The 72,089-nt window shown below is 36.1% G+C and overlaps 3 protein-coding genes across 5 annotated transcripts; 1 reads left to right on the top strand and 2 right to left on the bottom strand.

The window, feature by feature from the left end:
* Positions 1-19,910: 19,910 nt before the first annotated feature.
* Positions 19,911-28,472, bottom strand: LOC127084881 (protein RAE1). Its single transcript, XM_051025402.1, has 11 exons — positions 28,290-28,472; positions 28,131-28,217; positions 27,969-28,046; positions 26,408-26,601; positions 25,785-25,926; positions 24,614-24,694; positions 23,846-23,974; positions 23,024-23,101; positions 22,709-22,780; positions 21,414-21,494; positions 19,911-20,278 (listed from the first exon to the last, which is right to left on the bottom strand). Exons 1-11 carry the CDS (start codon positions 28,338-28,340, stop codon positions 20,228-20,230), a joined length of 1,044 nt encoding a protein of 347 aa, XP_050881359.1. The 5' UTR covers positions 28,341-28,472; the 3' UTR covers positions 19,911-20,227.
* A 17,156-nt stretch (positions 28,473-45,628) lies between these two features.
* LOC127084873 (aminotransferase ALD1, chloroplastic) lies at positions 45,629-49,078 on the top strand. Its single transcript, XM_051025389.1, has 10 exons — positions 45,629-45,772; positions 45,862-45,899; positions 45,988-46,055; positions 46,255-46,371; positions 46,536-46,598; positions 46,709-46,813; positions 46,915-46,965; positions 47,661-47,981; positions 48,070-48,276; positions 48,465-49,078. Exons 1-10 carry the CDS (start codon positions 45,702-45,704, stop codon positions 48,756-48,758), a joined length of 1,335 nt encoding a protein of 444 aa, XP_050881346.1. The 5' UTR covers positions 45,629-45,701; the 3' UTR covers positions 48,759-49,078.
* On the bottom strand, positions 45,669-51,804 carry LOC127084854 (F-box/kelch-repeat protein At1g22040). 3 transcript variants are annotated; one of them, XR_007788817.1, is made up of 6 exons: positions 51,622-51,804; positions 49,853-51,445; positions 49,241-49,304; positions 46,761-46,986; positions 46,493-46,581; positions 45,669-46,391 (listed from the first exon to the last, which is right to left on the bottom strand). XR_007788817.1 is itself a non-coding variant. In XM_051025376.1 (2 exons), the coding sequence occupies exon 2, from the start codon at positions 51,388-51,390 to the stop codon at positions 49,951-49,953; it is 1,440 nt and encodes a 479-aa protein (XP_050881333.1). In that variant the 5' UTR covers positions 51,391-51,445; positions 51,622-51,804; the 3' UTR covers positions 49,595-49,950. The 3 variants fall into 3 exon arrangements, 1 of the variants encoding a protein (XP_050881333.1); XR_007788814.1 differs by having other exon boundaries at positions 45,669-46,581; XM_051025376.1 differs by lacking the exons at positions 45,669-46,391; positions 46,493-46,581; positions 46,761-46,986; positions 49,241-49,304 and having other exon boundaries at positions 49,595-51,445.
* Positions 51,805-72,089: the final 20,285 nt, after the last annotated feature.

The raw sequence follows: 72,089 nt of genomic DNA, 5'->3' as shown, positions 1-72,089 counted from the left end.
GAAACCAATGATGTGAATCAAGAGGAACCCACTGTAACACCCTTCTAAAATACCCCAAATGTTTAATAATAAAACAACAACAATTAAATCATACATATCAGAGTAATCATGCATCTCAAGGGTGTCACATAACAACTTCTTCACAAAAGTCAATATAAAATCAGTCATGCTCAATTTTATTCAACATAAAACTTCTTTAACAATACGCAGCGGATAAAATATTTCAACATCTGTAATTCATCAAAATTAACATTTATTCAACAATTCAAACATCTCGTCCCGATGTTACATCTATCAGAGCATGACCCTCTAACCACACTAGACTCCAAGCACTAGCTTCTATTCGACTCACTGCTCGTTACCTGAAAAATATAGCTGTAAGGGTGAGTTCCTCAATCGATATAACAAATATTATAATTTATCATGTTATGTTAAGTAATTCTACACGTTAATCACACTAATTATATCATGAATTAGGCAACGGCACAGTCAACTCAATTATCATATTCAAACACAACGTAAAGGCAACTCAATAACAACATAAAATGCAACTCAATGAGACTCGACTCTTCATGCATGTGGTACCATTTGGAGTAAAACTCCCAACTTAAAATCATTGCCAGTTTAGTGGGCATCAAGGCATAAGCCTTCAACTTTCAACTTAAAATTTTGCCAATCCAGGCCAACGTGGTGTGAGCAAAAGCCCCATATTTTTGCCAATCCAGGCCAACGTGGTGTGAGACGAAGCTCCGACTTAATGCATATGGATGTATATGACATGTACGACTTGAAACTTTAACAACATAATAGCAACAGCAACACAACAGCTTTTCAACAAAACATCTTAAATCAACTTTGGCTCATCAGCCTACAACTCAGTATTTTTCAACAAAGCAACTTAAAATCAACTTTGGCTCATCAGCCTACAACTCAGTATTTTTCAACACAACTTAAAATTTAACTTTTCAACATAATTGCATCAACATTTCACAACACAAACCCAACAATTTTTATTCATCAATTTAACTGCAATAAGGCAACTACCAATTGCATTTACAACATAAAAATCAACTATTTTCCACACTGCAACAGTGTTATCAAGTTTCGCTGCTGACAAAAAACCATCATGCACGTCTACGAACAAAATTGAAGGCTTTGAGTCGACCGTAGGGGTCAGCTCAAAGTTCGCGGTCGGCGCAAAGGCTCTGCTCAACTGGAGGGAGTCGGCGCAAAGACCCCTTGCGTCGACGCATGGGGTCGACGCTTAACTCACGGGTCGGCGCCAAAATGCCTTGCGTCGACGCATGCAGTCGGCGCATGCCCCACGGGTCAGCGCACGCCGACCCTATGGTCGACCGCTCGCGCGCAGACTCAGATTTTTCTGAGTTATTCCAAGTTCCGTCAGCTTCACGCAGATCAGGTTTTCCGGCCGCTTCCGCATCTAAAACCCTTTCTAAGAAAACCTAATTTGTCTTTAATTTAGTAGTGCCGAATCAAGTTTTTAATTGTGATCCGTGCTATAGTCTAACATTTACGACTCACACAACTATCAATTCAATTTGCAGTTTTTAACACGGTTTATCCAACGTCAATTTCAGCATATACAGTCCCAATTAGGGTTAAATCAACGGCTTATCACTACCCATGACATGTTAATCTATAATACCCATTAACCGACGATAAACCCCCCTTACCTGAGATAATCCGGCAATTCTCTAAGCTTTAGCTTTTCCGTTCCTCAACCGTGCTTTTCGGCTCTTTGCCCTTTTTCCTCTTCTCTGCAGCTTCTCTGAGTTTCACGTGAAATTTCTTTGTTAAGAATGAAACCCTTTTCTTTATTCCCACTTATATATATATTCCAATTATTATTATTCCAAAATAATAATAATAATAATAATAATAATCCAATAATCCAATTTATTTAATTAAATTAATAATTATATTATCAACTTAATTAAATAATTCTTTTTTTCTTTATTTGGGGTGTTACAACTCTCCCCCACTAAAAGAGTTTTCGTCCTCGAAAACATACCTCAAGCAAATAACTCTGGATAGGACTCTTTCATCTGACTCTCCAGCTCCCAAGTCACATTGCCACCTGCTGGTCCTCCCCAAGCTACCTTCACTAAGGCAATCTCTTTACCCCGCAACTGCTTCAACTCTCGATCCTCAATCCTCATAGGCGATGTTTCAACAGTCAGGTTATCTCTCACCTGTACATCATCTACTTGGATCACATGCGACGGATCATGAATATACCTCCTCAACTGAGACACATGAAAAACCTCATGCAAATTCGCAAGTGACGGCGGTAAAGCGATACGATAGGCTACTTCTCCTATCCTCTCCAAAATCTGATAAGGACCAATAAATCGCGGTGTCAACTTCTTCGACTTCAAAGCTCGACCAACACCAGTTATCGGAGTGACACGAAGAAACACATGATCCCCCTCTTGGAACTCAAGTGACTTCCTCCTCTTATCATGATAACTCTTCTGACGACTCTGAGCAATTCTCATCTTCTCCTGAATCATCTTAATCTTTTCCGTAGTTTGTTGAATAATCTCCGGTCCAATCACAGCACTCTCACCGGACTCACACCAACATAACGGTGTCCGACATCTCCTACCATACAAAGCTTCAAACGGTGCCATACCAATACTCGAATGAAACTATTGTTGTAGGTAAACTCAATCAAAGGCAAATAACAATCCCAAGCACCTCCCTTTTCCAAAACACAAGCTCTCAAAAGATCCTCTAATGACTGAATCGTCCTCTCAGTCTGACCATCAGTCTGCGGATGATATGCAGAACTCAATCTCAGCTTAGTTCCCAAAGCCTTCTGCAAACCTTCCCAGAATTTCGATGTAAACCTAGGATCTCTGTCCGAAACAATACTCGACGGAATACCATGCAGACTTACAATCTTCTCAATATACAACTCAGCCAATTTCTCTAACGGATAATCCATTCTGATCGGAATGAAACGAGCCGACTTCGTCAATCTATCCACAATCACCCAAATAGCTTCAAAATTCTTACTTGTCCTCGGTAAACCAGAAACAAAATCCATACTGATACTATCCCATTTCCACTCTGGAATCGCCAACGGTTGCATTAGCCCCGATGGCTTCTGATGCTCAATCTTTGACTTCTGACAAGTCAAACAGGAATAGACAAAACTTGCAATTTCTCTTTTCATTCCCGGCCACCAAAATAACTTCTTTAAATCATGATACATCTTCGTAGCTCCAGGATGAATACTCAACCCACTACGATGTCCTTCTTCAAGAATACTCTTCTTAAGTTCTGTAACATCCGGAACACACACCCGACTACCAAATTTCAAAATACCATTCTCATCAATTCTGAATTCGCCACCTTGACCTTGACTCACTAGAGTCAACTTATCAACCAAAAGCACATCAGATTTCTGACCCTCTCTGATCTCATCCAGAATACCACTTGTTAACTTCAACATTCCCAATTTAACACTATTGTGAGTACTCTCACACACCAAACTCAAATCTCTAAACTGTTCAATTAAATCCAACTCCTTAACCATTAGCATAGACATATGCAATGATTTCCGACTCAACGCATCAGCCACTACATTTGCTTTACCCGGATGGTAATTCAAACCAAAGTCATAATCCTTCAGAAACTCTAACCATCTCCTCTGTCTCATATTCAGCTCTTTCTGATCAAACAAATACTTTAAACTTTTATGGTCACTGAAAACTTCAAATCTTGACCCATACAAGTAATGTCTCCATAACTTCAGAACAAACACCACAGCCGCCAACTCTAAATCGTGCGTCGGATAATTCCTCTCATGAATCCTCAGCTGTCTTGAAGCATAAGCTATAACCTGCTTATTCTGCATCAACACGCCACCCAACCCCAACAATGAAGCATCACAGTAAACTTCAAATGGTTCCGACGAACTCGGTAATATCAGAATAGGAGCAGTAGTCAACCTTCTCTTTAACTCTTGGAAACCTTCTTCACATTTTGAGTCCCAAACAAACGCTTGCCCCTTTCTAGTCAACATCGTCAACGGTAACGCCAACTTAGAAAATCCCTCAATGAACTTCCTATAATAACCAGCCAAACCAAGAAAACTTCGAATCTCAGCAACAGACTTCGGGGCTTCCCACTTAGATACCGCTTCTATCTTAGAAGGATCAACAGCAACACCACCTCTTGAAATCACATGACCAAGAAAACTTACCTCTTCTAACCAAAATTCACACTTGGACAATTTAGCAAATAATTTCTTTTCTCGTAGAACTTCCAAAACCACTCTCAAATGCTCAGCATGCTCTTCTTCCGACTTCGAATACACCAAAATATCATCAATAAATACCACAACAAACTTGTCTAGGTATGGATGGAAAATCCTATTCATATACTCCATAAATACTCCAGGTGCATTAGTCACACCAAAAGGCATTACAGAATACTCATAATGTCCATACCTTGTCCTGAAAGCAGTCTTCTGAATATCCTCAGTCTTCACACGTATCTGATGATACCCAGATCTCAAATCTATCTTGCTGAACACACTTGCACCAACCAACTGATCCATCAAATCATCAATCCTCGGCAAAGGATACCGATTCTTGATCGTCACTTTATTCAGTTGCCTATAGTCCACACACAACCTCATAGTACCTTCCTTCTTCTTAACCAATAGCACTGGTGCACCCCACGGTGACACACTCGGACGAATAAATTTCTTATCCAACAGATCTTCCAACTGACTCTTCAATTCAGTTAACTCAACAGCAGACATACGGTACGGAGCCATCGATATCGGTCTAGTACCAGGTACCAAATCAATCGAGAACTCCACTTCGCGTTCTGGTGGTAATTCATTCACCTCTTCAGGAAACACATCAGGAAAATCACGCACCACGGCTAGATCACAAATCACCATCTTATCCTTGGCCTCCAAAGTTGCTAACAGCATAAACAACTCTGCCCCATCAGCTACTTCTTCATTCACCTGCCTTGCTGATAGGAACAAACTCTTTCCTCCCTCAATCTCAGGAAAGACTACCGTCTTATCAAAACAATTGATAGAAACTCGGTTAAACACCAACCAGTTCATACCCAGAATAACATCAATCTGCACTAGTGGAAGACACACTAGGTCCATCCCAAAGTCTCTACCAAAAATACTCAAAGGACAATTTAAACAAACCGAAGTAGTAGTCACTGAACCCTTCGCAGGAGTATCAATTACCATACTTCCAAACATCTCAGATATCTCTAACTTAAGTTTCACAACACAATCCAAAGATATAAAGGAATGAGTCGCACCTGTGTCAATAATAGCTACAAGAGGAAAGCCATTAATATAACACGTACCTCGGATCAAACGATCATCTGCAGAAGTCTCAGAACCCGATAAAGCAAAGACCTTGCCTCCTGACTGATTCCCTTTCTTCGGCTTCCGACACTGACTTCCAATATGCCCTTCTTCACCACAATTAAAACAAATCACTTCCTTGTGCTTGCAATCAGCTATTGCATGCCCAGTCTTACCACAGCGAAAACACCTCTTCACTTCAGCAGTACATACATTACTCTTATGACCAGCCTGACCACATTTGAAGCAAACTATACCAGTAGGAGCACCTCCCCTACTAGTCCTCTGAGCCGGGGCTGTAACACCCCGATGATAATATAATTATTACTTAAATTAAGTTAATAATAGATTTATTAATTTAATTTGATAATTGGATTATAATTATTATTATTATTATTTTTGGGATTATTGAATTATTATTATTGGAATAATAATATAATTTGGAGTATATAAGTTGGAATAATAAAAAGTCCTAATTTTTGGAAAAAGGTTTTCACGTGAAAGGGGAAAAGAGGCAGAAAGGGCAAAAAGAGAACCAGAGAACGAAGGTTGAAGGAAGGAGAAGCTTGGAGCTCAGAGGCTGCCGGATTAACTCAGGTAAGGGGGGTTTCTCATCAATTAACGGGTATTATGGGATGATATGTACTGGGTAGTGATAGACCATTGTTTTACCTATGATTGGATGATATATGTTGAATTTGTGAACTGTTGAGATGAACGAAAATTGGAATATAATTGAAGAATTCGTAGGAATTTAGTGTGGAAATGTTAGACCTTGTGGAATCGAATAGGATCTGTTTTGAGTTAGACAAATAGGAAGGAATTTTGTGTGAAAATTGGACTGTAGAAGGTTGAATTGGGTAGATCTCGTAGCAGAGAAAGCCATTGCAGATCTGAGAATTCTGATCTCTGGTCATACGCGTATGGCACTAGGCAATACGCGTATGAGATGTTGGTACGCGTATGGGGGGAAGCCTTACGCGTATGGGAGAGAAAGATGACATTTTGAACGTGAATTGGTCTCTGGTGGTACGCGTAATGGGATATTGTTACGCGTAGCGTACGCGTATGGGATAGGTGGTACGCGTATGAGTTGGGCGAGGAAATGCGCAATACGCGTATGAGAGTGGGCAATACGCGTATGGAGTTGGCCAGGTTTGGGCAATACGCGTATGGCATGGACAGTACGCGTATGGGCAGAGTTGGGATTTTCCTGAACTGTTGTTGTGCAGTTTTTGGTTGTTTAGGCTGAGTGATGTACTTAGCTGAGATATGATGTTGTAGGGATCGTTTCCCGTTGTTTTGAGGGGTATAGGTATTAGTAGAGTGTGCTAATACTGTGTTTGATTATGTGGCATGATATGATATGCTTTTGTGATTAATTATGTTGATAATGTGTGATGGTATACATGATGATGTGTATGTATACATGTGTGAATAGACTGTATTATGGCTTAGAGTGTGAGCATGTGTCTATTCTTGATTATTGTTGATGTTGCATTGCTAGGTGATTAGCATGCATGTTGTGGCCCATTTGGGGTGGTAGCTAATTCCCATGGTGAGGAATTAGTGAGTAAATCATTTTGATTGTTGTTGTTGATGTTGCATGCTAGGTGATTAGCGTGCATTTCATGGCCCATTTGGGGTGGTAGCTAATTCCCATGGTGAGGAATTAGTGAGTGAGTCACTATGTCTCAAATGAGTGGGACTAGTGAGCTTGGTAGCCGTGCCTGGATTTGGACGGTGAGGTTGAACTATATGTTCACAAATAGTCGGTACCGCATGCATAGAGTCTCATTGCATAATGAATGTATGGCATATGATATGAATGGATGTATTCCAGTATCATATGTGTATTGTGTGTTGTGTTGTTAATGATTGAATCTGATGGAGAATTGTACTGTTGAGTATGATGTTTGAATGGATATTACTGTTGCTGAATGCGTAGTCTAATTAGGGTGAATTAATGTGTTAATTACTTGGCATTACATGTTGTTCTATAATGCTTATTATATTGATTGAGGAACTCACCCTTACGCCTATTTTTCAGGTGACGAGAAATGAGTTGAGTAGAAGCTTATGCTTGGAGTCTAGAGTAGTTTCTTATGGGTCATGCTCTGATAGATGTAACATCGGGAGGGAATGTCTTAATTAATTTGATATTGGTTGTTGGATGATTTACATGTATAGTGTTACATGTTTTACATTGATGTTGAATTTGATTCCGCTGCGAATTATGCAAAAGACCTTATTTTGATTTAAATAAATGAGCATGACAGGATATTTGATGAATGTAGTGAAATGATTGTGTGACACCCTTCGGGGCATAATTACTCTGATGAATATATTGTTATTTTAATTATAATAATTTGGGGTATTTAGAAGGGTGTTACATTAGTGGTATCAGAGCATAGTCGGTCGTGTCGAGTCGTAGTTATTCTGTTTCCCCTGTACGGGATAGGTGTTGTGTAACCCTATCAGTACTTAATTGTTTTAGTTTGTTGGGTTTTCAGAATAGAGATGGCTGGAAGAGGTAGAGATGATGCTGCAATTGCTGAGGCTCTGGGTATGCTAGCTGGAGTACTTGGAGGAAATCCGAATGTTGTGGGAATGGGAGCTGCTCGTCAACTGAGTGAGTTCCAGAAGAACAATCCTCCAATGTTCAAAGGAGCATACGATCCAGATGGTGCTCAGAAGTGGTTGAAGGAGATAGAGAGGATCTTCAGAGTAACTGAGTGTGCTGATAACCAGAAGGTCAGGTTCGGTACACATATGCTGTCAGAAGAAGCTGATGATTGGTGGGTTGCTACCCGCACTGAGTTGGAAACTGCTGGAGATGCTGAGATTTCTTGGGCTGTGTTCAGAGAGAGATTTCTGAGGAAGTATTTTCCCGAGGATGTCAGAGGAAAGAAGGAGATAGAGTTCTTGGAATTGAAGCAGGGTAACAGGTCCGTTACGGAGTATGCTGCTAAGTTCACAGAGCTGTCGAAGTATTATACTCCCTATGCTGAGGCTGCTGGGGAATTTTCCAAATGTGTGAAGTTTGAGAACGGGTTGCGTCCCGAGATCAAGCAGGCGATTGGATATCAAAGGATTAGAGTGTTTTCTGATTTGGTTGACTGTTGCAGGATTTTTGAGCAGGATTCCAAGGCCAGAGCAGAGAGCTATCAGCAAAGGGTTGATAGGAAAGGTAAGAATCAGATTGACCGTGGGAAACCGTATGCAGCTGGCAAGGGTTTCCAGAGACAGAGTGGGATGAAGAGGCCTAGTGGGGGAGATTCTAGTGCTCCTGTTAAGTGTTACAGATGTGGTCAGGCTGGACATCGTATCCATGAGTGTACCAGTAATGAGAAGAAGTGTTTCAAATGTGGGAAAGGTGGTCATTTGGCTGCAGATTGCCGGTTGAAGACTGTGACTTGCTTCAACTGTGGAGAGGTGGGCCATATCAGTCCACAGTGTCCTAAGCCAAAGAAAGAGAATCAGTCGGGAGGCAAGGTTTTTGCTTTATCAGGTTCTGAGACTTTTGCAGATGATCGTTTGATCCGAGGTACGTGTTATATTAATGGCTTTCCTCTTATAGCTATTATTGACACAGGTGCTACTCATTCTTTTATATCTGTGGATTGTGCCGTGAAGCTTAAGTTAGAGATATCTGAGATGCGTGGAAGTATGGTGATTGATACTCCTGCAAAGGGTCCAGTGACTACTACTTCGGTTTGTTTGAGTTGTCCTTTGAATATTTTTGGTAGAGATTTTGGGATAGACCTTGTGTGTCTTCCATTAGTGCAGATTGATGTTATTCTGGGTATGAACTGGTTGGTGTTTAACCGAGTCTATATCAATTGTTTTGATAAGACTGTGATATTTCCTGAGATTGAGGAAGGAAAGAGTTTGTTTTTATCAGCAAGGCAGGTGAATGAGGAAGTGGCAGATGGGGCGGAGTTGTTTATGTTATTAGCGACTTTGGAGGCTAAAAATAAACTGATGATTGGCGATCTAGCTGTGGTGTGTGATTTTCCTGATGTGTTTCCGGAAGAGGTGAATGAATTGCCGCCAGAGCGTGAAGTTGAGTTCTCGATTGATTTGGTACCTGGTACTAGACCAATATCGATGGCTCCGTATCGTATGTCTGCTGTTGAGTTGGCTGAATTGAAGAGTCAGCTGGAAGATCTGTTGGATAAGAAATTTATTCGTCCGAGTGTGTCACCGTGGGGTGCACCAGTGTTATTGGTTAAGAAGAAAGAAGGTACTATGAGGTTGTGTGTGGACTACAGGCAACTGAATAAAGTGACGATCAAGAATCGGTATCCTTTACCGAGGATTGATGATTTGATGGATCAAGTAGTTGGTGCGAGTGTGTTCAGCAAGATAGATTTGAGATCTGGATATCATCAGATACGTGTGAAAACTGAAGATATTCAGAAGACTGCTTTCAGAACAAGGTATGGACATTATGAGTATTCTGTGATGCCTTTTGGTGTGACTAATGCACCTGGAGTATTTATGGAGTATATGAATAGGATTTTCCATCCGTACCTAGATCAGTTTGTGGTGGTGTTTATTGATGACATCTTGGTATATTCGAAATCTGAAGAAGAGCATGCTGAGCATTTGAGAGTGGTTTTGGGAGTTCTACGAGAGAAGAAATTATTTGCTAAACTGTCGAAGTGTGAATTTTGGTTAGAAGAGGTTAGTTTTCTTGGTCATGTGATTTCAAGAGGTGGTGTTGCTGTTGATCCTTCTAAGATAGAAGCGGTATCTAAGTGGGAAGCTCCGAAGTCAGTTTCTGAGATAAGGAGTTTTCTTGGACTTGCAGGTTATTATAGGAAATTCATTGAGGGATTTTCTAAGTTGGCGTTACCGTTGACGATGTTGACTAGAAAGGGGCAAGCGTTTGTTTGGGACTCAAAATGTGAAGAAGGTTTCCAAGAGTTAAAGAGAAGGTTAACTACTGCTCCTATTCTGATATTACCGAGTTCGTCGGAACCATTTGAGGTTTACTGTGATGCTTCATTGTTGGGTTTGGGTGGCGTGTTGATGCAGAATAAGCAGGTTATAGCTTATGCTTCGAGACAGCTGAGGGTTCATGAGAGGAACTATCCGACACACGATTTAGAGTTGGCAGCTGTGGTATTTGTTCTGAAGTTGTGGAGGCATTATTTGTATGGATCAAGATTTGAGGTTTTCAGTGACCATAAGAGTTTAAAGTATTTGTTTGATCAGAAAGAGCTGAATATGAGACAGAGGAGATGGTTAGAGTTTCTGAAGGATTATGACTTTGGTTTGAATTACCATCCGGGTAAAGCAAATGTAGTAGCTGATGCATTGAGTCGGAAATCATTGCATATGTCTATGTTAATGGTTAAGGAATTGGATTTAATTGAGCAGTTTAGAGACTTGAGTTTGGTGTGTGAGAGTACTCACAATAGTGTTAAACTGGGAATGTTGAGATTAACAAGTGGTATTCTGGATGAGATCAGAGAAGGTCAGAGATCTGATATGCTTTTGGTTGATAAGTTGACTTTGGTGAACTCAGGTCAGGGTGGTGAATTCCGAGTTGATGAGAATGGTGTTTTGAGATTTGGTGACCGGGTGTGTATTCCGGATGTTGCCGAGCTTAAGAAGAGTATTCTTGAAGAAGGACATCGTAGTGGCTTGAGTATTCATCCTGGAGCTACGAAGATGTATCATGATTTGAAAAGGTTATTTTGGTGGCCGGGAATGAAAAGAGAAATTGCAAGTTTTGTTTATTCCTGTTTGACTTGTCAGAAGTCAAAGATTGAGCATCAGAAGCCGTCTGGGCTGATGCAACCGTTGGCTATTCCAGAGTGGAAGTGGGATAGTATCAGTATGGATTTTGTTTCTGGTTTGCCGAGGACAAGTAAGAATTTTGAGGCTATTTGGGTGATTGTTGACAGATTGACGAAGTCGGCTCATTTCATTCCGATCAGAATGGATTATCCGTTAGAGAGGCTAGCCGAGTTGTATATTGAGAAGATTGTAAGTTTGCATGGTATTCCGTCGAGTATTGTTTCGGACAGAGATCCTAGATTTACATCGAAGTTTTGGGAAGGTTTGCAGAAGGCTTTGGGAACTAAGCTGAGATTGAGTTCTGCATATCATCCGCAGACTGATGGTCAGACTGAGAGGACGATTCAGTCATTAGAAGATCTTTTGAGAGCTTGTGTTTTGGAAAAAGGAGGTGCTTGGGATGGTTATTTTCCTTTGATTGAGTTTACCTACAACAATAGTTTTCATTCGAGTATTGGTATGGCACCGTTTGAAGCTTTGTATGGTAGGAGATGTCGGACGCCTTTATGTTGGTATGAGTCCGGTGAGAGTGATGTGGTTGGACCGGAGATTGTTCAACAGACTACGGAAAAGATTAAGATGATTCAGGAGAAGATGAGAATTGCTCAGAGCCGTCAGAAAAGTTATCATGATAAGAGGAGGAAGTCACTTGAGTTCCAAGAGGGAGATCATGTGTTTCTTCGTGTTACTCCGATAACTGGTGTTGGTCGAGCTTTGAAGTCGAAGAAGTTGACACCTCGATTTATTGGTCCTTATCAGATCTTGGAGAGGATAGGAGAGGTAGCCTATCGTATCGCTTTACCGCCGTCGCTTGCGAATTTGCATGATGTTTTTCATGTGTCTCAGTTGAGGAGGTACATTCATGATCCGTCGCATGTAGTCCAAGTAGATGATGTACAGGTGAGAGATAACCTGACTGTTGAAACATCACCTATGAGGATCGAGGATCGAGAGTTGAAGCAGTTGCGGGGTAAAGAGATTGCCTTAGTGAAGGTAGCTTGGGGAGGACCAGCAGGTGGCAATGTGACTTGGGAACTTGAGAGTCAGATGAAGGAGTCTTATCCTGAGTTGTTCGCTTGAGGTATGTTTTCGAGGACGAAAACTCTTTTAGTGGGGGAGAGTTGTAACACCCCGATGATAATATAATTATTATTTAAATTAAGTTAATAATAGATTTATTAATTTAATTTGATAATTGGATTATAATTATTATTATTATTATTTTTGGGATTATTGAATTATTATTATTGGAATAATAATATAATTTGGAGTATATAAGTTGGAATAATAAAAAGTCCCAATTTTTGGAAAAAGGTTTTCACGTGAAAGGGGAAAAGAGGCAGAAAGGGCAAAAAGAGAACCAGAGAACGAAGGTTGAAGGAAGGAGAAGCTTGGAGCTCAGAGGCTGCCGGATTAACTCAGGTAAGGGGGGTTTATCATCAATTAACGGGTATTATGGGATGATATGTACTGGGTAGTGATAGACCATTGTTTTACCTATGATTGGATGATATATGTTGAATTTGTGAACTGTTGAGATGAACGAAAATTGGAATATAATTGAAGAATTCGTAGGAATTTAGTGTGGAAATGTTAGACCTTGTGGAATCGAATAGGATCTGTTTTGAGTTAGACAAATAGGAAGGAATTTTGTGTGAAAATTGGACTGTAGAAGGTTGAATTGGGTAGATCTCGTAGCAGAGAAAGCCATTGCAGATCTGAGAATTCTGATCTCTGGTCATACGCGTATGGCACTAGGCAATACGCGTATGAGATGTTGGTACGCGTATGGGGGGAAGCCTTACGCGTATGGGAGAGAAAGATGACATTTTGAACGTGAATTGGTCTCTGGTGGTACGCGTAATGGGATATTGTTACGCGTAGCGTACGCGTATGGGATAGGTGGTACGCGTATGAGTTGGGCGAGGAAATGCGCAATACGCGTATGAGAGTGGGCAATACGCGTATGGAGTTGGCCAGGTTTGGGCAATACGCGTATGGCATGGACAGTACGCGTATGGGCAGAGTTGGGATTTTCCTGAACTGTTGTTGTGCAGTTTTTGGTTGTTTAGGCTGAGTGATGTACTTAGCTGAGATATGATGTTGTAGGGATCGTTTCCCGTTGTTTTGAGGGGTATAGGTATTAGTAGAGTGTGCTAATACTGTGTTTGATTATGTGGCATGATATGATATGCTTTTGTGATTAATTATGTTGATAATGTGTGATGGTATACATGATGATGTGTATGTATACATGTGTGAATAGACTGTATTATGGCTTAGAGTGTGAGCATGTGTCTATTCTTGATTATTGTTGATGTTGCATTGCTAGGTGATTAGCATGCATGTTGTGGCCCATTTGGGGTGGTAGCTAATTCCCATGGTGAGGAATTAGTGAGTAAATCATTTTGATTGTTGTTGTTGATGTTGCATGCTAGGTGATTAGCGTGCATTTCATGGCCCATTTGGGGTGGTAGCTAATTCCCATGGTGAGGAATTAGTGAGTGAGTCACTATGTCTCAAATGAGTGGGACTAGTGAGCTTGGTAGCCGTGCCTGGATTTGGACGGTGAGGTTGAACTATATGTTCACAAATAGTCGGTACCGCATGCATAGAGTCTCATTGCATAATGAATGTATGGCATATGATATGAATGGATGTATTCCAGTATCATATGTGTATTGTGTGTTGTGTTGTTAATGATTGAATCTGATGGAGAATTGTACTGTTGAGTATGATGTTTGAATGGATATTACTGTTGCTAAATGCGTAGTCTAATTAGGGTGAATTAATGTGTTAATTACTTGGCATTACATGTTGTTCTATAATGCTTATTATATTGATTGAGGAACTCACCCTTACGCCTATTTTTCAGGTGACGAGAAATGAGTTGAGTAGAAGCTTATGCTTGGAGTCTAGAGTAGTTTCTTATGGGTCATGCTCTGATAGATGTAACATCGGGAGGGAATGTCTTAATTAATTTGATATTGGTTGTTGGATGATTTACATGTATAGTGTTACATGTTTTACATTGATGTTGAATTTGATTCCGCTGCGAATTATGCAAAAGACCTTATTTTGATTTAAATAAATGAGCATGACAGGATATTTGATGAATGTAGTGAAATGATTGTGTGACACCCTTCGGGGCATAATTACTCTGATGAATATATTGTTATTTTAATTATAATAATTTGGGGTATTTAGAAGGGTGTTACAGGGGCAGCTACTTGTTTCCCTTTTCCAGCTGGAACATCATACGGCTTGCCACGGTTTTGATGTTGCTTGCCTCTGCGGTCACTGACAATCTTGTAATGAGCATTATTGTCCTCTTCAAATATCCTGCAGCTATCAACCAATTCAGTAAAAATGCGTATCTTCTGATACCCAACAGCCTTCTTAATTTCAGAGCGCAATCCATTTTCAAACTTGATGCACTTTGAAAATTCAGCACCAGTACCAGTGTAATGAGGATAAAATTTGGACAACTCCACAAATTTCGCAGCATAATCCGTGACAGACATGTTTCCTTGCTTCAGCTCAAGGAACTCAATTTCCTTCTTACCACGGACATCCTCTGGATAATACTTCCTCAGAAATTCCCTACGGAATACATCCCAAGTAACGACTTCACCTGCCGCGGTCAACCTCTCGTGAGTCTCTAGCCACCAGTCATCAGCTTCGACTGCTAGCATGTGAGTACCATACCGAACCTTCTGAGCTGGAGTACAATCCATAACACGGAAGATTCTCTCAATCTCTTTCAACCATCCCAAGGCTGCATCTGGATCATGCTTTCCTTTAAACACCGGCGGGTTCTCTCTCTGAAAAGTCGCCAAGCTACGTGATCCAGCATCTCCACCAGCATTTGGCAAGTTCTGCACAGCTTGTGCCATTGCTTGCATTGCGGCAGCCATTGCAGCGTCATTCCTTCCAGCCATTTCAACTTATCAATACAACACAACTTAAAGTTAGATTGGTAACAATACACAATTGTTAGACAAAACGACACGACAACTGGCCGGACGGACCGACCTGCTCTGATACCACTAATGTAACACCCTTCTAAAATACCCCAAATGTTTAATAATAAAACAACAACAATTAAATCATACATATCAGAGTAATCATGCATCTCAAGGGTGTCACATAACAACTTCTTCACAAAAGTCAATATAAAATCAGTCATGCTCAATTTTATTCAACATAAAACTTCTTTAACAATACGCAGCGGATAAAATATTTCAACATCTGTAATTCATCAAAATTAACATTTATTCAACAATTCAAACATCCCGTCCCGATGTTACATCTATCAGAGCATGACCCTCTAACCACACTAGACTCCAAGCACTAGCTTCTATTCGACTCACTGCTCGTTACCTGAAAAATATAGCTGTAAGGGTGAGTTCCTCAATCGATATAACAAATATTATAATTTATCATGTTATGTTAAGTAATTCTACACGTTAATCACACTAATTATATCATGAATTAGGCAACGGCACAGTCAACTCAATTATCATATTCAAACACAACGTAAAGGCAACTCAATAACAACATAAAATGCAACTCAATGAGACTCGACTCTTCATGCATGTGGTACCATTTGGAGTAAAACTCCCAACTTAAAATCATTGCCAGTTTAGTGGGCATCAAGGCATAAGCCTTCAACTTTCAACTTAAAATTTTGCCAATCCAGGCCAACGTGGTGTGAGCAAAAGCCCCATATTTTTGCCAATCCAGGCCAACGTGGTGTGAGACGAAGCTCCGACTTAATGCATATGGATGTATATGACATGTACGACTTGAAACTTTAACAACATAATAGCAACAGCAACACAACAGCTTTTCAACAAAACATCTTAAATCAACTTTGGCTCATCAGCCTACAACTCAGTATTTTTCAACAAAGCAACTTAAAATCAACTTTGGCTCATCAGCCTACAACTCAGTATTTTTCAACACAACTTAAAATTTAACTTTTCAACATAATTGCATCAACATTTCACAACACAAACCCAACAATTTTTATTCATCAATTTAACTGCAATAAGGCAACTACCAATTGCATTTACAACATAAAAATCAACTATTTTCCACACTGCAACAGTGTTATCAAGTTTCGCTGCTGACAAAAAACCATCATGCACGTCTACGAACAAAATTGAAGGCTTTGAGTCGACCGTAGGGGTCAGCTCAAAGTTCGCGGTCGGCGCAAAGGCTCTGCTCAACTGGAGGGAGTCGGCGCAAAGACCCCTTGCGTCGACGCATGGGGTCGACGCTTAACTCACGGGTCGGCGCCAAAATGCCTTGCGTCGACGCATGCAGTCGGCGCATGCCCCACGGGTCAGCGCACGCCGACCCTATGGTCGACCGCTCGCGCGCAGACTCAGATTTTTCTGAGTTATTCCAAGTTCCGTCAGCTTCACGCAGATCAGGTTTTCCGGCCGCTTCCGCATCTAAAACCCTTTCTAAGAAAACCTAATTTGTCTTTAATTTAGTAGTGCCGAATCAAGTTTTTAATTGTGATCCGTGCTATAGTCTAACATTTACGACTCACACAACTATCAATTCAATTTGCAGTTTTTAACACGGTTTATCCAACGTCAATTTCAGCATATACAGTCCCAATTAGGGTTAAATCAACGGCTTATCACTACCCATGACATGTTAATCTATAATACCCATTAACCGACGATAAACCCCCCTTACCTGAGATAATCCGGCAATTCTCTAAGCTTTAGCTTTTCCGTTCCTCAACCGTGCTTTTCGGCTCTTTGCCCTTTTTCCTCTTCTCTGCAGCTTCTCTGAGTTTCACGTGAAATTTCTTTGTTAAGAATGAAACCCTTTTCTTTATTCCCACTTATATATATATTCCAATTATTATTATTCCAAAATAATAATAATAATAATAATAATAATAATAATAATCCAATAATCCAATTTATTTAATTAAATTAATAATTATATTATCAACTTAATTAAATAATTCTTTTTTTCTTTATTTGGGGTGTTACACCCACTACTGATGTGGATGCCCATGTAGATAGTTCTTTGGAGACCATGTTGCAATGCATGTATAGGAAGGAGATGTTTATTTATTTAGCTTTGCATTACATATGTTTTAAACTAATTCAATCGTGACTGATGGTGATATCTTTTTTTACAAAAGCGTTCATGTTTAAAATTCGTAAACCACAAAAGAAAGATTTTTGATTTGGAACAACCCAATGATGACTTGTTCAAGAAAGTTATTCGCTACTATAGGCTTGCTGGTTTATGTGTTGGTGTGTACACTACCATAAACCATGGCATACATGTGACATTTGCATAGAGACGACATTCAAATACATCATCTTTCCACCTTCATATTGGGAGATGTCCATCACCTTGGATGACGTCTCATACCTCCTTCATCTTTTCATCAGGGGAAATTACTTGACCACAGAAGGATCAATCGAGACAAAGCTCTCGAGATGATGGTCACCCTGGAAGTTGACCCAACTGAGGCCGCAAATGAGGTAGTTGACACCATATGTGCTCATTCTATATTTAAATTTTTGGAAGAATTTAATAAAGACCACCTATAGATGGTTGTGGATGCCGACATGATGATATGCAGATTGAGTACTACCGACAGTGTGCATTTAGGTGTTACCTCTTGTTCCTGGTTGGAACGTCCATGTTTGTGGACAAAAGTTCAACCTTTTTCGATGTGGTCTACCTTAAATATTTTATCGACTTGACGGAGATTCACGAGTACAAGTTAAGGGGTCGCATGTTTGGTATACTTGTACTTCAAACTGGGCGAGGGTTGTCCTTGAAATACAAAGCAATTGACAGGAAGTTGCATGCTGCTTATAGTAATTTACTGATACTAATATGTTCTTAACTCTTTTGTTATTCTTGTTACTTATATTTTATCTGAACCATTTTCAGGGATGGATCATCTCCCATTTTCCTCGCATTTCCGGGTGGGAACATGTATCTGACTACACTAAGGTTGGCCATGTGCTTGCGTATTTGCCCCGCTCAGGGGGGATCGGGCGATTGAGCCATTTTGGGTGTATCTTAACAGACATGTATCAAATGACATTGCATCTTACCCATACGATGGTCACCTAAGACGCGACAGATGGATGTCATTTCGTTATACTCCTGATGGTTGGTTTATGGTTCAACTCTAATGTATGCATATCTGCTCAAGCGAGTGATGTGTCATTTTGGATATTTACAGGTTATTCCGAGACACCCCTCATAGTCTGGTCATCTCATCGTTTGCCGCAGTGATCTTTATGTCATACTTGGAGATTTCAAGAGTCATTTGGTACCAGAGGACTATCGTAGGGTGTCAGCTTTTATACATTTGACTTATGCATACGGCTACATGACATGGTTTTATAGGATGTCACATTCTATCATGACACTAGACACTCCTAGAAAACCACTTAGGCCTTCTAATCAAAAGGTACTTAGGCTAGGGATAACCGCATCCATGCCGTATGCGGCGTCTGTCAGCGTATTGTGGATATGGAAAAATCAGAAATAAAGACATGACTTTTTGAGGAAGACAGACCCCAATTGGCCCTCGTAGAAGACATTATTATCGAGACCCAATACCTTGTAGTACAGGCAAAAAAAGGCAGGGGATTAGACATACGCAGTAGTTTAGGTTTTGTTGTATTACATTTGTATTTTGAAAGAAATTGTATGATAGTTACATTTTAAATTTAATTTAATTAGTGTATGACTTTTTTTTATGTATATAATACGTTCGAATCAATTATTGTATGTGTTTTTTAATTTATATCTTAAAATGACCTAAAGTATTTGCCCTCAAAACATGTCAAAGTTAGTACAATATTGTTGTCTAGAAAGCATTTATGTGAGTTTTCAGAGATGCATCTCTAAAATATCTTATGTCATGTCATATGTAATAAACATGGTTCCAATAACTTAATGCATCTCCGAATTCACCCTAGAAAATTTACAGAGATTCATCTCCAAATCAAATTTTGACAAAAATAGGATGACTAACTGAAATACGATAACTTTCATGATTTTAAGTGCGTCCAAATATGCATCTCAGATACAATAAAAACATTTTTGAATTTCAAGAAGTATGGGACACACCCCTTATCCCAAACCTTAAATATATTATTCAACTTTCACACTCTTTTCTTTGAATCAATCATTGAATTAGGAAAATTAAAAGGGGAGATGGCAGTCTTAAAAAATACAGGAGATCATACTCTTACCAAATAAATGGTTAGACGAACGACTCATGTATTTATCTAGCTTAAGCATTATGCTATATCAATCGAAACATAATTGATAACCACTTTTAAAATAGATAACTTCTTAAACACCCATGAATTTTAGCTCGATATTATATTGATATCTTAAAGAATAATAAATTTATTTATTTAATTTATTTTAAAATAAATTATTATTAAAAAATGACGTGGTATTTTATGAATAATGATAGGTAAGTATCCAACCAAACTTTAAAAACTACCTAGAGTGTTCACAAAACAAATTAAGGGTAGTTACATTACAATTGAAGACAATTATTTTGAAAAAAAATTGATTAGTATATACAAGACCAGAGATAGGTCCTTAAAATTTCCTCTCCAAATAAATAAAGTGCTTGTTTAAATTCATAATGTGTTTGTCTTAAAAAGAGTATGTAATGTAATGAAATGAAATTAACAAAATCTTATTTGAATGTTGCATTCCATATAACTCACAAATAAAGATGCCTGAACTGTAAGGGCAAAGTATTTTTACAGCAAACTTTCTATATACTTGACAAAATTTGACAATGAAATCTACACTTACACCAGAAAGTCTTGTCTTGCAGAATCATGAAAAAACCTCTGGATTATAAAACTGGAAGAAGAAACGCACACATGCACAACCATACATGCATTATGATACATATATACATACACTGAAAGATATCACTATGCATTTGTTGATAATATCTTTGAAATATGCACACACACCACCAACAGTATCTCAGAATCGCATCATCTACCTTCTCCCAGTCGCACCAATGCGCGGTTTGCCCTTGACCTCAGATTCCTGCCTCTCACATGAACATGTCAATAACAGATGATAGAAGGAAGTATATTCTTTTATATATGATGTCAATATTTCTGATTAATATATATAGCTATATTATATCAATCAATATATAATCAAAACTTACAAAATAAATGCCTGCCATCATAAGAAAAAGATACACATCTTTCAAAATACACTATTTACTGGTAAATATAAAAAATTGTGCATTTTTCCAACCAATATCAAAATGTTACAAAAAAGATTACTAGTCCAATCTAAAAGTTAAGACTTGACTATATTCAGCTGCCTAGGACTTGCTAATACTAACTATCATTTTTGTCTCTCCAATTATCATCATCCATAAAAGTATAACTTCAAACTCAAGTTCAACAAGAAACAACTCTGCTAATTCAAGAAGACCGCCACCACTGTTAAACAATGTTGTAAATGGCAGATTGAAAAACTCCGGCATAAAAATGTGGGATTGTGCCCTTTGGCACTATCATGGTGGCTGGGACTTCACAAACTGTCTGACAGCTAGCACAAAATCCATCATGCATTTCTGTCACGGGGCCAGTATTTAACAACACTTGTGTTAGCTGGATCATATACATCTACCCCAATATCCAACAACCTTGCCTCTCTCGTGGTATGTCCCTTATCTTTCGTAAACAAAAGTCAAATGTTGGAACACACAACCCAAATTGTTATTCCTTTAAATAACTGTCTGACAGCTAGCACAAAATCCATCATGCCTTTCTGTCACGGGGCCAGTATTTAACAACACTTGTGTTAGCTGGATCATATACATCTACCCCAATATCCAACAACCTTGCCTCTCTCGTGGTATGTCCCTTATCTTTCGTAAACAAAAGTCAAATGTTGGAACACACAACCCAAATTGTTATTCCTTTAAATAACGTAATCCAATTCTTCTCACCCCGTGATGAAGAATAAAACAACACAAGAACTTTTAAGACAAGTTTTTGGAGTTGTATTCCAAGTCCAACAGTTAATATTTTTTTAAAATAAAAATCATAATGGAGGAAACAATTTTGAATGAGCAATAGTTTTGTAAGCATATTGGGTGAAACAGCAATATTTTAGCAATTTTGGAGTATAAGGGCTTCATAGAAGTAGCCAAACCAAATACCTGTGGCAAGTGCAGGAAAATGTTAGTCTTTGCTGTTGCCGGATTATGATTTTCTGCCCCTTTACTCCAGTCATAGCAGACCTACAAGATATTGGTATATATCAGTTCCACATGTTTTAACCATATAAATAATAGAAATACTTCTATTAATAAGGTAACTCAAATACTACCCTTTTGAATTTAAAATCCTTTTATTAGTAAATTATGAACTACAATTAGAAAGTAGTTTTTATTGCAAGATCAATATCATAAAAGAGAAAAAAAATTGACATCCCATGAAAGACTAACAGAAGTTCTATTATGGATCAATTGAAAGATCGTCTAATCACGGGGTAGAAGAAAACCTAATTGTCCAAGAAGCTTTAAGTGAATACCGTTATCAAAGACATTTCTAATTGCTTTTAATGAAATTTTAATATTTAATAAAACCTAATGGTTTTGATTGATCAATGCAATTGAACCACAACTTAGTGACTAGCTTGTAACTATAATACATGAAATTTGGAAAAATTTAACACAGATGAGTATAATAGCGCATCTTAATCTCTCATATTCTATCTATTCAGGTTCCATTAGTTACAGCAAGCAAGTAAATGAAAGTTAGTGTCTCCCCCCTCCTCAAAATAAAAGAAAGAAATGAAACTGCAGTTTGCAAAGATATGTTCTATGCATGGAATTAAGAACTGTGATGCTTCTGAATTCTCAAAGCAAGTTCATGTACAAATATGAGATCTCTGACTCTTCTTTAGCGGTTTCTTTTTAAATCTGACACATTTTCTCCCCTTTCTAATAGTATGAGATGCAGTAAGTTAGATGGTTATAGTTGGAAAGGCGGAGGCTTGGCTTAAAAGGTAGGAGAGATAGAAGGGAAAAGCGTGGAGATTTGTTAGCAATTGGGAACTAAGCATTTTTTATGTTATGGAAAACCCTTTGTTTCTATCATAAGGGAAATGTAATTTTATTCTTTTCTTTGTTGTCAATCAATATTTCAATAAAGGAGGCCTTTTTTCCCTTTCTTCTCTGTTTATGGCACCTCTCTTTTTAAATTCACATATTATGTCTGTAGGCTCAGAATACCTTCTTTGAAAATTCTGAGCAGTTATCATCATGCATTTTAACATCCTCTCACATACATGCTGCACTCAAGGAATGTGTTGGCAAGGTATCTTCATTACTAATTGAACAAGAATAAAGAAGCAGAAGAAGAAAAATCCCAATTTACAATGCTAGAGTAAAAAAGTATGCATGATAGAAAAGGTTGCCGAAACTTATGCAGAATGAGATAACGGGCGTACTGCATAGGCATATAGTGAACCATCATTGTTGAAGCTACTGCAAGGAACAGGTTGGCTGCATCTTAACATGGCCTGAAATAAGAGAAGATCACATTAGATAAGCATGAATTATATATATATATATATATATATATATATATATATATATATATACATACACATACACATACACATACACATACACATACATATATATATACACATACACATACACATACACACACACACATATATATATATATATATATATATATATATATATATATATATGCATCGGTTGGGAACTGAAGGAATGATAATAGATATTGAAATAACCTTCAGCCTCTGTTTACTATCTTTGTCCCAAAAATTGAAAGCACCATCAGAACCAGCGGTAGCAAATGTGTGGTGTACCTAAAACATAAACAATTGATGGGGACAAGAATGAGAACAAACTAAAGTGGATATATTTTGTCAGTGATATCTTGTATCCATAATTTCTGTACATTTGGGTCTAGAGGTGCCCAAAGAAAGGCAAGTATTTGCTACACAATTTTAAGGAGACCAACAAATAACAGTTAATAGATATATAGCAATCAGCTACGCATTTGCCAAAGCTCAAAACAGAATTGAACTATTGAAGCAAAGACGTTTGAGTGAAATTCCAAAACTGAAGGTATAGGACACTAAGAGATTTGAACAAAAATATCAGAGAAAGAGAAGTCATGAGTATTTATTTCTTTTATTACACATCTACATTCCACACAAAAATATCATGAACTGATTTTCAATATAGCCAATCGACAATTGAATAACCTCAGAAAAATAAAGCAATGGTAATTCATCGATATATCATATTACTTCTATTATAAAAATTCAGAAAGTATGGGATGATGGTGTATCTTACAAGAATAAAGTACATAAGTTTCAAGCTAAGCGAACTCTATTCTTAGTTTCTTTATCATTAAAAAAATAATAAAAATGTTTTTCTGTAGTGTACAGTTAAACCAGAGACGGGTGCAATTGCCACCGTGTAATTTTTTAAAAGAGAAAGATGGTGAAAGATCATACCTATTACCAAAAGATGCAAAGATAACAATGTAAATTAAACAATATTAATGCAGAAAAGTAAGTCCAAGATGGAACCATAAACCTTACAGGATGGAAGCTTAAAGAATTGACAGAGTATATTTCATTCCCCTCTCTGTGGCACTTGAAAGTGAAGTTTTTAGCCTGCTGACTATCATCTAAATGGTGCACTCCAACTCTTCCTTCTATTGATCCAACCTACAGCACAGCAAGTAGTATCAGTTTCAACAGCCCAAATTAATCGGTCTAGATTGCAAGTAAATGATCTGTGTTTAGATATAATCCATGTCACGGCACGCTATTATGGCATAGTTTGACCTACATAACCAATTTCACCTATTGATTACAGGCTTCAGTTGCTGCTATAGGCTTACAAGTGAAGGCTAACACAGGAAAGAGAATCTGGTAGGCAAAGGGATATTTTTGCAAATTTCTCTCTAAAACAGAGATGCAATATCTATACTTTAGGGAAATAAATGAACATTAGTTTCTGTCAAAAGGTGGAAAAGGACGAAAAATGGAGTACACTTCAAAACTTTCATATTTCTTTTAGCATGCTCAAACAGAATTTTTTTTATCAATGAAGAGTAATCCACTTGGCAATCTGATGTAACACTAGCGAACCTTAAATTACATCTCTCGTTTAAAAAATGCAAACAAATTTGTGAGCTCTAATAAAAATTGGTTATAGAGAAAATGTTCTTTCACAGATTCTATAAATAGAAGTGCCCTATTAGGGAGGATTGGATATCATTTTCATAGATAAAATGACAATAGGAAATAAGATTTGTACAGAAAAGCATAAAAGATGTAAAAGAAGTGGGGAATGATGCATACCAAGAAACCTTGTTGATCAGGGAACGCAGCAAGGCACCTTGTCTGATACTTTAATGGTGAAACAATTCTCTTGAATTCAACCTGTTGTAAATGAACAACGATCAAGCTAAGAGATACTAACAAAATCGAAAGCATTAAGAGAATGATCAAATGAACAAGTAATGACCATCTGGCCATACATAAGTGAACGGGTCAAACTAATAATAGCATGTTGAATGCCCACTAGGGAGAATATGGAATAGAATGCAAGACTCCAACAAACTTGAATTCAACTAACAAATTGATAAAGTTACCACAAAAAAAAGACTTATTTCTTAATACCATATATTTAAATCCGTTTCTCATTTTAGAATTTAGGTTTGGAAATTTGGATTGCACCAATCTTACTCGCTTATTGTGTTTGGATTTGAGTTTTTTACAGAAATATTGGTGTTTTTCTTTGGCAACAACTTTAGAGAGCTTTTGAAAAGAAAGAAAAAAAATCCACTTTTAATCATTTCTCAAAAAGGCTTGCTAGATAAACCCATTCCCTCTTTTTACTATTTTCCAAAGCTTGTTTACCAACTATACCTACATCTCAGAGCACTTCCTCACTTCTCAAGTGAGGCAAGTCAATGTTAGGCCACTTGACGACATTGGCAAAAGAATTTCTGAAGAGTACGAAATAGGTCTAACTGCACCTGTTTTGTGATATTTGTCTTCATATTTGTAGATCCAAGCTTCCTTACTTGACCTATGTTATGATGTAAAATATAAACGCTTAGTGCTCCTTTTTGTATGGTCGAGAATCTCCTATTTTAGGGGAGGCTCTTTCAACTTCCTATAATACTATGGCATTTGACTGTTGGTACTATGACATTCATCGAGATTACAATATTAAATGAGTGAATACTGGCATTTAATGCCAATTGGGTTAGGATGTCCAAACCCAAACTTATAACAGGTCCTGAAATGTCTCTTTTCTTTCTTTTGGAAGATGCAATATCCTCACGGAATTCCTTCTCTCCCTAAAAGAGTTCCTCTTGTATCATCTTATATGCAAGAAAAAGAAATACAACCTCTTTATGAAATCTGGAGATAAAACATCCCTAATGTCGCAAGTTAATTACATGACTGAAAGCAAATACAAATAATGGAAAATATGATCAACTAGTGACACACAAAGTGTTACCTGAGGATTTTGCAAGTTGTAAACAATAAGATTTCTATCAGCAGTGGCTACTACCATCAGAGGATGTTTCACTGTCATTGCATAGCAGCGCTCTGGGAGTTGTTGTGTGTGCACGGGATTTGACTGCCTTGTATCCCAATACCTAAAAGTGGCCAAGAAAATTTATGTGGAAGAAGAAAACCCCAGATAAAGTAAAATAGTACGATCCATAACATATCCGATCAGAAAGATGCATCGCAATACATGTCAACACCACTAACTAAATGCCAAAGCACGCACTATAATTTATATTGAGCAACGATAGGTAATATTTGGATAATAGACATGATATATGGAGGAGGCTACCATTACTTCTTTGGAAGGTTTATAACCAGAAAAAATAAAAGAAGGAAGAACAAGAGATATTTTACAATCGATGAGTAAGATATTCTTCTAAAAACAACAAAGTAATTCTACATGGTTACACAAACTTCAGATTGGAACACTCATTTTTGACATTCCTCTCCAGAAGTAATTAAATCAACTCTAATTCAAATAGAAGACAGCATAAGAGCCATACGAGAATATATAATATGTGAACGGTAATTTAAAATTCTTAAGAGAAGTGAATGCAAGTACATTACCTTATAGTCTTGTCCCAGCTTCCTGTGGCTAAAAGGTTCATCTCGGGAATCCAAGCAATATCTTTTATGGGTGCGTCGTGCATGGCTACAGTAATTGGTTGTCCTCCAGACATCAGGGGCCACATTTTCACTTGCTTGTCACATCCACCAGAGAAGACAGTCGTGCCATCATCCTTCCAAGCAGAGCACAAAACCTATGCAACAAGATATGCACTATGAACTGACGATAAATAGACTACTATAACAGAATACTGTTTCTGATGGAACATCAATCTGAAATAGAAGATAATAGAATTGAATTGAATCAGACCAATTTACAAAAACTAAAGCAATCTCTTTTTTCCCTGGAGTTCAGAAAGTCCTAGAGATTATCTCTGTTCATAAAACTTCCCAACAAAAAAATCTAACTGCCCCCTAACAGTCACACCATGAAAAACAAATATATAGTGCGGTAGCCAGATAGATAAAGTCTCCGGTTGTTCAGATGTAAAACAATACAAATATGCTTCCAAGTTCCAAGCAACTATTTACAATTTCAGTTTGAGGATCTATTTGTAGTTGCTATAAAGAGGACATTTTTAAAAATATAACCTATAATTGAAATACTGCCTTCAAAAAATGACCAACAAATAGTGTACCGTCATTGCTCAAAATGGATTGTAGAACCCTATGCAACTGAAAAACTTTTTTAATAGATATGGCATCCACACTCTGTGCTTTACACAGATGTTCCAATGGAATAAGTGTCCATAACCATCTGTATTTCTTTTTGTTTTTTTATTATAATTTGAGCGTTACATGTAAGGGAAACACCAATGTACCCTTTGAAGAAGGTTTCACACCTTAGAATCCTGTTCAAACTAATAATTACGAAAATACATGTAGTGCTACTGTTACATTACAATAATTAAAACTAAGTAATTATTCCATAAACTGCCACATAATAGTTTTAAAAATTTATAACTAAATCCCAACATAGCGCTTATTAAAACTGAGTTATAAATTTCCTAGAATAGACTTTCTAGATGAAGGATATTGTAGACCTAGATTCAAAAAACATTAGGCAAATGAACAAGATCACGAAAACCAATAGTTTGAAATTTAACACTATCAATCAATTGATCTACATAATCAACTAAACAGTCTCTACATGTTAATATGTCAATATTCATTAGTTGTATCAATCTGCACAAAACAAAGAAATAAAAGAGCAGAAATAGTAAAAAAAAAAAGATCCAATCCCAAAATCATAACCAAAGCTCAAAAAACACACACATACACACTACATAGATACAAATATCTTAAAATGTAAAAAATAGAAACTGTAAAAGGCTGAACAAATGAGAGGATCGTGAAACTACCTTGTAGCGCTGCTTCTGAAAGGTGTGTCTGGGTCGGTTTCTGAAACCGACACTAACACTTGTGATTATTTGATTACGTTTAATTTATTCATTTTTTCAAATTATGAAGAGTGGCGTGTCAGTGCTTCATATATCATCGTCACCAAACAAACTCATGAACATGTTAAAGCTGATTAGATAACAAAACTTAAATACTTTACCGGATGATCATGCGCTATAGAAGCCTTAGGCATAGTGGCAACATTCGCTCCATCACGTGCTACCTCCCAGCACCGAACCTACAAAAGAACTCAAAAACAGTTCATAAGCTTCCATAAGTAACGGAAAATTTCATTGCATTGTATTAGAGAAGAAGTAAATACCTGATTATCCCACGAAGTTGCAACGAGCAAGTTTGATTTAGGACTGAAATTGAGACTGGAAACAGAATCAGTTGGAGGCTGATTCACCTACAAATATGGGGAAAGCAATGGTGAGAATGAGAAGTGAGAGAAAGAGGATGAAGGAGAAAATTGAGATACCTCGATTGATTTGTTAGGGTTTGGATTGGTGTTGGACAAGAAATTCGACATTGGAGAGAACAGTGAAATTTTCGTTGGAGAGAGAAGAAGAAGAAAAAATTGGAGGGAGCAAAGAAAGAAAGGTTTTGTGTGAGTGTGGGCAGGTGTAGGTATTCAATCATACGACCGAGCGTTATTACCACGCTGGCTTCGGATTTTGTTATTCTCTTCTTCTAATAGTCATATGGCCTTTTTTTTTCATCTTTACCCTTTAGACAAATTGTTTTTATTTCACAGATACATATAACCGTTTCACCTTATTTACAATGTCTACAAATTTTAAATTCAAACATACCTAAATGGAAATTGTGATTTCATAATACTATATTTTTATAATAGTCATAAACTATAATAAAACACAATTTTTAATTCTAAAACAACAAGTTTTGGTCTAAAAATTCATTACAAAATATAATTTGTATGCTCTAATCAAACACACTTCAAAACCTTAAAATAATGTGTATTAGGATTTCAGAAAAACACATTACAATTGTAAATCTTAAATAAAATATAAGTTAGTTATCTCATTTCTGACACATTATCATCCGTGTTGGTTCTTTGTGTTGACATCAATTTTGGTAAAACTTAGTGTTATCACAAGATGTCACGCGTGTTGTCTTGACATGTGATATCAGCTTCATGCAGGTTGTTTAAATATGGTTGTGCAGGATTTAATCAAGATGTCAGACCCGATGTTAAGACATGTGCACACAAAACATTCCGTCTGAATGTTATGTATTTTGGTATTGCGCTTTTCATGCAAATCTGTGTGTGCTTATGTGGAGATTGAATGCGCTATTCAAGGAGTAATTTGATTTAAAACCAGAATGATCTATTTTCCAATAAGGGATGATTAGCTGTTGTTTCTTAGGAGATATGCAAGTAAAATAGAATTAGGGTTTTATGCTGCCCAGACCCATTCAAAAAGCTTCTATTTAAAGGTCATGTAAAACCTGGTTTAGACACACAAGAAACGAACGATAAAGTGAGAGAGTTTTAGGGTTTTAGTCTTGTGTGAGCTTGTGTATTGTGAGTCATTCATACATCTTATTGATGTATGAATTGGATTGACTTGTGTGTTGTAATTTGTCCACTCTAACCTTTGAAGTACGAGGATTTGTTTACTTGGTTGAAGCTTTTAAGCAAGATCAAGTATGTGTCCTTGAAGAGTGTCTTCTTTCTTTGTAATATTTGTTCGAGTATCACTGTTGTGATTGAGGGTGAGTGAGTAGGGTCTCATATCTAAGAGTTCTTAGATAGAAGTCACACGGGTAGAGATTAGGTGAAAAAACTGTAACTTGAAGTTGTTTACTGAGAGTCTTTGAACTAATTTTGTTTAGTGGATTTCCTTCCTGGCTTGGTAGCCCCCAGACGTAAGTGAGTTTGCACCAAACTGGGTTAACAATTGCTTGTTCGCTTGTTCAATTGTTTCTTTGTTTTTATCCTGTTTATATTTTATTTGTTGTTCAGATATTAGTGTCGTGACATTACCTTCGACATCTCATATCTGATACCAGAATTTCAATTGGTATCAGAGCAGACATCCTGCTCTAGTTCTGGGTGAGATCTTGGGACGTTACTTTCTAGTACTATGGATAGAGATGGAGGATCTGTACACAGACCACCAATTCTGGATGGATCTAACTATGACTACTGGAAACCTCGAATGGTAACCTTCTTGAAATATTTGGATAATAAGGCTTGGAAGGTCAGGGTGGGAACATCCCTTCACTGCGAAGGAAGGAGAAGTTACAACTGATAAGAAGTCTGAGGAAGAATGGACCAAGAAGGAGGATGAACTAGCTCTTGGAAACTCTAAAGCATTGAACGCTATATTCAATGGGGTTGATAAGAACATCTTCAGACTAGTGAACAATTGTGAGGTGGCTAAAGATGCTTGGAATATTCTCAAAACCACTCATGAAGGTACCTCTAGAGTGAAGATGTCTAGATTGCAGTTGCTTACTACTAAGTTTGAGAATTTGAGGATGAAAGAAGATGAAAGTATTCATGACTTCCATACGAATATCCTTGAAATTTCTAATGCCTTAGGAGCCCTGGGCAAGAAGATGTCAGATGAAAAGCTTGTAAGGAAAATTCTCAGATCACTTCCCAAGAGATTCGCCATGAAAGTGACACCCATAGAAGAATCTTAAGATATCTGCAAGATGAGAGTGGATGAGCTAATTGGATCCCTCCAAACATTCGAGTTGGGAATGAGTGATGGATCTGAAAAGAAAGTCAAAAACATAGCCTTTATGTCAAACACTTAAGATAAAGAGGAAGACAGTAGTCAGGATACTGATGAAGGTCTGGAAAATGATGTAGCATTACTTGGGAGACAATTCAACAAACTCCTGAAGAGGATGGATGTGAGGTCAAAGTCTAATGTCAAGAACAACTCGTTTGACATCAGTAGGCCCAATGATGCTGGAAGAAGAACAAAATCTGAGGAAAAATCCAAACAGGGCAAAGGAATTCAGTGCCATGAATGTGAAGGGCGTGGACACATTAGCGCTTAATGTGGGACCTATCTCAAGAAACAGAAGAAGAGACTTGTTGCTACTTAGTCTAATGACAATTCTGAAAGTGAAACAGAAGGAGAGTCTGCCAATCTTGTGACTGCCTTGACTGGAAGATGGAATTCTGATGAAGACTCCAGTGATGATGAATTAATCTTTGATGAATTAGCTACTTCTTATAGGAACTTGTGTTTCAGAAGTGAAGAAGTGTGTCAACAAGTGGAGAATCAGAAGAAACTGATAACCCAACTAGAGGATGAGAAGACAAAACACTTAGAAACCATTTCTAAGTTGAAGATCAAAGTCGTGTTCCTGAACTCCAAACTGGATGAGATGACGAAGTATGTCAGAATGCTAAACAGTGGACCTGACACCTTAGACAAAATCCTCCAGACTAGAAAGATGGCAGGAGACATGACTGACCTTGGGTTCAATGAATCCTCTCCTGATTGTAGTCCCACTAGTAGCAAACCAAAGATGGCACATTAGGTGTCTCAACATCACAAGGAAAGACAACATAAAGGAAAACACCAAAGATGGAGATGTCATTACTGTGGGAAATTTTGTCACATAAAACCATTCTTCTTTAGGCTGTATGGTTATCCTAGTCCTACTCATCATCAACCTAGACCCAAACTGTAACACCCCGAATAAAATAAGGCTAATTATTTAATTTGAATTAATATAATATTTATTAATTTAATTAATTAATTGGAAATATTATTGGATTATTATTATTATTTTGGAAAATATATAAGTTGGAATAAGAAAAAGGGTTTTCATTGTTGGTAAAGAGTTTTACGTGAAAAAGCAGAGAAGCGATAGAAAAGTGGAAAAGGGCAAGGAGGAAGAGCTAGAGAGCAAAGGTTGAAGAACGGAAAAGCTTGAAGCTTAGAGATTGCCGGATTATCTCAGGTAAGGGGGGTTTATCGTCGCTTAATGGGTATTATAGATTAACATGTCATGGGTAGTGAGAAACCGTTGAATTGACCCTAATTGGGATTGTTGAATGCTAAAAGATTGTGATGAATAAACTGAGTTAAGCTGTAATTGAGTCCGTAATTGTGTGAGTCGTGTTTCCCCGAACGTGTAGCTTTTTACGGAAATTGAATCGGAGGTCCGGAAGTCCTCCAACGGCGGAAAATGCGGAGAACTCTGCATTCTGCCTTGTGTTAGCGCAGGGACTGCTGTTTTGCCTGCGTTAACCGGTTAACCCAGGGTGTTAACCGGTTAACACTGTTGCGTTTTGCCAGAGAATGTATTTTTGTCCTGCGTTAACCGGTTAACCCAGGGCGTTAACCGGTTAACACTGTTGGAAATTAGGAAAATTGGTATTTTAATGTTGTGAACGTAATTGGTGATTGGCCTATTTTAGTTAATTGTGAGGAATGATTTTGTTGGGTTTATGATATGAAATGTCGATCCAAATATGTTGATTAGTCGTGTTAAAGTTGTTGAAAATACTGAGTTGGAGGCTTGATGAGCCAAAGTTGATTTTAAGTTGATTTTTGTTGAAAACGTTGTTGTGTTGATATTATTATTATGTTGTTGACAGTTTAAAGTCGTGTATGCCATGCACATTCATATGCATTAAGTCGGAGCTTTGCTCACACCACGTTGGCCTGGATTGGCAAAATTTTAAGTTGAAAGTTGAAGGCTTATGCCTTGATGCCCACTAAAATGGCAATGATTTTAAGTTGGGAGTTTTACTCCGAATGGTACCACATGCATGACGAGTCGAGTCTCATTAGAGTTGCATTCTGTTGGTTTGTTGTATGTGTATCAGTGGTATTGATCTTGAGTATGCATATGAGTTGTGTTGATATTGGGTGATTAATGAGTTAAATTACTTAACATAACATGATAATTTATAATGTTTGTTATATCGATTGAGGAACTCACCCTTACAATTATTTTTCAGGTAACGAGCAATGAGTTGAGTAGAAGCTAGTGCTTGGAGTCTAGTGTAGTCACCGTAGTGGGTCATGCTCTGATAGATGTAACATCGGGACGGGATGTTTAATGGTTTCTTGTCGGTTGTTGAACCATTTTTCATGTAATACGTTATATGTTTGTGGAATGGTTGAGTTGATTTATATCCGCTGCGAATTGTGAAAAAAATGTTATTTTGATTAAATAATGAGCATGACAGTTATTATGTTGTTAAGTGTTGTGTGACACCCTTGGTGCATGATTACTCTGATATTTGTTGTTGTTATTTTAATTAAATATTTGGGGTATTTTAGAAGGGTGTTACACAAACAACACATCTCTGTTAACGGAAAACAGTGGGTTCCTAGGGGTGGTGCTACTAACTTGATAGCTCACACCTCCTTCAGAGTCTCAGCCAAAGAAGATTGGTACTTTGACAGTGGATGCTTCAGACACATGACTGGAAGCAAAAACCTGCTAATTGACCTTCAACCTCATGCCACCAGCTATGTAACTTTTGGTGATGGAGCAAAGGGTGAAATCAAGGGGATTGGAAAGCTGAACTGTCCTGGAGTCCCTAACCTTGATAATGTGTTGCTTGTTAAAAGATTGACTGCAAACCTGATCAGTATCATTCAACTATGCAACCAAGGCCTAAATGTGAACTTCACAAAAACTGAATGCTTGATCACTAATGCAAAAAATGAGGTGATCATGAGAGGAGTCAGGTCTAAGGACAACTGCTATATGTGGAATTCTCAAGAAACTAGCTATTCATCAGTATATGCTCTAGCTAAAGAAGAAGAAGTGAAACTATGGCATCAAAAACTGGGTCATCTACATCTTAAAGGAACGAAGAGGATCATATATGTTAAAGCTGTCAGAGGAATCCCAAAATTAAAGATTGATGAAGGAAGAGTTTGTGGTGAATGTCAGATTGGAAAGCAGACAAAGATGTCACATCAAAAGATCAAACATGACACCACATCTAGAGTGCTGGAACTTCTCCACTTGGACTTGATGGGACCTATGCAGGTGGAAAGTCTTGGTGGGAAAAGGTATGCTTATGTTATGGTGGACGACTTCTCCAGATATACCTGGGTGAATTTTATAAGGGAAAAATCTGATGTGTTTGATGTGTTCAAAGATCTTTGCCAAAGACTTCAAGGAGAAAAGAGAGTTATGTTATTAGAATCAGAAGTGATCATGGGAAAGAATTTGAGAACAGTAAATTTGTTGAATTCTGTTCATCTGAAGGAATTGGTCATGAGTTCTCTTCTCCCATTACCCCTCAGCAAAATGGTGTGGTGGAAAGGAAAAATAGAAATCTTCAAGAATCTGCTAGAGCTATGATTCATGCGAAGAAGTTACCTTACCACTTCTGGGCCGAAGCTATGAACACGGCCTGTTATATTCACAACAGAGTAACCTTGAGGAAAGAGACCCCAACCACTTTATATGAAGTCTGGAAGGGAAAAAGACCTACTGTCAAATACTTCCATGTGTTTGGTAGTAAATGTTATATCCTGGTTGATCGTGAACAAAGAAGGAAAATGGACCCCAAGAGTGATGAAGGAATATTTCTGGGCTACTCAACAAACAACAGAGCTTTTAGAGTTTTTAATTCCAGAACAAAAGTTATGATGGAATCTATCAATGTTGTTGTTGATGATCAAGAGACTGATGTCACAGACGATGTTGAAACATTTCTGAATGATGCCCCAGCTGATCTCCTGGACAAAAGTAATGAAAGTGAGTCCACTCAAGCTGAATCTGAAGCTGATAAAGTTAATAAGGGACCTGTTAGCTGGAGATTTCGACAATTAGGTGAAGTTCTTTGAAAATGTTATGTTTTGGAGAACAAATAAAAATGGATGTGTCGAAGCTATTTATTAAATCCTTTTCTTGGAAGGAATGACCTTTCTTGTCGAAGCTTGAGACTTAGAAGATTTTTGGGTCTCCACAAGTTCTCTTCGACGTAGGTGTTTGACAGCTTCGAAGCTTCAAGCGAGAAAGATTTGAAATTTAAACGAAGCAGTTTCGTCAGGCCAACACGTGGAAGCATCTGAGACACACAACGCTTGAAAACGTCGAACGTGACAATCATCTGTGTAGAGACCGTTAGGGTCGAATTATTATAAACAGGAGTCTTAGTTTTTAGATTTGGTGTGTTCAAATTGATATACAAAATTCACTAAAAATACTCAAAGTACCGGAGCGAGAGAAACGAATCTTTGCTGAAAATGTATGTATGAAGAACACCATGATTATATTTTATGTTATTTTTCTTATGCAAAGTTACTTAAATTAAACCATTTACCGTCTCTTCTTCTGTCGACTTGGCTTTATTTTCAAAGTTTTTTCATCATTGCTTTCCCTTTACATTTACATTTCACCAAACATTCATTTCCAGTACCTTTTCGAACTTAAAGCTTTTTACTTTATCTTTACCTTTGCCAATAACTTTTGTTATCTTAAAAAAAACCTTTTTACAGAGTTACTGCCATTTACTCTTTGTGTATAAAGTCATAAGTTTCGATTAGAGTTATTATCGAAACCACCTTTTACCATTCATAAACCAGAAACAAACTTAATCACGAGTCAAATCACCATAATAATAGTTCTTGAGACACATGTCCTAGGATCAATCTAGTCGATCCTGTAAGTTACCAAGATTCATAATATTGGAGGACTAGCGGTTGTTTGTCAGAAATTACTAGTAAACAAATTGGCACACCTGGTGGGACAGTGTCAAAAGAACTGTTAATTATAATAGTTTGCTTTACTTTTATAATACAAAATTGTTGTTATTCTTTTGGGTTAAAAAATCATAGTGTTGTATGAACCTTAGAAGTGGTAAGATAGCCAACAATTCGCAACCTATAACCAAAATAAAAAACACAAAAAAGATGGTTAATACAACCAGTCAAGGGGAACAATTTCCTCCCCGAGGAATAGGCACAATCGGAGCAAATTCGATTGATGCACCCACTGAGATCCCTAGTGCACAGGGCATACCAACATCTGGATCCATGGCCTTAAATAATTCGACAACAATGCCTATTATGTCAAGCGTAGCAGACATTTCTGCAAATTCAACCCCTAGGCCACCAGGATTTGAGAATTTTAGGCCTTTGAGAGAATACCCATATGGAATGCCATCTACTGCCATGGTAGGACTTCAAAATAATACTTCCATATATACTCAACCCCATAATACGGTTATTTCGCCAATTCAAAATTTTGGTTCTGGCATGAACCATGTAGGTCGAAATACCCAATCACAAGGAGTCTCCACCCTATTACCTACCCTTACGACGAATAACCAGGCAGCCTTTAGACAACAAATGGATGCTAGTAACCATGATATGGTAGGAGTTCTTGCTAGAGAAATGAATACCATTTTTTCTCCCCTAATACAGAATGTAAATAGGACTAACAATGATAATGCCCAAACATACCAACAACTGTCAGCGCAGATGGGACGCATAGCAGATTTCCTAGGCGCCCCTCAGTCCTCTGTTCGACGTAGACCAAACCAAGTTATAATCCAGGAAGAAGAACCAACTATAAATCAGGTTCGACCACCTAGACAAGCGCCTGACAAAAGGGTCATGGGGGCAAGATTAGAACAACAACCAGTTTGACAGGAAGTCCCTGAAGAACATCCTAGGAGAGTAATAATGGTTAATAGAGATCGGGATGCAGACGAAGTAATTCATAGGGTTAGGCGAGAAAACATGATGGAAAATGACTTAACTACTATGATAGAGAGAATCATGGCCCAAAATGGTCTGAATACAGAACTTCGACAGCCAAATTATTCCTCTCCTTTATCAGAATACGTCCTACAAACTGAATTACCAAGGGGTTGTAAAATCCCTAAGTTCACCAAATTCTCAGGGGACACTAGTGAATCCACTATAGAACACATAGCCAGATACATGACTGAGGCAGGGGATTTGGAGAATAGTGAGAACCTAAGAATGAAATATTTCCCCAGTTCTTTAACGAAGAATGCCTTCACGTGGTTTACAACTTTGCCACCAAATTCCATAGATACTTGGCCTCATTTGGAAAGATTGTTTCATGAACAATTCTACATGAGCCAAACTAAGATAAGTCTTAAGGAATTAGCCTTTGGTTGAATCTCACTGTTTTGAGATTCAAAACTCCAGGGATCCAAAGCCTTTGGTTGATTCTAATCTACTTCTGCAAGCTTCCTGAGTGAGATCAAGCAAGAATCAAAGCAAGAGCAATCGAATTCTGCACTGCATTGAAGGTATTTTCTAGAATTTTTCATCTCTTCGATTCTCACTCAATTCTCCATAATTCTCTTGGTTCCTTGGTTGTTTGAAGTCCTACCAATGTGGGCAAGAAGATTGAGTTGCTTTGAGGTCAAATCGAAGCAACTCAGATCATGTACCTCAAATTTCAACTCCATGTATCTCTCAATATACTTGAAGTTAGGATGAATTGAGGCAAGTTTCGTGATCAATGCCATTTTTACTTTAAAATCATATCCTTATTTTTTATTTTAGTGATGGTGATGAGTGGACCAATCCGAGAGGCTCTCCTGAGAAGGTGACCGGAGTTTTGCTCTGGTGGTGAGTTGGCATGGTCCAGAGCCACAAGATCTTTTTGAATTAATCTAATCACGAGCATTGGTTTTGAATACCTTGTTTGTGGCACGCTGACTCCAGTCTACAGTGGAACGCGCGTTTGGATCCACCTGATTTGTCACCTCAATTAATGAGGGAGATCAATTGGTCCACGTTTTTTCTGATTTTCCAATTTTCATTTTATTTGTGTTATTTTCATTAATTCATATTAATTTTAATATTGATCCAAAAAATATGAGAGTTTCACCAAAAAAATTTAAATAAATTCCTTTTTCATTTTATGAATTAAAATTATTTTTTGGATCATTATTAATATTTTTCATGATTTAATTGATTTTGTGTTTCTTTTTAATTGTTTAAAAATACTTTTAAGTTTTCTAAAATTATGAAATTTTTTCTCCAAGGTCCTTTGACCTTGTTTGACCTATGACAAATCTCATGGCCATTTGTTTGGTGTTTTGACGAGGTTTTAGGAAATTGGCCAACCATTATTTAATTTAATGCATATTTTGATTATTTTTAATTGTTTAAATGCCAAATAAATTGTGTATGACCATTTTAATTGACTTGTTGAGTTTGACTTGTGTTGTTGGGCCTTGATTAAGGTTGATTTGACTTTGTTAGGTTAAGATCATTGGATTTAGGAGATTGATGGAATGTACATTCCATCTCCTAAAATGAATGGATGATCTTAATTTGGTAAAAGTCATCATTTGACCAATTTGTGTTTGATCCATTCTCCCTCCCTCTTCATCTCATTCCTCTTCTTCATTCATTCATATCATGGACCTATGATATCTCTATATCCTAAGGCTAGTTGATTGCAAAAATCAACATGAGTATGGATGAGATTAGGTCCACCTCTTTGCATATTCATTTTGTGTGTGGTTTGTTTCATGAGCATAATCCATTATACTATGTCTCTAACATGCATTAACACCAAAATTATATTGCCCGACCTCAAATAGTTGTGACTTCTACATAAGATCAATTACGATTGCTTAACATAGCGCTAAATTTGTGACACGAAAGGCATATCATTCTAGTAAGTGAGATTGTAAGTCTTCCCTCTTTCATGGTATTATGTGGAAACTTTGCCTTTTTTCCTTCCTTTGGAGGATGTCTTGGTTCAAGGATCCATGCTTGTGATAAGTGGGTTGAGTGTTCTCCAAAGAGTGACTTAAACAAAATAAAGCAAAAACAGTACTAACTTCTAATCAACTAACAACTAACATTTAATTTCAAGTCATTTACTTTTATGCACTTTAATTTTTAAGCTTTATTCATTTGCCATTATCCATACCATTCAATTTGTTTACTTTAATGTCATTCTCACTTTACCCATTTGGGCTATATTTTGTGATACATTGTGCTTGTATATATTTGTTTGCTTGGGTGGTATTTTGACCTTAATATACATAATAAGAACAAAAATCCTAAAAAACATCTTGTGTGGACTGTTGGTTTAATCTGAGACTATTGGACTTAGAATTTAGGCAACGCTCCTTATGCAAAGGACTTGGCCAATGCCAACTTTCATGAAATCAAGTGCTTGTGAAGTGAACATTCATCTGATACAATATTGAAGATCCATTTGAGTTCATCTGCTACATGATCATGGTGAAGCTGTTATTTTGAACCTGGGCCTAATGTCATCTTTGAAGTCATCTGATGCATGAGAAATTTTGAAGAAGATCATGGAGTTGCTAAGCTTGAATCTGGCTATCTTTATTTGATGTCTTGCTCTTCATTTTACTACTTGCTTATTGATATTGCTTGATTTAAAGTCCAAAGAAAAAGTGGGTTTCTATATGACTTTCTTGTCTATTGGATTGCAGCCCATTGTTCAGATCTTTTCAACTCTCAACTTTTAAATTTTTGCTTAGGATTAGTCTATCCATATACTCCCACTTCTTAAATTTCAAATCTCTCTCTCCTTTTAAAATCTTCTTTGCTTGTATTTGTTTTTTTTAAACTTAGACCATTTTTACAAATTAGAAACTCTGGCCTTATGCCATTGCTTTATTTTTTAACTCTTTTCTTAATCAAACTTGTAAATAAACTAAACTATATTTGACTTAAAATTTCAAAAGACAAAAAGAACTAACACTTATTCAAACCATTTTAGGCATTTTGTGTCTTTGTTAAATTTAAATTTTTGTTAAAAGCAACTCAGACACTTTGAAATTGATACCACGAACTACGAGGTTTTGATCATTTATTTTTATGTTGGTACGTAGACACAAGTCTGAAGGTCTTGTAAAAAAAAAAATATAATTAATGAATTCTTTTCTCATCCCTCCACTCTATTTTATTGTAAACATCATTTTGTACAAAAACACATATGCACATAAAAAAGGGCTTCCTAGGAGTAGTTAGGACACTTTGGGTGCTAACACCTTCCCTCTATGTAACCAATCCCCTTACCTATAATCTCTGGCATTTTATTAGTTTTGATTTGAAAACTTCTTATTTTTTGGGTTTTGTTCGTACTTTTCCTTTTTTTTCCTTGGAAACAATAAAAGCGCGGTGACGACTCTGGTTTTATTGACGTTTAGCTTATCCATAGCTTGATGATCATAAATTTACCGCTACACACATCTTAATATTTCTGCACACTTTTGTTGAATCAAAATTTCTTTCATCCTAACTTTCCAAAATTTAAAATTGTTGTTTTTGAAAATCTTCTTGATATCTAATTTAGAATCTATGCTATTCACCGGTAAACTTAGACCATTTTTCCTATGGTGCACACCATATGTTACGGAATGAGTAAGATTAAACCGATAAAGAACTTGATGTATGACAGAAAAAATAATAACAACCAAAATTTTAACAATCTCCCGTTATGATAATCTACTCACTAGTGCAAACAAAACCTCAAAAGCAAGAAGAAGATAAAAACAAGAACACACATAATATATTTATCCAGATCCATCAAATTGATCTACAAATTAACTCAAAAAATTCATAATAACAAATCCATATAAATACAAGAACAAGAACACACATAATATATATTCATAATAACAAATTAACTCAAAAAATTCATAAAAACAAGAACACACATAATATATATCCATATCTGTTTTCAATAAAAAATCTCAAAACAAGATTCCAAATGAATTACAAGAAATTAACTCAACAAATTCATAATAACACTTTCTAATTTCTATCAATCGGTAATTCAATTTCTCCTCTTCCTAATAAATAAATCACAAACAATCTCAATGTATTTAGAAATGCTTTTCAAACCTTAGATACCCTTTAAAGATCTTCCAATTCCTAAGGTTTGAAAACCTAAAGAATCAATCTCTTTTCTCTAAAAAAAAAATCATAAATATAACACAAATTCATAACAAAACACCTTGTGCATCCCTTAAATGTCATTTTTTTAAAATTTTCTTGAATTACACTCTCCAATATAACAGATCAATAAGAATCAGATTAAATAAATTAAATTAAAAATAAATTTACTTATAAACATTTGTTACAAAACAAACTATACAATGAACTTGATATTGATTATCATCATAATCATTATCATTATACTGGCAAACACATAACTCACAATTTTTTTTCCATCCGTCATTTTCTCAACCTTGCACAACATCACTTCAAGTTCAAATTTCAACCTTCACATAGGAGGAAATCATTAGACGATAATTTTATATATATATATATATATATATATATATATATATATATATATATATATATATATATATATATATATATATATATATAAACTTTGAGGGTTGTCTGTTCCACAGTAAAACTTTCCGTCCTCAACGTGATTAGTGGAAAAACCTCAGTCATGTCTATATATGCATGTTTTCCTCCTACCCACTCATACATCAGATCATCCGCTATCCTAAGTGTGGATATTCCTTCCTTATAACTAGTCAAAAAATTCACAAGCGTCACTTTCTTCACTGATACTCCGACCGTTCAAAATATATCAAATAAGAGATCCTTAACAAACTCATGTCAGTATTTGAAGCATGGAAGCTCCCTACAATGAATCACGTGTTTCCTAAATGTATCCAAGCAGACCTTGCGACAAACAGGACAAACTTCATCAATAGAATCGATATTTAAGGATGATATAATACTCTACCAGAGAAATATGTAGGTCTAGACCATTAATAAAAAAAATAACGAGAAAATCGTGAGCATATGTTGTTTGCAAACAACCAAAAACTACTTTCTATCTTGTGGTCATGTCAAACTTTACATTCACGTCCTGAACATTTTTATTAAAAAGGAAACTTGTCAAAATATATTATGCTTTAGAAAAGACGGTGTTCTTGCTAGTAAAACTGTTAATATCAAAATCTAGAATTGCAACACTAAACTCTGTCAAAATCAAAGTCCATATCACGTACCCACTGTCTCTCAATATATGATCTTGTAACATCAAAGATTTGATCCTAAGAATCACAAAAGCGCACGAGACAACCTTTATTGCCGAATACAAACTCATTTCCCCAACTCTAATAGGTAATAAAGCCACTCTCCATTAATGATCGTGAAAAGACCACCACCAAGTACGACGTCTCCACCAGCCGTTCGCAACTCTTTATAAATCACATCACATCAAATTATAATTCATGTAAGTTTTTCCAGATATGTTTCCCCATAAGTTGAACTGGTTGAAGCTACTAGTAAATGAGCAAGACATATTACTTTGTTTTTTCTCCTTTTCAAAGAATCAATGAAGGACTTCACACAACTGTGGATAACTTCTACATTCAAGTTTCACTTCCATCACTTTAATTCACACATTTTAGCTTAACAAACAAATAAATAAATACAATTGGTTGATAACTTGATATCATTTTTATAGTCTTTTAAGCTGACCATTAAATTTCCAGCATGAAACTGCATTATCTTAAACTTAAGGCATTCAAAAATATATATAATTTGAACGTTCATGACTTGTTCTTTGGTTTGTTTTGTTTGTTTGTTGACTTTTCTATTTGTCCACCCTTCTTTTTATTTATTTGTTTGTGTATTTATTTATTTAAAATAATGTCTTTTTTTTTCTGTTGATGATCAACAACCAGTTGTATTGTTGTTAATTAAAACTCACTTTCAAGTTCAAACTTAGATGCATTATTGGTGTTTTAATTGCTTTATTAAGACCAACATAATGCTTTTCTCAGTCATTTCACAAACATACACCTTTCAATTTCCGTGTAGTTTCTTATACTTATCATACAATTGCTTTGAAGTTTGGTGTGTATTGTATTTTAGTGGTGGCAAGTTATGATTTTCCAATGATGTTTTGGAATAACTTGTGTTGTGTCAAATTGTGTGTGGATATTGCATGCAATTATGTGAGTCCAGATTAACTGATCCTAGGAATATTGCATCGATTGACACTTGTCTTTTTCAAATGCATGCTTGTCTTGCAATTGTATCTTCTCTTTTAGATACAATTTGTATGCGAGGGCTTATCCAATAACCATTCATTCTTTAATATTCAATAATCTATCAAAACTTGCAAATTTTGATTCTGCTTTTTACGTAATCTAACTCACTTTTGAATTTAAAATTATTTATTATAAAATTAAAAAATAAATATTAAAGGCAGTCCCATTATTGACTACATTTTATTGACTAATTAGTAGAAAACATAGTAAGAGAAATTACTAATATTAAGAGGTGTTTTCATATAAAAAAAACCTTTAAAAAGAAAAAAGAAAGAAAAGAATCAAGAGGTGTGAACCAAAATGATATTGGTTATTGTTCCATATTCATTTGACACGTGGCTAAATATCATGCAAGTTTTACTTTTCAAAGCAAAAAGTGGGAATACTCTCTCACTAGTCTATGACAAAATATTTTTCTGTCACCATCTTGTTTACTGTCACATCATGCTTTTATAATAGTTTTATTTCTATTTTTGAAGTTACACTTTTAAAATGTACATATATATATTTAATTAAATGAGATAAGGACTCTATAACCACGTATATAATAATAAAAAAAATACTAATTTTCAATTTGCACATAATAGGATAGCTTTATGCAATGATTGATCGTATGGAGTAAAATCTTATAGCTATGAACACTCAAAAGTGCTAATAATATTTTTAAAAAAATTTAACTAGGAGATGAGGATTTTGAAAAAATCTAAGGATTAAGCTGAAAGAATTTAATGATTTTAGTTAGAAGAGTTTTGAAGAATTTACTTTTATTCATAATATTAAAAACACTTTAATTTGATCAATTCAAATTTTATATAAAATAAAAGTTTTAGAGGACTTACATAAAATTTCTAAATATCATTTATATTATTATAGTATTATAAAAATATATAACAATAATAAAGACTCTTTTATCATTATATATAAAATTATTTTTTCAAAAAATATCATATTTATTTATATTTTTTTAAAATTCATTTTTGAAAACCTTCACTTCCCCTACCCTACTCCTAACAAAATCTTTCCAAACAAAACCTTAAACTTTAATGGTGACATTAACTAATTAGATGCCTGCCAGCTTTAGTACAAATTTTAGGATGTTGATGCATTTGTGGAGTATTATGAAGAGTAATTATGTGTTTATATTAAGTATGCCTTTCAAAATTATTTATAGTAAAATCTTATATAAGCACTAAATTTCATAGGTAAGTTATGGTGGCAAATCGGGACGGATCCGTCCGTTTGTAATCTACCATTTTCAACGGATTAGAATGAGATTTTTGATTCCGCCTCGCCTAACCGTTTTTAAAACAGGGTGGAAGGATTTTGTCCGTAGATTTTTTGTTAAAAAAAATATTTTATAGTATTCCTACTTTTAAAACGATCATCATTTCTTTAAATCCTAATATTTATTTTCAACATAATCACAAACAACTCATTTTGAAGATATTAACCGATATCTGCTTCGTTTTTCATCTTCACTCGTAGAAAAAGTCTTTATTATAAAATTGAGAATACATTAATTAATCTATTGATTTTGATGTTGTTGATCTTGATAATTATTATTCCCTCCGTTTTTTATTATAAATCGTTTTTTATTTTACACGTATTAAGAAATGTAATAATTATGGTATGAAAAAAACAATTATGAAGGGTTTTATAAAATTATCTTTCATTAAAGATATTAAAAAGATAATTTAAAATAATCGAAAGGAGGAAGAATAATAAATATTTAAAAGTATAATATTAACAATAATATTAATGATTTATTAATATTATAAAACGACTTATATTGTCATACAAAATATTTTTCCAAACGATTTATAATAAAAAACGGAGGTAGTAAATAGGAAGACGATGAAGAGAAAGATGGTGGAAGATTACATCTAATGACTACAATATCAACAGTTTCATATGTTCACGACATAGACATAGATGATGATGGATGAAGTGTTTATCATAGAGTTTGTTGATTTTTGTCTTTGTTTAACTTATGCTAGTTTATTTCGTTGATTTGTATCCCTAAATGTCTTTAATTAAGTTGTTCTTGTTGATTTCTTGAATCAAATAAATTATTTAGGCGTTGTTTAAATTTGTCGACCCATTTCATAATAGTTAATAATTTTATAAATTATGTAGTAAATCAAATTATAAAAAAAATGACGAATCTGTCCGTCAACCCATTAGTAAACAAGACGGATTTAATGGACTTGACTTTTGAGATCGGACATCTAAATTGATCCACTTTAGCTTTTAGACGGACTTAAAAGGGGCGGACAGCCAACTTTACCAACCTTTAAGATCATTATTTTACATATATAGATATAGATAGTGGTGATGCCACATATCAAATTTTGAAGCTAGCAAAAATAATATGTAATTTTGCAAATTAATTTTATTATTTTATAGATCATAATATATGCATGAGAGGTAGTTTAAAAGGGAATGAATTCTCTCATGCTCCTTTCATGTTTTTGAAATATCACTTAAAAAAAAAATTCTCTTCTATTTTTTATTTTAATAATAAAACAACCTCTGATTTTTTTATTTACTCATTTAAATTTTACTATTATCTCATTATAACGGATGTAATTCATTTGATAAAAAATGAAAATTCATCAATATATTTTCCGAACATATAAAATGTTAGGAAGATATATAGAAAAGTTTGAAATTAGGTGTGTGGAAAATGAATTGTTGAAATTGACATTTGAGATGAGAGAATCTAGACCTAGTTTAGGACACAGCCATTGGTTATAAATTTGTTTTTGTGTAAAGTGCTACCATTGCTACATCGTCATAAAAAATAAGAACCAAAACCTTAGAGAGAAAAAAAAAGCCTCTGGTTTTTGAGAACATAAAATGTACAAGACATCAAATTTGAGTTCAATGTTTAGTCCAAATTCTTTGCAGCCTAGGATGTTAGTGAACAGGTAAAAACAAATTTTGAAAATGTTAGCTTAACACAATCAAAATATATCATCTTTTGTTTATGACTTGTGTGTGCTAATGATAATTACAGGTTTTCATGCACATTGAAGAATCAAAGTGTCAGAATTGGTATGCAGTATGCACAATTTTTGTATGGATTTATTTTCTTCATTTTTCTTAGTCCTCACTTATCATTATGACTGTCTGTAATGTTCAGGACACTGCACAAAGGTACCTAGGAATGTAAACATGGAGAAACTGCAACATGGTTATTTATTTCCTGAGGTACTCTTCAATAACATTCTGTTCAAATATAATTTTTCTGTCTCAGTTGAACATTGTTATCATGAAAAACTTAATATTTTGAGAAGCAATAAAATATTCACTGTCATGGGCAAGATTTTTTACTGTCATGGACATTTCACTTTGTCAAATGACACATGTTAGAATTTTATGATATATCTTTTATATGATTTTGCATCAGATTGAAAGACATGAGCTTCTTCACTTAAAGAAGTATCCAAATGCAAATCTGATAGACCTTGGAATTGGTGACACTACAGAACCTTTACCAACACTTGTAACATCAAGCATGGTTGATGTAAGTTATGAAGATTCTTTCTGTTGAAAATACACATAAACTATCATGCTTCATAGACAGAAAATTCTATCATGCTTGTTTAGAAACTATCCTCTACCAGAAACGGATAAAAGTAACTTACTAGAATAACAGAACATTTTTCCTTTTCATACGATGTTCTGCAGTTTGTTCGCGGCCTTTCAACAGCAGAGGGCTATAAAGGATATGGACCTGAGCAAGGCGAAAAGGTATAATCAATACAATTTTTCTTGTTAAGACTTGAAAAATAAAACTTCACAGAAAAACAGAGAGCATTTTCTGTTCTGATGCATGTTCTGCAAAAAAACAACATTTGCAGGCTCTGAGAAAAGCAATTGCTCATAGAGTTTACAAAGATCTAGGGATAAAACCTTCTGAAGTTTTTGTTTCGGACGGTGCGCAATGTGACATTTCTCGTCTTCAGGTATTCAACAAATACTATTTCATAATCATATTTGTCTGATTGTAGTCTTCTTCTTCTTCTTCCTTGTCACATGTGATATTGATTTGTCTCAACACATGCAGCTGCTAATGGGTCCCAATTTGAAGATAGCTGTACAGGATCCATCCTTCCCGGTATTTTCAATATTCAATAATCTATTTTCAACAACGAAAAAATTGAATAATCTATTCTCTAGATGTCAACAACTACTTTAGACTAAGTCCTCCACACTAATAAGGATTTGATGTCATGAAAGTTTTAAAAAATGGTTTGAATATCCTTTAAATCCCTATAAATTTATCATGTTTTTGCTTCAAGTCCCTAAATTGGTCATTGTAATATTCATTTTAATCTATTTTGAGAGATTTAAAGTCTAAAACAAATATCCTGCATAATACAATAACTAATTTCAATATGAATAAATTTTGCAGACTATAACATAGTAACAATGACCAAACATAATAAATAGTATATTTGCAAGGTTTAAAAATCTAAAATCAAATATTCTGTATATTACAAAGCAAAATTCAATATGAATAATTTTAGACTAACTAAAACACAATAAGATTAACAGAAAATAATTATATATTTACAAGAGTTAAAAATAAAAACCATATATTTACAAGTTAAAAAAAAGAGAGCATATTCAAGTCTAAAACAATGTATTCCATTTGCCAAAGGTTTGGTTTTGCTTCCTATCATTTTGTGTCAAGTGTTCTATCTTGCTGCTAAATCTTTTCACTGTAATAATGTATTGTTTCAATGTACTCTAAGACTGCATGCATGTTTGCAGAAGTGTTTTTAATCACAGAAAATTCTTATGAAACAGGCTTACATAGACTCTAGTGTCATAATTGGTCATGCTGGCAAGTTTGTAGATAGAATTGGCAAATATGAAAACATAGAATACATGACATGTGGACCTCAAACTGACTTCTTCCCAGATCTGCATAGAACTTCGAGGTCACAGCTTATTTTCTTCTGTTCTCCAAACAATCCCACTGGTCATGCAGCAACGAGGAAACAATTGCAGCAACTTGTAGATTTCGCCAAAGTTAATGGATCAATCATTATCTATGACTCTGCATATTCTGCTTATATCACTGATGGTAGTCCTAAATCAATCTTTGAAATTCCTGGAGCCAAAGAGGTATGATTTTGCATGGCATTTGTTTTATTTCTAGCATGCACTGTTCTCAACAATAGCAACCTTAATCTTCTTAGTTTCATGCTTTCAGGTTGCAATTGAAGTGTCATCCTTCTCGAAATTTGCTGGCTTTACAGGTGTCCGACTTGGTTGGACAGTAGTCCCCGAAGAACTGTTATATTCAAACGGCTTCCCTGTTTTGCAAGATTTCAACCGCATTGTGTGTACCTGCTTTAATGGAGCATCCAGCATATCTCAGGCTGGGGGACTAGCATGCCTTTCACCAGAGGGTCTTAAAGTAAGATTCTAGTTCCCTAAGAACCTGTATAACTTGTCAGCATTCCTATTTCTGCTTCATTTCAAGTTCAATTACTAGACTAATGCAAAATATTGTATCTTAATTACCTACCTTGATTGAACTCTATGAAACCGTTTTGTTACTCTGTGATTGTTTCCAAATAAATAATGTTTTGAAAAATTTCTCAGGCTGTGAAGTCCCTTATTGACTACTACATGGAGAATGCAAGAATACTGGTCAATGCTCTGACCTCTCTTGGTCTGACAGTTTATGGAGGTAAAAATGCACCCTATGTTTGGGTCCGCTTTCCTGGCTTAAAATCTTGGGATGTCTTTGGTGAAATTCTTGAGAATACACACATAATTACAGTTCCAGGCAGTGGTTTTGGTCCAGGTGGTGAAGGGTATATAAGAATTAGTGCTTTTGGCCAGAGAGAGTCCATCATCGAAGCCTCGGAGAGACTCAAATACCTTCTCTACTAGGAGGATTTCTAATGCTTTTACTTCTGTCAGTTTTATAATCTATTCATAAAATAAAGCAATATGACAAATATGAGCCTTACCTACTTCTACAAACTGTAGTTTCAACTTCTATTTATAAATATTGTGTATTTGTAGTGCAATGAATATGTAAACTCAATGCTTCATTGTCAAAATAGGAAGTTACAGAACAAATGTCAGGGTGAGCGGTAATCTAGGGAGATTGATATTGAGCTAGCTAATGCTAGTTAAGGAAGGGATTCTCTCTTTTTTGTTCCTATCATATTCTTCTCTTTCCTTACAAATACTTGCAGTTACCGAAATGACTCTACTGATCAAATTTTCTGTCAAGGCATGTTAAAGACACTATTAAACAGATGATCCTATTATCCAGTGCCTAAAATATCAAATTGCATAACATTCTCAAAATTACTTAATGCTTTGACAAAAACATAAGGGTGAGTGGTAATTTATGAAATATCTACCAGACATGCCAATGGGTTGTGAGAGTGTAGAGTAGGCTTGTTTCAGTCAACAACTTTACCTTCTCTGTAAAAAGGTAACAAAAAAGTTCAAATAACATAACATAATAAATTGAAAATCCATATTCAAAGGCATGCAATGTACAAGGGAGAATATGATCAAATCAAACGGATAACATAACATAATAAATTGAAAATCCATTCAATAAAGATAGTATCTAACATAACATAATAAATTGAAAATCCATTCAATAAAGATAGTATCTAACATAACATAATAAATTGAAAATCCATTCAATAAAGATAGTATCTAACATAACATAATAAATTGAAAATCCATTCAATAAAGATAGTATCTAACATAACATAATAAATTGAAAATCCATTCAATAAAGATAGTATCTGCTACATTGGTGCAAGAGTAACAAGACAAAATATAATCCTATAAAGATATACACAATGTAAAATGTAAGAAATATTTCGAAAAACATTCATATTTGATGTACGTTTTGATATACTTAACTTGTAAAATTATGAATTGTCTACGTATGAGCTAATGTGAAATTACATCTTATGGATCAATTATGCAGTGAGACTGGAGCACACACCACTTACAATTTGAAATTGTTGTTAACATTGTGGGTTGTCCGCAATGATAACAGCTACTACAGGCATAATGATCTCAGAACCACGAGAATTTTAGCTCTGAAAAATTAAACTTTAAGGGATTGACAGCTAACTAGCTCAGCAGATCTATCACTCCTAGAAGCAAAAACCCTCCAAAGTTCTGTCTCTGATTCTGCTGATGATTCAGCAAGTTGGCCGAATGAGCTATCAGATGACGACGCCATCGACTGAGAGGAAGCTAAATGATTTTGCATGCCAGCTTGCAAGACTGCAATGTTGTGATTGGCATCTTTCGTAATCACATGGAGTTTTCCAAGTAAACTAGCTAAAAGATAAGGAGATTCTGAATCAGCAAAATCATGAATAGGAACATCTCCCGCAACAACTTTCCAAGTATCACCTTCCTCATCATATACCTTTATCTTTGCAGAGTTGAGAGAACTTGAAGGATCTAATGCATATAAATCATTATTGACAATAACACTCAATTTCGTTCCGGCTTGCCTTGCAGGCCAACCGTCACCCATCCCAACCGGCATTTCAAGCCAAGAATTTATATCCGGATCATAAACTTCTCCCCCAACATCAACAAAAAATGGCCAACAATACAAACTCTGAGGAACAAACAACCTTCCCCTGTATGAAGTCATTCCCGTGGCAATAGGCTTGAGCAACTCAGCCAGAAAAGCTGTCGGTAGCACCTGAGCTTTTGAAAAAGGCATGTTTGGTAATTGGGACCACATACCAGTGTTCGGATCATAAACTTCTGCAGATTGAAGAGGATTCAATCCACCACGACCCCTAGTAACCCCTCCAACAACATAAAGCTTATCGTTCAATATACCCGTCTTGCTGTAGGCTCTGCCAACCGACATTGGACTCATCTCAGTCCAAGCATTCTTAACAGGATCATATCTCCAAACAGAGTTCATAGCCGAAGCTTTCGAAAATCCTCCCAAAGCATAAATGCAACCACCAACAGCCCCAATAGAGCAACCACAGAACGGCATCCGATCCAACGCATCTCTCCTTCTAAGCCAGTTCATGAAAACATCAGCAATTCTAATACTCGAACCCAACAAGCTCCACATCCGACGGGGAAGCGCCGCCAAACCATTTTTGGCTTCATCTTCAACGAATACATTCGGCATTGGAGGTAACCTTTGCCATCTTCCCGAAATTGGGTCTAAGGCATACCATAAAAGCGTATCATCATTACCTTTTGTTAATACATACAACCACTCCTCCGTTGTTCCAAGTTCTTTTCTCAAACAAAACAGATCCGAACTCCCAAGCGCCATCTTCCAAGTGCGAGAAACCGACTTTAGATTCAAGTAACAAACGCGAGGTACCCTAGCCAGAATCTGAACCGATATCTCATCAGGAAGAGAAGGAATCAGTCTAGAGTTATCCTCATCAGAAGTCGACAACAATCTCTGTCGCTTGCAAGCTTCACCCGGCAAAACCTCGCTCGTTGAAACACTTCCTCTAGCCTTGGTACTGTTCGGACCGAGTACATTCCCCATAAAATTACCTTGAATTCAAAATCAACACCGAGAGCATCAAGCTTCTGAGATACACCTGTTCAGAAAATAGTGATTATTAAGCATAATCAGTTAATTCAGTATAGTAAAAGCGATTTTTGGATTAACATATGAATGCATTAGGAAAGGGATTGTAAGAGCGTGGGTTTGGGAAGAAGAAGAAGAAAAATGGAATTATAGAGGATGAAAATGAAGAGAGGAATCGAAGAGAACCTTGAAGAGAAAAGAGTATTGAAATTAGGGTGTGGAAAATGGGAATGATGGTGGAAGAAAGAGTTTCGCCCAGAAAATGGGATTACAAGGTGAAGAGTAGCAGGAGCTTATTTTGTGGAGAAATCATCTTGTCCGTTCGTTTCATATATTCGGATCATATTTTCTGTATCAGCCACACCTCATTATTATATCAGATGTAATCAACAAATATCTAATGTATCCCAAATAGATTTTTTTTTTCAAATAACCAATATTTTTAAATAAAATATTAAAATAATTAAAATTAAAAAAATATATATATTAAAATAACAACTTTTTTAATTGATGTCCCAGTTAAATTGTCGCATCTAATTAACTTAGAGAGGAGACGTCATTGGAGCTAGCGTATGTTTTTAATGGTTTTGCACCTAGACGACATGTTTCTTGGCGCATACATCGGTGGTTTAGTGTGTGCGTTCATGCATCTGGCGCATGCATTGTCATGTGTGTGTGGCGTCTAGGGCTTTGGCGCATCCATTTCATGGTTCATCTATAAATAACATGTGCATCTCCCATATTTTTGCAGACTGTAACACCCCGATAAAAAATAAGATAATTATTTAATTTAAGTTAATATTATATTTATTAATTTAATTAAATAATTGGAATTATTGGATTATTATTATTATTATTGGAATAATAATTATTGGAAAGTATATAAGTTGGAAATAAGAAAAGAGTTTTATTTTTGGTAAAGAGGGTTTTATGTGAAAAGCAGAGAAGCGGCTGAAAAGAGGAAAAGGGCAAAGAGACAGAGCAAGAGGAAGAAGGTTGGAGAAGAGAAAAGCTTGAAGCTTAAAGATTCGCCGGATTAACTCAGGTAAGGGGGTTTATCGTCGTTTAATGGGTATTATGGGTTAACATGTAATGGGTAGTGATAAACCGTTGAATTGACCCTAATTGGGATGTTGAATGCTGAAAATTTGTGTTGGATAAGTTGTGTTAAAGCTGTAATTGAATCTGTATTTGTGTGAGTTGTGATTTCCCGAACGTATAGCTTTTTACGGAATCGGAATCGGAGGTCCGGAAGTCCTCCAACGGCGGAAAATGCGGAGAATTCTGCATTCTGCTTCGTGTTAGCGCAGGAACAACTTTCTGTCTTGCGTTAACCGGTTAACCCAGGGTGTTAACCGGTTAACACTGTTAGGAATTGTGAGGTATTGTTGTTTTGCTTGCGTTAACCGGTTAACCCAGGGCGTTAACCGGTTAACACTGTTGTGAGTTGTGAAAATATTGTTGTTCTGTCTGCGTTAACCGGTTAACCCAGGGCGTTAACCGGTTAACACTGTTGAGTTTTGCCAGAAAGCGTGTTCTGTGTTGCGTTAACCGGTTAACACTGTTGGAAAAGTGAAAAATTAATATTTGAATAATGTGTGCATAATTGGTGTTTGGCCTATATTAGCGTATGATGTAATAGGGATTAATTCCCGCTGTTTTGAGCAGTATAGGTATTAGTGGAGGGTGCTAATACTGTGATTAATTATTTGACATGATATGATGTTTTGATACGTGTATTGATGAATGTATGATGGTATGCATAATGCTGTGAATGTATATGTTATGTATGCAATTGTGAGTGGACTGTTTATGGCTTAGAGTGTGAGCATATGTCCATTGTGGATTATTGTTGATGATTTTGCATTGCTAGGTGATTTAGTATGCATATTGTAGTCTTTATGGTGGTAGCTAATTCCCATAGTGAGGAATTAGTGAGTTGGTGGTAGCTAATTCCCATAGTGAGGAATTAGTGAGTTGGTGGTAGCTAATTTCCGTGGTGAGAAATTAGTGAGTGAGTCACTAGGTCTCAAATGAGTGGGACTAGTGGGCTTGGTAGCCGTATCTGGATTTGATCGGTGAGGTGAACTATATGTTCACGAATAGTCGGTACCGCATGCATGGAGTCTCATGGCATAATGTATGTATGACGTATAATATGAATGGATGTATTCCAATATTATACGTGTGTTTGTGTTGGCATTGGGTATGAGTATGAATTGTGTTGGTATTGAGTATGCCATTTGAGTTGATGTGCCGTTACCGAATGTGTGATATGATTAGGGTGATTAATGTGTTATTTACTTAGCATTACATGATATTTTATAATGCTTATTATATCGATTGAGGAACTCACCCTTACAACTATTTTTCAGGTAACGAGCAGTGATTGAGTAGAAGCTAGTGCTTGGAGTCTAGTGTAGTCTCCTTAGTGGGTCATGCTCTGATAGATGTAACATCGGGACAGGATGTTTTACCTTGTTGAATAATTTTACATGTAATGTGTTACATGTTTTGCATGATTGATTTGATTTCTATCCGCTGCGTATTGTGCAAATGCTTTATGTTTTGAATTAATAAAAAGAGCATGACAGTTATTTGGTGAATGGTGTGAAATGATTGTGTGACACCCTTAATTGCATAATTACTCTGATTGATATATTGCTATTTTAATTAAATATTTGGGGTATTTTAGAAGGGTGTTACATTAGTGGTATCAGAGCATAGTCGGTCGAGTCGAGTCGTAATTATTCTGTTTCCCTGTATGTGATAGGTGTTGTGTAACCCTATCCGTACTTATTGTTTTATCTTGTTGGGTTCTCAGAATAGAGATGGCTGGAAGAAGTAGAGATGACGCTGCGATTGCTGAGGCTCTGGGTATGCTAGCTGGAGTACTTGGAGGGAATCCGAATGTTGTGGGAATGGGAGCTGCTCGTCAATTGAGTGAGTTCCAGAAGAACAATCCTCCAATGTTCAAGGGAGCATACGATCCAGATGGCGCTCAGAAGTGGTTAAAGGAGATCGAGAGGATCTTCCGAGTGACTGAGTGTGCCGATAACCAGAAGGTCAGGTTCGGTACGCATATGCTGTCAGAAGAAGCAGATGATTGGTGGGTTGCTACCCGCACTGAGTTGGAATCTGCTGGGAATGCTGAGATCACTTGGGCTGTGTTCAGAGAGAGATTCCTGAGAAAGTACCTTCCAGAGGATGTCAGAGGAAGGAGAGAGATAGAGTTCTTAGAATTGAAGCAGGGCAATCGGTCTGTTACTGAGTATGCTGCTAAGTTCACAGAGCTGTCGAAGTATTACACTCCCTATGATGAGGCTACTGGGGATTTTTCAAAATGTGTGAAGTTTGAGAACGGGTTGCGTCCCGAGATCAAGCAGGCTATTGGATATCAGCGGATTAGAGTGTTTTCTGATTTGGTTGACTGTTGCAGGATTTTTGAACAGGATACCAAGGCCAGAGCGGAAAGCTATCAGCAGAGGGTTGATAGGAAAGGCAAGAATTAGAATGATCGTGGGAAACCGTATGCAGCTGGCAAAGGTTTCCAGAGACAGAGTGGGATAAGGAGACCTAGTGGGGGAGACTCCAGTGCCCCTGCTAAGTGTTACAGATGTGGTCAGGCTGGACATCGTATCCATGAGTGTACCAGTGTTGAGAAGAAGTGTTTCAAGTGTGGCAAAGGTGGTCACTTGGCTGCAGAGTGCCGGTTGAAGACTGTGACTTGTTTCAACTGTGGAGAGGTGGGTCATATCAGTCCACAGTGTCCTAAGCCGAAGAAAGAGAACCAGTCGGGAGGCAAGGTCTTTGCTTTATCGGGTTCTGAGACTTCTGCAGATGATCGTTTGATCCGAGGTACGTGTTATATTAATGGCTTTCCTCTTGTAGCTATTATTGACACAGGTGCGACTCATTCCTTTATATCTTTGGATTGTGCTGTGAAACTTAAGTTAGAGATATCTGAGATGCATGGAAGTATGGTGATTGATACTCTTGCGAAGGGTTCAGTGACTACTACTTCAGTTTGTTTAAATTGTCCTTTGAGTATTTTTGGTAGAGACTTTGGGATGGACCTAGTGTGTCTTCCACTTGTGCAGATTGATGTTATTCTGGGTATGAACTGGTTGGTGTTTAACCGAGTCTATATCAATTGTTTTGATAAGACTGTGATTTTTCCTGAGATTGAGGAAGGAAAGAGTTTGTTTCTATCAGCGAGGCAGGTGAATGAGGCAGTAGCAGATGGGGCAGAGTTGTTTATGCTGTTAGCGACTTTGGAGGCTAAAGATAAATTGGTGATTTGCGATCTAGCTGTGGTGTGTGATTTTCCTGATGTGTTTCCGGAAGAAGTGAATGAATTACCGCCAGAGCGTGAAGTTGAGTTCTCGATTGATTTGGTACCTGGTACTAGGCCGGTGTCAATGGCTCCGTACCATATGTCTGCTGTTGAGTTAACTGAATTGAAGAGTCAGTTGGAAGATCTGTTGGATAAGAAATTTATTCGTCCGAGTGTGTCACCGTGGGGTGCACCAGTGTTATTGGTTAAGAAGAAAGAAGGTACTATGAGGTTGTGTGTGGACTACAGGCAACTGAATAAAGTGACGATCAAGAATCGGTATCCTTTGCCGAGGATTGATGATTTGATGGATCAGTTAGTTGGTGCGAGTGTGTTCAGCAAAATAGATTTGAGATCGGGGTATCATCAGATACGTGTGAAAACTGAGGATATTCAGAAGACTGCTTTCAGAACAAGGTATGGACATTATGAGTATTCTGTAATGCCTTTTGGTGTGACTAATGCGCCTGGAGTATTTATGGAGTATATGAATAGGATTTTCCATCCGTATCTAGACAAGTTTGTTGTGGTGTTTATTGACGATATTTTGGTATATTCGAAATCTGAAGAAGAGCATGCTGGACATTTGAGAGTGGTTTTGGGAGTTCTGCGGGAAAAGAAGTTATTTGCTAAACTGTCTAAGTGTGAATTTTGGTTAGAAGAGGTTAGTTTCCTTGGTCATGTGATTTCAAGAGGTGGTGTTGCTGTTGATCCTTCTAAGATAGAAGCGGTATCTAAGTGGGAAGCTCCGAAGTCAGTTTCTGAGATAAGGAGTTTTCTTGGACTTGCAGGATATTATAGGAAGTTCATTGAGGGATTTTCTAAGTTGGCGTTACCGTTAACGATGTTGACTAGAAAGGGGCAAGCGTTTGTTTGGGACTCAAAGTGTGAAGAAGGTTTCCAAGAGTTAAAGAGAAGGTTAACTACTGCTCCTATTCTGATATTACCGAGTTCGTCGGAATCATTTGAGGTTTACTGTGATGCTTCATTGTTGGGTTTGGGTGGTGTGTTGATGCAGAATAAGCAGGTTATAGCTTATGCTTCGAGACAGCTGAGGGTTCATGAGAGGAACTATCCGACACACGATTTAGAGTTGGCAGCCGTGGTATTTGTTCTGAAGTTATGGAGGCATTACTTGTACGGGTCAAGATTTGAGGTTTTCAGTGACCATAAGAGTTTAAAGTATTTGTTTGATCAGAAAGAGCTGAATATGAGACAGAGGAGATGGTTAGAGTTTCTGAAGGATTATGACTTTGGTTTGAATTACCATCCGGGTAAAGCAAACGTAGTGGCTGATGCATTGAGTCGAAAATCATTGCATATGTCTATGTTAATGGTTAAGGAATTGGATTTAATTGAGCAGTTTAGAGACTTGAGTTTGGTGTGTGAGAGTACTCACAATAGTGTTAAATTGGGAATGTTGAAGTTAACGAGTAGTATTCTGGATGAGATTAGAGAGGGTCAGAAATCCGATGTACTTTTGGTTGATAAGTTGACTCTAGTGAATCAAGGTCAAGGTGGTGAATTCAGAGTTGATGAGAATGGTGTTTTGAAATTTGGTAATCGGGTGTGTATCCCGGATGTTACCGAGCTTAAGAAGAGTATTCTTGAGGAAGGACATCGTAGTGGCCTGAGTATTCATCCTGGGGCTACGAAGATGTATCATGATTTGAAAAAGTTATTTTGGTGGCCGGGAATGAAAAGAGAAATTGTGAGTTTTGTTTATTCTTGTTTGACTTGTCAGAAGTCAAAGATTGAGCATCAGAAGCCGTCTGGGCTAATGCAACCGTTGGCTATTCTAGAGTGGAAGTGGGATAGTATCAGTATGGATTTTGTTTCTGGTTTACCGAGAACGATTAAGAATTTTGAAGCTATTTGGGTGATTGTTGACAGATTGACAAAATCGGCTCATTTTATTCCGATCAGAATGGACTATACATTGGAGAGATTAGTTGAGTTGTATATTGAGAAAATTGTAAGTTTGCATGGTATTCCGTCGAGTATTGTTTCGGACAGAGATCCTAGATTTACATCGAAGTTCTGGGAAGGTTTGCAGAGGGCTTTGGGAACTAAGCTGAGATTGAGTTCTGCATATCATCCGCAGACTGATGGTCAGACTGAGAGGACGATTCAGTCATTGGAAGATATTTTGAGAGCTTGTGTTTTGGAAAAGGGAGGTGCTTGGGATTGTTACTTACCTTTGATTGAGTTTACCTACAACAATAGTTTTCATTCGAGCATTGGTATGGCACCGTTTGAAGCCTTGTATGGTAGAAGATGTCGGACACCTTTATGTTGGTATGAGTCCGGTGAGAGTGTTGTGGTTGGACCGGAGATTGTTCAACAGACTACGGAAAAGATTAAGATGATTCAGGAGAAGATGAGAATTGCTCAGAGTCGTCAGAAGAGTTATCACGACAAGAGGAGGAAGTCACTTGAGTTTCAAGAGGGAGATCATGTGTTTCTTCGTGTTACTCCGATAACTGGGGTTGGTCGAGCTTTGAAGTCGAAGAAGTTGACACCTCGATTTATTGGTCCTTATCAGATTTTGGAGAGGATAGGGGAGGTAGCCTATCGTATCGCTTTACCGCCGTCACTTGCGAATTTGCATGAGGTTTTTCATGTGTCTCAATTGAGGAGGTACATTCCTGATCCGTCGCATGTGGTCCAAGCAGATGATGTACAGGTGAGAGATAACCTGACTGTTGAAACATCACCTATGAGGATCGAGGATCGAGAGTTGAAGCAGTTGCGGGGTAAAGAGATTGCTTTGGTGAAGGTAGCTTGGGGAGGACCAGCAGGTGGCAATGTGACTTGGGAACTTGAGAGTCAGATGAAGGAGTCTTATCCGGAGTTATTCGCTTGAGGTATGTTTTCGAGGACGAAAACTCTTTTAGTGGGGGAGAGTTGTAACACCCCGATAAAAAATAAGATAATTATTTAATTTAAGTTAATATTATATTTATTAATTTAATTAAATAATTGGAATTATTGGATTATTATTATTATTATTGGAATAATAATTATTGGAAAGTATATAAGTTGGAAATAAGAAAAGAGTTTTATTTTTGGTAAAGAGGGTTTTACGTGAAAAGCAGAGAAGCGGCTGAAAAGAGGAAAAGGGCAAAGAGACAGAGCAAGAGGAAGAAGGTTGGAGAAGAGAAAAGCTTGAAGCTTAAAGATTCGCCGGATTAACTCAGGTAAGGGGGGTTTATCGTCGTTTAATGGGTATTATGGGTTAACATGTAATGGGTAGTGATAAACCGTTGAATTGACCCTAATTGGGATGTTGAATGCTGAAAAATTGTGTTGGATAAGTTGTGTTAAAGCTGTAATTGAATCTGTATTTGTGTGAGTTGTGATTTCCCGAACGTATAGCTTTTTACGGAATCGGAATCGGAGGTCCGAAAGTCCTCCAACGGCGGAAAATGCAGAGAATTCTGCATTCTGCTTCGTGTTAGCGCAGGAACAACTTTCTGTCTTGCGTTAACCGGTTAACCCAGGGTGTTAACCGGTTAACACTGTTAGGAATTGTGAGGTATTGCTGTTTTGCTTGCGTTAACCGGTTAACCCAGGGCGTTAACCGGTTAACACTGTTGTGAGTTGTGAAAATATTGTTGTTCTGTCTGCGTTAACCGGTTAACCCAGGGCGTTAACCGGTTAACACTGTTGAGTTTTGCCAGAAAGCGTGTTCTGTGTTGCGTTAACCGGTTAACCCAGGGCGTTAACCGGTTAACACTGTTGGAAAAGTGAAAAATTAATATTTGAATAATGTGTGCATAATTGGTGTTTGGCCTATATTAGCGTATGATGTAATAGGGATTAATTCCCGCTGTTTTGAGCAGTATAGGTATTAGTGGAGGGTGTTAATATTGTGATTAATTATTTGACATGATATGATGTTTTGATACGTGTATTGATGAATGTATGATGGTATGCATAATGCTGTGAATGTATATGTTATGTATGCAATTGTGAGTGGACTGTTTATGGCTTAGAGTGTGAGCATATGTCCATTGTGGATTATTGTTGATGATTTTGCATTGCTAGGTGATTTAGTATGCATATTGTAGTCTTTATGGTGGTAGCTAATTCCCATAGTGAGGAATTAGTGAGTTGGTGGTAGCTAATTCCCATAGTGAGGAATTAGTGAGTTGGTGATAGCTAATTTCCGTGGTGAGAAATTAGTGAGTGAGTCACTAGGTCTCAAATGAGTGGGACTAGTGGGCTTGGTAGCCGTATCTGGATTTGATCGGTGAGGTGAACTATATGTTCACGAATAGTCGGTACCGCATGCATGGAGTCTCATGGCATAATGTATGTATGACGTATAATATGAATGGATGTATTCCAATATTATACGTGTGTTTGTGTTGGCATTGGGTATGAGTATGAATTGTGTTGGTATTGAGTATGCCATTTGAGTTGATGTGCCGTTACCGAATGTGTGATATGATTAGGGTGATTAATGTGTTATTTACTTAGCATTACATGATATTTTATAATGCTTATTATATCGATTGAGGAACTCACCCTTACAACTATTTTTCAGGTAACGAGCAGTGATTGAGTAGAAGCTAGTGCTTGGAGTCTAGTGTAGTCTCCTTAGTGGGTCATGCTCTGATAGATGTAACATCGGGACGGGATGTTTTACCTTGTTGAATAATTTTACATGTAATGTGTTACATGTTTTGCATGATTGATTTGATTTCTATCCGCTGCGTATTGTGCAAATGCTTTATGTTTTGAATTAATAAAAAGAGCATGACAGTTATTTGGTGAATGGTGTGAAATGATTGTGTGACACCCTTAATTGCATAATTACTCTGATTGATATATTGCTATTTTAATTAAATATTTGGGGTATTTTAGAAGGGTGTTACACAGACTACTTCTTACCCCTCAATCCCATTTTCTTTCATTCTACTTCAATCTCGTTCAATTTTTTGTTCTTTAACCCTGTCTGAATACATTCACAAGAGAAATGTCGATTTAAATTTTTCAGCAGTCACGCCTCCGATAAAGATTTGACTTTGGAATATAGAATCGTTTGAATGTCTTAATCGGACGTTGAATCGTTGGTTAGATGGAGAAATTGCAGATAGTGAAAGGATTAGAAGAATTCAATGGCTTGAGTCCACGTTCAACCAAAATGGAGAAGTGCATGAATGGATGGATATTAAGACTGACAGAGACGTTCACATTATGATGTATCATATGTTCAAAATTATTTTGATGGTTGTAATCGCTTAGTTATAGTAATGGTATTTTATTTGTTGTGTTGTTGTTTATGTGTTGCTTCTGTGTTGAATGTGTTGTATTTGTTTGTGATGGTATTTCCTCGTAAAGTTGTCATATGAAATAAATATTATTTTTAATATAAAGCAAAAGAGGTACATGTAAAATTATCTTGTTGTGCTTGTTCCAACACTAGGATAGTCAGTACGATTGTGACCGGGCTGACGACATGAACTACATAATCGAACCATTTTGTTCCCTATATCCATCTCGATTCGAATACGGGTGTTGTTTAAGCGACCCTTTTTCTTTCTTCGAATGCAGTTAAATAAGGGAGACGGTGTATGTACTGATCATGCAATTAATCTGCAAAGACAAGACAATGTAAAGCATGCGCCTACAAAGAATCTCCGCCCTAATAATCTAACACTAGAAGCATGCGCCTGCAAAGAAGATGCCTTTGCCATAATAATCCAAGGCAGATGCCCTTTTCAATAGCATAAAGCAAGGCATGCGCCCTAGCCTTAGGCGCCTCTTCCTTGCATGCATAAAAAGGCATGCATGCGCCATTAGCCTTAGCGCATATGGACATGCATGTCTTAAACAAAGTTGCGCCCTAGCCTTAGGCACCTACACATATCCTCACATGCATGCGCCTTATCCCATGCTTCACATGTTGCATAGCTATTCACATACTGCAACATTATCTCATCTATAAATAGGGCATCAACTCACATCACTCAACATCTGCAACACTATCAATCAACCTCTACAATACTCCACCTTTACAACACTCAACATCTGCAACACTATCAATCAACCTCTACAATACTCCACCTTTACAACATTCAACCTCTGCAACATTATGTCTCTATTGACTATGGATGATGAACATCGAGGAACAATCGACAATATCTCGACATTTGTATGTTATTACTTCTTTTTACTTATTTCTTACTTATGTTTTTATTGTTTATTACTTCTTCTTACTTTATTTCTTACTTATGTTTTATTAGGGCCCAAAACGATTTCGATGCCGTGTACATGAATATGTATCCCACGATCCTTTGATAGAACCATATATTAGAGGATGCGGTTTTGGTGATCTTCTCAACATAGTCTCATACTCGGTTGACTACAAATTTATTCTTGCTTTATTAGAGAGATGGAGACCCGAGACCTACACATTTCACATTCCTTTCGGTGAGTGTACTGTCACACTTGAGGACGTCTACATGTTGTTGGGTCTACGTATCGATGGTAAGACTGTAAATGGTAGAGTTAACCAAGATAACTCTATTTGCAATGAATTGTTGGGTGCCCCTTTGTGTGATGACCAAGTTACGGGAGAGACTTCTGGTCAAGTCAGGGGTAAAGGTATTAACTTAAAATATCTCAAACAATATTATGTGAGTATAACATTGACCGAAGAATATACCGAGTATGAAAAAATAATTAAAGCTCGATGTTATATTATGATTCTATTCGGTAATATTTTATTTTTCGAAAGTACTGGTAATATGGTAAATATTATGTATTTACCGTTGTTATGAAACATAAATAAGGTAAGTACATATAATTAAGGTTCAGCTATTTTGGCCCATCTATATAGTGTGTTGTGTAAAAATGTAAAAAAATAAAATACTTGTACGTTTTATTCATGCGCAAATTTGTTACAAGCACGGGGTTGGTCAAGAATGTCGTCACTCGCCCCGGTAAACGAGAAGACATTCATATTCTCCTTTGCAACAAAGTAAGTTTAAAACTTTACCATCTAATTTATTAGACATTATACTACAACTAACTATAAATAATATTTTTTAAATGTTTTTTATCTAAGAGGTCAGTTTGAGGGATGAACTACAACAAGTGTCTAAAATACACTGTAGTAGTCTATCACAATCTATTGGACCAGCCGATGTAATACTCCTACACAACTCTACTTTTGATTTAAAAATAATTATCAAATTACATATTATCTAATCATGTCATATTCTTGTACAGTTTATCTGGAGGCCATATCTGGGTCTTGATCATCAGGTTAACCATGATGATGATGCAGTTTGGACAGCAAAAACACCAATTATCTGATTCACTACTGTGGAGATGCACCAGAGTGATCGGGTAAAACTGCAGTTCGACATGCGGCAACAAATTCCAGAACCTCCGACGTGTTTGGGAGATTGACATCAACAAAGAGTCGATGTCCAATGGAATTATTCTGACTAGAGAGACTTCGGAAAAGAGATGTGTCGTCATTGGAGGAATCGACGACAACACATCTTAAACGAACCAGTCATACAGGGTGCTAGACCAACTCAATAGTATATGACATGGTTTAGGTCAGTTACAACGCCACAATTTGTGTCTGAGCCAAGGTATTTGATTGATTCACACCAACTAGCTTCGTCATCATACGCCCAACAACAAATCTCCGTCCAAGAACAATGTCAACACACCCAAACCCAACGACCAACCTCACACCATCACCCTACCATATACACCCAATAACCAAACATCCAACTTCGTAACCCATTAATGCCACACACCAAACCTCAAAACCAAGAATCAAACCCTACCCACCAACAACCATACACAGCCACCACAACAGTCTATAGCCCAGATGATTCATGCAATTCATGCCATCGTAGCCCCCCATCAATGACCACCCAAACATCTCATCGTCACAACACCCAACCATTGTTTGACTATATTACACCCCAAGAACCATTGATTCGTTTTCAAACCGATTTAATGTCCCAATTCGGGAAATCATACCGTCCATAATTCACCCAACCACAACGATCCAACTATGACAACATGGGCACCAAACTCAATTACAGAAGCGTCGTTGGCGAGAACCCCCTAGCTATTGGGAACAAATGATGACACATCTATCAAATACCGATGGACCTTCCACCAGACCTTCACACCAGCCACCATTGGATCATGTTAGCACTCAAAGACCCAAAACACCTCAGAAAAATCGTGGAAGACCTTGAAGATAGACTAACACACCTGAATGTGGAACATGAGGGCGTTTCAATCGGGCGGACCATTAAATTTCTTGTCAATTCCATGTAATTTTTCATTATAATATAAATATAATTTTTATTTTCAGTATTTTTTTAATTAATTGTAAATTTAACATTTAAAATTAAAACAAATAAATTAAAGGTGCATGCGCCACATGCATTGTCGCATACACTATGTAGTGTATGCATGCGCCAATGCATGTGGCACCACACATGTATGCGCCACATGCATTGTCGCATACACTATGTAGTGTGTGCATGCGCCAATGCATGTGGCACCACACATGCATGCGCCAGGTGGCATGACGCCTAGGTGCAAAGCCATTGGAAGCATTGACCATCTCCAATGACGCCTCATCTCTAGGTTAGTTTGATGTTCCAATTCAATTGACGCATCAGTTAAAAATGTGATTATTTTGGTATATTTTTTGTAATTTTGATTATTTTGATATTTTATTTGAAAATATTGATTATTTTAAAAAATTATCTGAAAGATATATAAATTGTGTATGTTCTTTAATTAGTAAATTTAAAAAATAAAATTTATTTTTAAGTAGAATTAGAAGAGGATTTTTTTATATTTTTAATTTAGAGTATTTTATTTTATTTAATAAATAATCTATTTCTTAAAGTCAATGAAATAAATAATCTATTATTTATTTTTAAACAATAAATTATTTATTTATTTATTTCATAACAAATATTTTAAGCTTTTTTTTTACTAGCGTTTTAAAGTTTTGATAAAATTAAATTAAGAGGTTATTTTGTCTCTAGGCTAGAAGTTGAATTCTTCTTTTGGTTTGGATAAAACTAAGCCAACAACTACTAAATAATATTATTTTCCACCATAGATATAAGGTTTTCTAAAATTAAATTAAGAGTATTAAAAAAATTAATTAAAATATCAAGTTTTTTTTGTAATCTAGTGTGTGAAATTTCGCTTTCTAAAAGTAAATAAGTGAAAATTTATTGATTTTAAATTTATTTTAAGAAAGAAAATCGTTTCATAATTCTATAAAAGTATTTCTGCAGAAAATATGCAATTAATAGAGTATAGATAAATTTTTTTTATTAAGATACTTTATAATTTGAAGAAATCTTATAAAATACTCTCTTTTTTTTATCATAAATCCTTTTCACTTTTTACTAATATTAAAAAATATAATAATTGTGATATGAAAAAATAAATTATGAAGGATTTTATAAAATTATCCTTTATTAATAAGATAAATTGACATAATTAAAAAAAAAGAAAATAATTAATATTTAAAGATATAATAAAAAATAATATTAATAATTAATTATTATTATAAAATAATTTATATTATAATACAAAATATTTTTTTAAAACGATTTATAATAAAAAACAAAAATAATAAAAAATAAATAGATCCTTATAAACTAAAAACACATACAAAATAAAAATAGACTGTATTATTTTTATTATTAATCTTTAGTACTATCTTGGAGTAGTATTAAACTAATAATGTGTCGGTGGTTGAAATCATAAAAGATTACTGAATGCTAAGTCTAAATCAAAAACATAAAATTACAAACAACAAATTCGATAAAATTGTAGAATATATATAAATAAAAAAAGGTTTATATTTTATTACGATTAAAGATAATTTTGACGACTACAATTAAAAATGTTTAAAAAATAAAATAAAATTCTAATTAATTAAACACAAACAAGAATATTTATGATTTTTAATCTAAAACATAATAAAATGAAAATTGCAACAAATATTCAAATATTGTATTCGAAACTGAAATAAATTCGATGGCCTTAATCCAAAGGATTTGTGAGTTTATTAATATTAAATACTAAATTTATACAATTTCTAAACAACTTTTCATAAACACTCCAAACTTATTTTTCATATTAGTTACTTGAGCTACATTAAATTGTGTGTTTAAAACATTGCTTAAACTCTTAAGTTACAAACTAGTATTATTAGATTTCAATATCTTTTTGGCTTAAGGAACCTTTTGGATGGAACAATAACTATAGAAAATACTTTCTTAATTTTTTTAATGGGATATAATCAAACAACTGTTTATCTTTAAGATCATTTTATCAAATAAAATTTATTTTAAAATAAATATCATTTTCACTTTTTAATCTAAAAAAATAATTATTTTTTAATTATATTTTTAAATATCATGTTATACATTACTTTTAATATATTAATAAAATTAATTTAATAAAAATACAATATACTGTAACAATATTATTATGTTTTTTTATGTGTGAAAATTTTTAATAACAGTTATTTTTAAAACGGAGAGAGTAATTTTTAAATTAACATATTAAATCTAATTAGGGTTTTCAAGAGGAATACGAGTTATAGAAACTATGCGAAGTGTATAACCGAAACCGAAACAATTTTGAAGGAAAGTTAATATGCTACCAACTTAATGGCTCAATTAACCCATCAAAGATTTTAATGAGGCTTGGTTAGAAGAAGCATCAAATCTTAATAGACAGTCAGAAAATAACATTATGTAAAATTTGTTACAGTACATAATATACACTAAATTAATCCAAATTCCAGAACACTCACATTCTCCAAAATAGAAATTTAACTACATCTCATAACATTTTAATACAAAAGTATAAGAAAACAAAAAAACTCAAATACAAATTTAAAGTGTTTTTGATTTATGCCTATTAGAATGAAGAATCTGAATTCTATATATAGCATTGAACTCCTTCTTCTTTCACAAAATTAAGCGGGGACTTAAAATAATTTGTATCCTATATATAACCTTGAACTCTCTCTTCATTTACAAAAATAAGCGATGTAAAACTTATTTAACAAGTATATTTTCAACCAACCCCAACTTGACAATTATATACAATTTTGTTTTTATTACATCGATATTTTTATTCTCATTTTTTATACCTTATCAAATTCATAACTTCAAAAAAAAAGAGATTTTGATTCATTAATTATTTGGAAAAAAACCTTTTAAATATCGAATATATAATAATTTTATATGTGAATTTCATTTGCTACTAATAAGGTCAGTAATGTTGGAAATTCGTCAATTTTTCTTAAAGAATTTCACCAAAATTTGATGAATTCTAAATCAAATCTTCATGAACAAGAATCAATCTTTATGATTGATTACTCCTCTTGTTCTTCACTATTCACTCAAGTGATTCAACCACATTTTGGTTGCAAGATTTCACTGCACAATTGATAATGAAAAGAAGCAAAATTGAATTCGGGAAGAAAAGAGAATTAGGGTTTTCGAACAAAGGAAGAAGAAGACGAATTTCTGTTGAGTTTCTCTTTGCTCTCAAAATGAGAATTTATTCTTTGCAGCTGCAAGTATATGTTTTCTTCAGTTATTACAATGATATGGATTAGTCCCTATTTATAGATTTGGGTTTTCTTGCTCCTCAAGCAAAACCCAAAATACATAATTCTGCTAACACCCCAAAATTATATCCAAGTCGAAATTCCTGTCGAGGTACACTACTTCGACCTTTTGATAACTATCACAATTCGAAACTTCCTTACTTTTGCCGAGCAACCTACTTCGACTTAAAGAATTACAATTCAACACACCATTTAATTCATTATATCTAAGTTATCTATATACATCATAGACCTTAACTTCTTAAACACTTCCACATGTACTCCTTTCATCATGATGTTTGCAATCTGATTCTCACTTCTGTTGTATTCCAAGTTTAACTGCGCTTCTGCTATTTGCTCTCAAAATAATGGAACCTCATTTTAATGTGCTTGCTTCACCCATGCGCTATCGAGTTCTTCGCCAAATTTATAGCACACGTGTTGTCGATCTTCATGGTAATTGCTCCATGATTCTTCCCTATAATCTCTTCTATCAAATTCACCATCCACGTTGCTTAGCATACACAAAGAGAAGCATCTATATATTCTGCTTCACATGACGACAATGCCACGACTGATTCCTTTATTAAACTCCAAGCAACTGGTGCACCACCCAACATAAACACATAGCCAATTATGGATTTTTATCCTCATCATCACTACACCAACTTGATTCGGTGTATCCCACTAACTTGATTCGATGTATCCCACTAATTTGATTCAATGTATCCCACTAACTTGCATTCTTTTCGTTCATCAGTTGCAAGAAACAAAATGCCATAGTCGAGAGTTCCTTTCAGATACCTTAGTATCCTCTTTGTCGCTGCTAGGCGTGATACTTTTGGCTTCTGCATGAATCTATTCACCATACCTATATTATATGATAGATCAGACCTTGTGTGATAAAGGTATTAAAGTGATCCAATGAGTTTTATGTACTATGTTAGATCAACATCATCTTCATCTGTGTCTTTCGACAATTGCAATTTGGGCTCAGTTGGAGTCGAAGTTGGGTTGCAATCTTGCATCTCAAATCTTTGGAGTATTTCACCCGCATATCTTCTTTTGTGCATCATTAATCCTCTACTACTCTTGTAGAATTCGATACCATGTAAGTATGAAAATTTTCCCAAGTCTGACATTTCGAACTCCTTACATAAGTCATGTTTGAAATCTTCAATATCCTTATTGCAACTTTATTTTATCAAGAGTCATCGACATAGAGACATAGTATAAACAACTCACTATTGTTTCTTCTTACATATACTCCATGCTTGATTTTGCACTTAACAAGTTCCTTCTCCATTAGGAAACTATATATCTTCTTATTCCAAGCTCTTAGAGCTTGCTTAAGTCCATACAGGGCTTTATGCAGCCTGTATACCTTACTTTTTTCGCCATGTTTCATAAACCCAACTGGTTGTGCAACATAAACTTCTTCATCTAAGGGTCCATTCAGGAATTCACATTTCACATCCATCTGACATATGTTCCAGTTGTTCATGTTTGTTAGACCAATAACCAACCTGAATGTCCTTTGAGGTATGCTTATGCTTACTTCACCTCTGACTTCTTCTTGTCGAACTTCTCTTTCGACTTCACTTACTGGTTCTTCACATATGATTCTCACTGAATCTTTCTTGACATTTTCCATTCAATCCCATTCCTTAAGCTCATTTATTATCACGTCCTTGTTGTTCACTACTTGCTTGTTCACTGGGTCGAACAACTTGTAACCCTCAGTCGAGTGATATCCTATTAGGATCATCTGACTCGACTTGTCATCAAGTTTTCTTCTCAACTTATCTGACACATGTCTATGTGATATAGATCCAAATACTTTCAGATGACTTAAGTTAGGCTTGACACCAGACTAACATTTTTATGACGTGATTCCATCTAGCTTCTTCGTCAGACATCTGTTCAAAATATATGTTGTTATCGACACAACTTCTCCCCATAGTTCTTTGAGTAAATAACTGCCTTTCAACATACTTCTCACCATATTCATGATGATTTTATTGTTCCTTTATGCAATTCCATTCTGCTGTAGAGTGTAAGATGACACCACCTCATGCACAATCTCTTCTTTCTCACATAACATGTCGAAGTCTTTCGACACTTATTCTCCATCACCATCTGTCCTCAGAATCTTGAGCTTCAGACCACTTTATCTTTTGACCATAGGTTTAAACTTGGCAAATACCTCGATCACTTCACTTTTCTTATTGATCAGGTAAGTCCATTGTTTTCGACTGAAATCATCTATGAATATGACAAAGTATTTTTTACCTTCAATCGAATCTACCTGGATAGGGCCATACACATCAAAGTATATGACTTCAAGAATTTCCTTAGACTTGCTTCCTGCATCCTTGCTGAAGTTGTTCTTGTGTTGCTTCGCCTGCACACATTCCTTACACACTTCATTTGGAATGTCAATTTATGGTAACCCTGAAACCATATTTCTTCTCTTCAGATCTTTGATGTCTTTGAAATTGAGATGACCAAGTCTATAGTGCCATATCCATTCATCCCTGCTAACTGCAGTTGCAAGACACTTGTGCTCCATCATATTAAGTTTAATCTTGAAGTTTCTATTATGAGACATTGAAGCCTTCAATATTAACCTTCTACCTGAGTCGAGAACTATCATCATCTTGTCTTTGATCGACACTTTGTAGTTCTTTTTGACCAAATGCCATAGGCTAAGCTCATTATCTTTCATGCCTTATAAATATAATACATTGGAAACTATTGATCTTTGCCATCTTTCCTCATAATCAGAACATCACCAATACCTTTAACTGCTAGAATATTGTCATTTGAAATTTTACCATGTTCTTCATTGAGGGTTTTAAGTTGATAAACCAATCTTTCCCACCAGTCATGTGTGATGAGCATCTTGAGTCCAAGTACCATTGATCCTGGAATCTTTATTCATCAATTATTGTGACCATCAACAACATTTATTCTTCTTCATGCTTTGCAAACTTTGCATTAATTTCCTGATTTTTTTGTTTTTCAGGATAATCAATAGAGTAGTGACCATACTTCTGACAGTTGAAACACTGAATGTGACTTTTGTCAGGTTTTCGACCACCACTTCTTCCTCTACTTACAACACCACCGCTTTGGTTGCTTTGGTATGAAGACTTTCTCTAATTCGATCAACCTCTTTCTTATTGATTTCGACCATTCGAATTGTTGTAGTCTCCTCTACCTTTGTTGTCCTGCCACCTCCTTTTGCCTTTATTTTCTCTTGCTGATTGCGCCTGCAAAGCCACCCCACTTGTCCACTTGCCTGCAGCTCTTCCAGCCATTCTTTGTTAATGATATTTAAGCGTCCCTTAAAGCTCTTCCTTTGTCAACGTTAACAAATCTTTTAACTCTTCTACGGCTACTACCACATGGTCAAGCTTTGGAGCCAATGACCTCAAGATTTTTGTGACAATTGATCTTAATGTCAACGCCTCTCCATATACCTTGATTTAATTCACCAGTTATGCTTTCATTGTCTTCCATATGAAGCAATTCATATGTTCTTTTGTGAGTTTGTAACCTCATCTCTTACATATTTTCCGCGCCTCCAAACAATTTTTCCAGAACTCCCCATGCTCTTTCGGTGATTCAACATTACTAACCTTTTCAAAATTGTCTTCATCACCGAACTAATGAATCATAAAGAGAGCTTGGGTTCCGCCAATTGCCTCATAGAGGTCTTTACCTGCTTGGCACAAAAGTAAACAATCACAGACATCGCCTCTTAAGGAGGACTTCAGACAGTTGCCTGGCCAAGTAACAGGCCAGGTCTTCCAGACTACATGGAGACAAGAGAGTCTACCTCAACTGGTTTATACAACCAAGTCTGTAACTCTGTCGTTATTCTCTGGTTATGTTGTTGGCTTTGGCAACATTTTTGACAAAAAGGGGGAGTAACCCCTGACAAACAGAGTGGGTCTCTACAACAGACTCTCATGACGACAGATTCCTCCCCTGCAGCTGCTGTGTGTTGAAGTTTAGATTTAACTTCTGTATGTGCTGCTGTGTGAAGTTTTTTTTAACTTCCATGTGTGTGAGTGTGCTGCCACTCTGAGTGTATTAGCTAGTATTAATTCCTGCTAGGTGTGTGATTCCGCTGCTATGAACTCTGTTATGGGGATCAAAGTGTTTTAGCCAAAAATTTGCCAAAGGGGGAGTTTGTAGGTGTTTAATTGGCTGCATTATATGGTAAAACACTAGATGGTTACTAATGTCTTGACTGATGTCATGACATGTAGGTGTGACTACATTGTAGTTACTGCAGGACTAGCTAACACAGGATTTATTGAATGTCAAACTGGATGCTGTGACATTCATACCTGTCAACAGATACTAAGGAATAGAACAGCAGGTGTTCTGTTAGAACTTAGTATTTATTTCCAGTCTGGTTATCAAGGAAAGACCAGACCTGGCATAAGGCCTACTGACTGAATGTCAAACTGGATGTTATGACATTCATCATTGACAGCAGCTACTGAACATTAGACAGAGTGGTGTTCTGCTATACTTCAGCATGTAACTTAGTTTGTTCTTCAAGAGAATAACAGAACTAACTTAAGGCCAAATGTGTAAATGTTAAGTTGGACACTTTGACATTTATTAATGTAAGCTGTTACTGTAGTATGGTCATTT

Source organism: Lathyrus oleraceus, chromosome 1 (assembly GCF_024323335.1).
Source record: "Lathyrus oleraceus cultivar Zhongwan6 chromosome 1, CAAS_Psat_ZW6_1.0, whole genome shotgun sequence".
NCBI classification, from domain to species: Eukaryota; Viridiplantae; Streptophyta; class Magnoliopsida; order Fabales; family Fabaceae; genus Lathyrus; species Lathyrus oleraceus.
This window is presented reverse-complemented; position numbering and strand designations above follow the sequence as displayed.

Excerpts from the sequence above, each read along its gene's own strand:
- LOC127084854 (XM_051025376.1), bottom strand. The coding sequence starts at position 51,390 with ATGGGGAATGTACTCGGTCCGAACAGTACCAAGGCTAGAGGAAGTGTT.
- LOC127084873 (XM_051025389.1), top strand. The coding sequence starts at position 45,702 with ATGTACAAGACATCAAATTTGAGTTCAATGTTTAGTCCAAATTCTTTG. Across the intron at positions 46,056-46,254 it reads ATGGTTATTTATTTCCTGAG|ATTGAAAGACATGAGCTTCT; the intron begins GTACTCTTCAAT and ends ATTTTGCATCAG. Across the intron at positions 46,966-47,660 it reads TACAGGATCCATCCTTCCCG|GCTTACATAGACTCTAGTGT; the intron begins GTATTTTCAATA and ends CTTATGAAACAG.
- LOC127084881 (XM_051025402.1), bottom strand. The coding sequence starts at position 28,340 with ATGTCGAATTTCTTGTCCAACACCAATCCAAACCCTAACAAATCAATC. Across the intron at positions 26,602-27,968 it reads CTATAGCGCATGATCATCCG|GTTTTGTGCTCTGCTTGGAA; the intron begins GTAAAGTATTTA and ends CTTGTTGCATAG. Across the intron at positions 21,495-22,708 it reads GTTCACTATATGCCTATGCA|GTCTGCTATGACTGGAGTAA; the intron begins GTACGCCCGTTA and ends AATATCTTGTAG.